The sequence below is a fragment of the Lycorma delicatula genome, chromosome 3 (assembly GCF_047948215.1).
Source record: "Lycorma delicatula isolate Av1 chromosome 3, ASM4794821v1, whole genome shotgun sequence".
Classification (NCBI taxonomy): Eukaryota; Metazoa; Arthropoda; class Insecta; order Hemiptera; family Fulgoridae; genus Lycorma; species Lycorma delicatula.
Genome location: NC_134457.1, coordinates 167,619,500 through 167,681,828, shown reverse-complemented (window position 1 = coordinate 167,681,828; position 62,329 = coordinate 167,619,500). Strand labels below are relative to the sequence as shown.

The window sequence follows — 62,329 nt, the reverse complement described above, 5'->3', positions numbered from 1 at the left end:
TGCGTCAGACGCGTTTTCGGGGTCGCGAGTGAACAGTTTTTCGCGAGTTATATAGTTTGAAGACTTCAAATACGGTAAGTCGCGCATAAAACAAAAACGCGGTCTAAATTTAAAAAAATTTTTTTTTTCCGCGTGTGTTTTTTTTGTTCTGTTTCTCTTGTTTCAGAAACGGGAGAAACGTGGATGTGGAACGACTCGTCGTGCCGTCTCATCTTGCCAGTCGAAAGGAAAGAAAAAATTTTTTTTTTTTTTTTTTTTTTTTTTTCTCTCGTGTGTGTGTTCTGCTTCTTTTGTTGCAGATACCAACAGCCACCACAAAAACAAATGGTTTCTTCACTGCGGCCACGCGGTCCCCCCAACCCCTTCTCAGACACACGTGTGTCTGAAGGTTAATAATTACGTGGAGTGAATATTTACTGTTTACTTCTTTCCACAAAAATCGCCGCCCCAAAACCGCGATCGCGAATAGGTATCACCATTTGTAAGTTCCCTATTACCTTCCTTTCCTTTCAAGAAAGAAGAAAGAGGGAACGAGCCCAGCAGTCACAAGCCCAGCAGCCACTGACAGCAAAGAAGAACGAAGAAACCTGCACTTTCCCCCGTTCAGCCCTTCGGGGCCTCGGGAATTTCAAGGTTAATGGTATGTAACTTCGGTTACTACCAATTCTTGGAAAGTGCAGGCCAAAGAAGAACGAAGAGGTCTTCGGAAGAAGAAGAAGGAAGACCAACCACTCGCCTCAACATCACGGACTGGAGTCCGGAACAGAGCCCAGCAGAGATGCGTCCTGAAGGGCAGCCATACCAGAAGCGGATGAAAAGCTTCTACACAACCTCTCCTATTTCAAAACTTACAGTAAGACAAAATAACCCAGCAATTGCGACCCCTCCAGAAAAGGGGACGCATTGCTCCCTCCTTATAGCTAGTGTCCCGTTGTGGCGTATTCCTGCTAGCCTATTAAAGAGTTAGCACCGAAAGGACTTCAGTGGACGGTCTGAAGGGGAATTACGTCGGGAGGACAGGCTTTATAAGCCTAGCCTTCCGCGGTCGGCCCATGAAATGGGTTCGATAACGCTGGTTTAACAACGGATTGGAATGCAATTAAATCCGTCTTAAATTCACTAAATTAATAATAAACAAAACTTGAAAAACTAGATCCAAGATTAAAAATAACCCTTTTAAAAAAACAAGCCCGATTAGAATGATCCAGCAGCAAGGGACTCTGTCCAGGTTCTGCGATGGAGTAGGGAGTAATAAACTCCTGCCAACTTTGCATCCCATTCCATTCCTCTATTATAGTGGAATGAAGAACTTAATTTAGCGGTTTTGCTTATGTGAGATCCTTTACAGAATACAGTGTGCACAGTGAATATAGACTACATGTATTGTTCCAGTACTTATAATCTATTTGTTATTCATGTTCTAGTTTGTTATCCGATGCTTGGTGTTATTGTTTAATTATTTATGATCATGTAGTTATTTAAGTTGCTAATAACTATTATTGTTGAAGCGACTATAAATAAATGGGGGGAAAAAATTTAAAATAATATTCATGCCCTGTTTTATTAAAACTATTTTAATATTCTTATGATTTTTTCCCCATTTATATTATGGTAAAATAAAAATTAAAGAGGAGTTAGGATATTTGGCTTTACCCGACAGGTACTTCAAACATTACCTTATTGTGCAGTTGCTGATCTGGAAAAAATATCTTGTAGTAAATCAAAAGCCATATATTACTGACAAATGACTTCCTAATTGAATTTTCAAATGGAACTATCTCACAAATTTATTTTCTTTACATGTATATTTATAAATATAAGTAAAATTATTATAATAAATGATTTTTTTTCTCATAAAATGATTCCATTATTGTTTACCTGTTAAGTGTGGGCTAATTTTGTGACCCCCCAAGTTGAGAAATGCTGCCTTATAGGACTATTTTTCTTCCAGTTTAAAAGAAATCGTAGGAAAATTATGAATTTCCTATTATAAGTTGAGTGAATTGTACAGATCTTTGCGTGCTCTAAATCATTACTAACATAGTCATAATTATTACAGGTTTCCTCTTAGATATACAAGGGTATCTGGTATCAGAAAGAATCTGAACTCTACAAAAATAACATGAGCAAATGATGCTCATTAGAACTGATTTTTATTAAAGAAAAAATTTAATCTTCGAAAGGAGACAAAAAGTTAAAGTAACTCCAATCTCGTGGCAGAGTGTAGTGTCTAGATCTTTCACCTGGAGATCCTGGGTTTGAATCCCAGTCAAGCATGGCATTTTTCATACACTATAAATTTCCATTTTCATATGTGCTTATTTGTAAGCTTCTGTGGTGAATTTGTCATTAATAAAAAAAAATTACCAAACATGTTGAGATTAAAATATTGGAATAAAATAAAGATAATGGAGAAGTTGAATAGATGGGAAAGAAAAAAATTATCTTAAAATTATTTCTATTAATATCATTCTTTATGTCTTGTATTTATTGTTGACAATGGTGATGAGGATCTTTATAGCTAACTATATTATAACAGGAATTTGAATTACAACATGGAGGATGACATAAATGACAGGTACTTGAAAGTTTTCTGTTACATCTATCACAAGTTGAAACTGAAATTTTTGGAGATTTTGGTTTTTGAACCTGTTTTTTATTATCATTATTATTACAACAACCAAATAATGAACATCCTTTCTTTTTCTTCTTCTTCTCTAAATTTTGTTTGTCAGATAAAAGATTACTTTCAGACTGTTGCATCATTGTACCTTTATCACATTTGATAATTTGATTGCACCCATTACATGTAAAATGTTTATCAACAATTAAAATTCGTTTACATTCTTCACATAATTCTAGATATTTTTTTTGTCGAGTACAATCCAAACTTTTAATCATGATTTGTTTGCCATCATTACCTTTGTTTTCAGGAATATTAACAAAATATGGATGATGTTTAGGTTTATTAAGTTGTGCCATCACACAATTTTTACAATTACTATTCAATTCTTTGTCATCATTAAATATACAATCAGGAAATTTACCACAATGTGAAATTTGTTTTAATAGATATATCTTTTTGCATTCATTACATTTAGTTAGAATTTCCTGTGCATCAGCAATCTCATTACACCATACAACTTTTTTGTTTAGATGCATCCTTTTACAACCTTTACATTCAATATAATTTTCCTTGCAATCATTACTCAAAACTGAAATTTCCTTGCCATCAGGAATTTCATCAGAATGGGTAACTTGTTTGATTAAACACATCATTTTATGGTCATTACATTCTTTACAAACTTCCTTGCAATCAGAAACTTTACCACTCAGTTTGTCTGAGTACATCTTTCTGAAATCATTACATTTAATTGTAATTTTCTTGTCATCAGGAATTTTATCAGGCTGTGTAACTTCTTTGTTTAGATTTATCTTTTTACAACCATTACATATATTATGAATTTCCTTGCAATCATTCAATTTATCACATAGTGACTCTTTTGTTAACACCTGGTTATTTTGTTTGTCTGGATGTAATCTGAAATTGTTTGGTTGAATCTTTGTAAAATCATCAGATGTAATAGCAATTTCCTTTCCATTATTACATTTCTGTAATAATTGATCAAGAACAAGTGAGAATTCTTTTTGCTGTTTAATATCATTACTGTTTATTGGTTGAGGTGATTTATCTTTTACAGATAATTTTAATGAAGGTTTCTTATATAATTCAATTAATTTTTTAGCACAGTATTTACAACAATAAGATTTACCATCTAAAACTCCTGAACAACAAAGATTACAGCATGACAATTCACCATGGGCACAGAGATCTGTTCTCTTACTTGTATGTACATCTGAACATGAAATGATTTTTTCTGCAGATTGCCCAACAGATTGTGGAATAACACTCATAGTTTTATCTGACATCTTATTTTGAAGAGGCAGCAATTCTTTTATTTCTTTTTCCTCAGTTTTGTTTCCAGACAACTCTTTCTGTTTAATTTGATCCACAGGCTTTGAAATGTATACATGGCAGTTATCATTTTGGTTATAACAAGAAAATGGACATTGATTTAAAGAATGATGATGACACTGACAAATAAAATGATTGCCGCAGTCTAAACTGTGGCAAGGAAAGCAGCAACAGCTGCAAGAACTCATGTTTATTAACTTCCAAACATTTCAAAATACATTAAAAACTAGGAATTACAACTTTGTTTTTAAATTTTCAAAACTGTATCATAAGGCGTTAATTACTAAAATTTCATGACATTAAAAAAAAACTTAAAAGAAATGTTTTCTTTTAATTTCATTGCCATGGAGAAAATAAACATAACATTAAAATATGTTTCATTTTATAATTAATAAGAAAAAATTACATCAATCAAAAAGAAAATGAGAATTACGTACAATGATATACAGAAAATGTACAAAAAAAAAAATTAACCGAACATGTAAAAATTTCCTCAGAAAATTTGTCAGCTGTAAATAAAAAACTAGAAATTTTATATTCAACTAAATTTCCATTAAGTGATCAATCTCTGTCAAGACTTTACTGCGATAAGACTCTGAAAAAAAAATTAAACTATAAAAAGTGGCATTCAATAACATACAGTATATTATTAGTATAAAACTGTAGAATACTGTAAAAATATTATAATATTGTAAATATCTGTCTGACATGCAAAATAATCTTACATATTTATCAGAATCAGGAATAAAACAAAAAAAGATACATACACACATATATATTTAAATTTTATTAAATACACCAACTAGTCAAGAATATTATGATAAGACATATCATACCTTAATTTTTCATAAAAGTATTTTCACAGGATCCCACATCTCAGTCATGATAGAAATAATTTTGTTATTACATAATAAAATTAAAAAAATAAAAATACTAAAATAATGAAACAAAATTACAATCAACATTTCAGTTTTATAAACAATCAGACAGTATGTGAGGGATACAATATAATTAAAACTGCAACAGATGGCAGCACTCTAGTAAATTAGTACGCATTCTCATTATTTTAGTATTTATTTTTACATTTTATTAAGCAATAATGGAATTATTTAAATCATGACTGAGGATCCCACAAATATATTTTCATAAAAAATTATGTTAAAATTACGATATGTCTTATCCCAATATTCTGCGTCAGGTGGTTCATTTAATTGAATTTAAATATAATAACTGTAAAGAGTTATAATATTAACCTTAAAAAGTTTAATTTTAGTGAAACAATAAATAAATGAACTTGACAATAAATTTCTAGATACAATCAGGTTTACATGGTATCTCTCAATACATTATTGTCAATTTTTTCTGTCACAGTTACATATCTTATAAATAATTAATACCAGACAATTATTGTGAATATTTTTTAATTAATTTCAGGAATTAATTCTTTAAGCCTGATTAAATTAGATCAGATCAGAGTTAGGAAGAAGCAGGCTAATGAAGGGCAGCTCAGCCTAATATACTACTACTACACTGATTCTTCTATCATATTTCTACACCTTTAGCAAGGTGGATTACAATGATCTCTTGTCAAATATAACATCCTCTCCAGACATATTTCTTCTTTGACAGAGAAAATATCTGCTAGTCTCATAATTTAGATTACAATTTTTTAACCAGAACCTTAAATTTTTACTTCAACTACAGAGATCCATTATTTGATTGCAGTTTTAAATAGGGCAAGAATCAAATTTGAAGAGGACTGTGACTAGCCATGTGCAATCTTAGTTCTGTTAGAATCTAAAACAGAATAACAGTACTCCTTTTGATATGAAAATATGTTTAAATTCTAATATAACTATTAAGCTTCTTAATTAATGTAACTTAATTTTTTTTACTGTTGATAAGTTAAAAAAGAAAAATAATGGAATGAATAATAAGAAATCAATTACTAGAAATAATAATATAAAAAATTAAAGGCAATACTTTCTTTTTGATGAAATTATTTCACATTGAATGTAATTTTTGACAAAGATAATAAAATAATATGGTATTATTAATTTTTCCATATTTCTTTTTATTATTCTTTTTGACCAGCTGAATTCTTCAATATTATCGTTAAAAGGATAATCTGGTGAATATTTTAACAAGGCACATTTTTGTCCATTAAATACTAATATATTTCTACTTCTTACTTGTTATTTAGTTTTACTGTAAATTTCTTTTATCACTAAAATATGCTTTTACACTGCTATGTGAACATTATTGAATAAAAGAGTAAAGTTAAAGAAAGAGAGGCTACTATCTGTGTATTTCTACATAACAGTTATCATCAGTAGACAAAATACAAAAAAATTACCACACTTTCTTCCACCATCAGTTCTGGGATGTACAGCTAATGTTATTTTGAAATGGAAATATTACACTAAAGACAATAAAAATTTAGCAATACTTTGTCATAAGAAATAATCAAGAAAAATAGCAAATTTTAACATATCTTTCTTAATGTTTCCTTCTATCTGTGATAATATTAATAATTTCTGGGGAAGTACTCCTTGATTTTGGCTTTATATTAGTAGATATCAATGATCAGGGGTATTAAATTGTATTAAAAAAAGACAGTAACTGAACAAGAACAATTTAGAATTGAGCAGAAGATGACTGTTACATAAAAATACCAGAAATGCATGGGTTAGTAGTACTAAAAACAATTAGGAATAGCTTGGATGTTATTGCTTTATAAGTATTTTTATGGCAACACAGATAAACTATACCTTAAAATGGACCTTATTCAAGGGAACTAAAGCTCTACAATATATTACAGTACAATTTACAAAATTAAACATTAAATAAAAAAAAATATTGGAAAATATCCTTAGATCTACAGGTTGAGTCCAGTTATAAGATAAATACTGATAATGAGTGAACAGATGTTAGGTTATTTTTCCCTATTACGTCATTGTTTCAAATCAAAGAATGTAGAGAAAATTTAATTATGGGTAAAGAAACAGATACTGAAACACTAAGTTTTGGAAACACCTGGTTGAGTTGAAAAACTAGAAATCAGTCTGTCTATGATTTTGTTATAAACAGATCAGGCATTAAAACCAAACCAGAACTACATTTTATTTCATAACAATTTTTAATAATAGTAAATACCTAAAAAAGAATCTCTTTTAACTTTAAAATTTTTTATCCAAATCTTTATGTTGGTTAAAATAATTAACCAATAATCATTCCTACTTACTTTTGAAATACCAGCAGTCTGGTTTAATGAATTTCTCTTTAACAAATCTGGTCAAATGAATTTCTGATTATTATTATTTTCTGAATGAGGTATTATAAACAGATTTAATAAACAGAATATGAATTAATAATTTTGTGAGCTATGTCATTTGAAAATCTGGTCACCAAATTGAATCATCATTTAATAAAAATTATTATAATTTTAAAAAAAATGAAAAATAGAATAACGGTAAATAAATAAATTTAAAAAAAGTAAAAATATTATTAAAAAGGTACAATAATATAGAACAATAAAATATATTAAAAACTCAAAATTAAACTGAATACAGTTCAGATATACTATAAACATCAGATAAACACTGAAAGTGTCCAGTCAATAGATAGTGATGTAATTTTTCAACTCGAAGTAGTTAAATTTACATAAATTTGAATTTAGAAAATCTAAGAATATTATAAAAGCTGTGAATCCATTAATATTGAGCATACTATTGGGCATTACAAATATAACATTTCTGAAAATGGAGTGGGCTGTTGATATTTTTTACAATAATGATGGATGAAGCCATTACTTTATGAAAATGTATCAGAACAAAAGAAAATAAACAAAAATATGTTATTAAATTTTCACAAATATTCAGTGAAAATCTAATAACATATTTTGTTTTCTTTTGATATTTTTGTGATTTATCAAGAAAGTTTGGATTCTGCAAAATCATAATTTGCATAATTATGGAAAGCCATACTTGCAGTTTTATACAATGTCAGATAGCTTACTTGATGATTTTATGTAAGGGGTACTGATAATGATTTGTTATGTAGCTGTCTACATAATCAGATTGTAATTTTGCTAGAAACAGTATCCCAAATCATGTTTGTAAATGGTAATCTATGTTACAATGACAAATCAATCTAGTATGAAAAATCAATAATAGACAAGTTATTGGGTGCTAAGTGTATGTTTTTGGATCAAGGAACAATATAACCTACTAGAAAATTTGCATCCATACATTCTAAATAAACACTTTACGTAATCCTCATCTGATTCATTTTATCAAGACTGTGAAGCAAAGAGACTCTTTATTATTGAATCTATCAATTTAAATATAATGGTGAATCTATCAATCTCGACCACTTCATTCCTGTAGTTTATTTGCCACTTTTATAAGATTTTGTTTAGACCTGGCCAAGGAACCACATAAAAACAGATGCTTTAAATACTGTTGTTACAAGATATACCATTCTTACAGTGATAATAATGTAATTACATAAATCCAATATAAAATTATTTTTATGTTACTACTTACCTTTATCTTTAAGCTCATAATGTTTTCCAACAATACAATCTGCCAGAGAGCATCCCTCACCAATGATTGCTCCATCAAACAGAATACAATTCTTTAAATCACACCTAAAAAAAATTGACAAAATATTATAAAACAAATTTCAAGCACTACATCATGACTTAAGTAAACATTTTGCCTAATTATATGCTTGAATACTATGTTCAATAAAATCTGAAAATAGAAATCTCAGAATGGACTGTCAGATTTTAAATTTAGCCTCTTCAATTTTATATCTCTTGACTTCCTTTAATAATTTTTACATGCTATTTGAGAAGACTTGAGAAGATTTGTCTAAAAATGTTCATATTTAAACAAATCTTAAAAAAAAGAACTTGTTTTAAAGCTCTGATTCTAAAGGTGTTGTTGCTTCATATTTAGTAATTCACAAAATCACTACCAATTTGTTTAAAATTTTGTGGAATTATGTCTGTATAATCTAATAAATAAACGTAAAAATGAATAAACTATACTTTAGACAGGAAATCCAGTTCTGAAATATTTATCCTCAAAATTGACTGCATAAATTATTTAAGTAGACAGTGCCTTTCGCATTTCATTAAAAACTGTCAAGTAATTAATAATAAAATAATTTTCTTAATTGTAAAAAATAAAAAAATTGAAGTTGTGACTAAAATGATAATTTATTTTTATAATTAATTCATTACATAAGTACAAAGCTTTGCATGACAACATGGTGCAGAAATATAATAGCATAAGAATAATGCCAAGCCTGACTGGGATTCAAATGCACTGCTTTCCAGATGAAAGGCTGAGAGACACTGAGTAGCCAATCTCCTTACAGAAAATGATAACAGTATTACTGATAACAAAGGTATTATTGACACTTTGTCAGTAGCTTCAACAATTTATAAGTAACATCAATTAGATTTTTACATAAATTACATGATTTATATGCTTTTCATTATACTATTAAAATCCACTTATGTACCACTAAATCATAATAATAGAATAAAGCTTAAAAAGGTAGCATGCATTCTCTGATTTATTTTGGATGTAATACAAGAAAATTAGCTGTTATATGAAAGGTATAATTTACCTAAAGTATAATTATTTTCTAATAGTTAATTTTAATAAGAATATTAATCCTAATTAAATTATTTTGTAATACTGCAGTTTTGTGTAATTCAAGGGAGGTTAGATAGAATAAAAGGGTAGTTCAGGGAATAAATGTAAGCCTTGAAAAAGGAGCTGGGTAGTTTTGGAAATAGTTTTGGCTTATTTATCTTGAATAGATCAAATAAGTATCTGAAAGTCAATAGTGAGTAGAGGGCATGTAGTGCACAATGAACTTCACTTAAGTGAATTTTAATAGAAATTTTGATTCAGTAAAAGGATTTTGCATGGAAAAATAAGAATTTATGCAGGAAATTTTGAGAAAATATGGATAACTAATAAATATTTTTAATTTAATAAGAAACCATATAGTAGGTGTACTTTACCAATTGTATCATCTGAGAAAGCAGTATTGCAAGGACACATACTGACATCACTTGCACTTACTCCAAAAAGGCAATATTTAGGAAAAAGGCAATGGGTGAAGGAAATGGATTTAAGATGGTGGGGGGGGGGGATCTGTCTTACAAATAGATTAGAGGACAGATCTTAATTTTCCTAACATATGTTTGATAACAGTTTAAATAAAATGAAAGGGAAGTTTGCCATCCAGAAAGAAAATTGCCAAAGGTTGGTTTGAAGATCAATTACAAGAAAATCAAGTCATGTGTGTAAAAAAATCAAAATCTTTCAATTGGAGCAGCAACAAACAAAACGGGAAAATGTCAAATACATGAGGAAATAGCCTGATATGGTGAATGCAGTTTTATGTATAGGCAGTAAAATGGAGGATAATGCATGTGGAATCAGAAAACAAATGCAGTTCACATTTAACTATATAAAGAGAGGAAAAACACAAGATTTTCAATAATTCAGAAAAAAACTGAATTTAAATTAAACTAATGAATTAAAATTTTAAACAGATTTGAAAGAATTGATCACAAAAGGTGCCCTCACAGGTTTTTGACTGTAAGATTGGCTGAAAAGAATAAAAGATGAGAAACTGCTTGCTATCAAAAAGAAGGTATATATAAAAGCACATTAGGAAGCAATGTAGGGGTGAATTGGGCATACTTTAATAAAGGATATTAATGCTATGGAAAAAAAAGCTTTGAAATTTACAGAGCATTTGTGAAATACTCAAAGATGAGTGTTGAAGAATGGTGGTCAAACTGGACAGGGAACTTGATGAGCCCTTCATCCCAGATTTAAATGTAAGAAAATAAATCAGTAACTGTTAAATAAAGGATAGAAAATAAACAAAATTAAGTATTTAAAGACTTACATTTTATTTCAGTGAATTAATTTGAAGCCGGTTCTATTTCAGTTAAAAAATTATTTCTTACTTATCAGTAGCAAATTCATTATGTTTAAGTAACTGAGAAAGCCCTTTTGTGAATGAATGTTTAAATTTTATATGTCACTCTATTAACTATATAAAAAAACTGTGCGAAACTTATAACTATGCTTAGTGTGTCAATCATGACTAAGTTTGCTAGGCGTGTAGAAAAAATATAAAACTTATGATTTTAATATTTTAATTATTTTTATAGTATGATTTCAAAAGTTAATTCATTGAAATTAGTGACAAACAACATAATCAGGGGTCAAACTGAAAACTTTCTGCTTTATGATTGTTAATATGCATTTGCCTAGAAACATCAATAATAAGTTTAAGTTTAATTTTGGCATTTTTTTGGAATAACTTATTAGGTAACTGTTAGTTACAGCTAAGAATGTAATACATATCTTATTCTGATTGGTATATAATAAATAATACAGTATACATCATGTCAGGAATGGTAAGTTTGCTACTGCATGAACAAAGAGACTCCTCCAGTCTTTGCCTGGGTTAAGGGGAACTGAGGCAAAAATCTGATCATAGCAAGATCACAAAATGCACAATTAATTAAAAAAAATAGATCTGGTTAAAGTGTACATTTATAATTTTAAATATAAATACTTGAAATAATATTAAAATATGTGAATATGTGAAGATACTAAATACATAAAATAAATAAAAAATAATTCACAATTCAATATTAATGAAAATTGTTTGCGTGCATAATTCTGTACATGTTAAATGGAGGTGTGAAAAATTCAGGCGGTGATTCAGTTACTGTCTTAGGCAACGCACCTTACCGTTCATGTAAAACGGAATAAATTCCAGCTGTGTCTTAGAAAAAGGATGATATCAAAATGTGGCTTAGTTCAAAAGAAGTGATTTTTGAAAAGAATCAACTTATGGTCCAATCATTACAAAGGGTTTTGCGTATTAAAAATAATTTTAATTCGTACAAAATTGATGAGTTAGTTACCAAGATCCAACGGTAAAACCGTGCTTCGATTACCTCCCTATTGTTGTGAACTCAATCCAATTGAGTTAATTTAGGGAATTTACAGAATTAGTACAATGAACGAGAAGAATTAATTTATTATTATGGATTTTGCAGAATTATTTTTTTAACGTTTAGTTTTCGTAATATCTATTTCATTAATTTAAAAAAATATTAAAAAAAAATGAAGGAATCGGTTAACGATTGTGTCAAAAGACAGTGAAAATTGAATTTTAAATACCATTCTACCAAAGTGCAATTAAGTTAACAGCCTGTTGTGCAACAGTAAAAATAATTTCCTTCTTCAATATTATATTCTAATTCATTTTATGTTCTTTTTTTAACTTCTAATATATACAAACATACAGTTAAAAAAGTGCTGTTTTGGAAGCATTTTTAAGAAAAATTAATTTTTATGTAATTCATTATATATATAGATTTTTATTGCTCTACAATAAAATTTAAAACATCATTAATTTTAATCTAGTATGATGCTCGGCTGATAAATTATGCTCATGTATGCGTAGCGTAGAAATGAAAAGAGATATTGGAATGAAATAAAAATGAATAAAAGTACAATACCTTAACTAAAAATGCAGTATTTATTTTTCAATATTATCCCCGTTTACACTGATGCACTTTTCCCAATGTATGACAAGTTTTTACATTCCGTCACTGAAAAATTCTGGCAGACCTTCTTGGATCTAACTGGCCACAGCTTTATTCACCTCATCGTCGGAGGTATAATGATTACCTTTGAGATCTCTCTTGAGATGAGGGAAGAAGTGGAAATCACACATAGACAAATCTGGAGAGTATGGTGGATGCGGAACAGGCTCAAACTTCAGCTTACAGAGAGTTTGGGCAGTACCCATCATGAACAGATTTTATAGTAACCCAATTGCTCGATAATATGGTCTACAAATTCTTTAGATATGCCTAACTGAATAGCGATGCATTGCTGGGTGATTTTCCAGTCACTTTGAAGCAAATCTTCCAGATCCTTATGATGTTTCTTGTCAGTCACAGAAACTAATCATCTGCTGCGAGGTGCATTCTCAATTGTCGCTTTACCAGCTTTACATTCGCAAAATTTCATTGCCCACCTATTCATAGTACTCCTGTCAACAGTTTCACTACTGTAAACAGCTTTTAAATGATTAAGAAATATTTCTAAGATTTACATTTTCTGCTGTTAAAAATTCTATCATTGTATGCTGTTTTTACCGTATTGACATATTGGGCCATTATAGACTCCATTTTAACTGCTACTGAAAACAGACCGGTAAATGGATTTCAACGCATTATCACAGGTTTGTAGAGGGGGATTTTAGCTATCATGCATATGCTGCCACGCCCAGCTCGATAGTGTCTTTTGTCTCCGTGTAGCACGCCAGTGTGCAAAATTTATCAGCCAAGCCTTGTACACTGCATACTATTCTAACACAAGATTCAGAAGTTTGAAATTGACCAGGATGAAAACAAAGTAAAGTACAAGGTATGTGTAAAGTATAAATATAGATTTCTCTGCATGATATGAAAGGCAAGGAGAAATCATATATGAAATGTAGATAAAATATTTACTTACTAGGATATGGATAATGAAAAAAGTATTCTGAACATGTAAAGAGGATGATGGCAAAAGAAAGAAAATCATTGAATGCAGAAATAGGATGAGACCAAGGATACTGTAATAGAAGGTTAGTGGTAAAGGAGAAGAAGGTAGCTTTCTAGATTCATAGTGAAAATCAGGATAATTGATAAGAAGGATAAGATGAAAACAAAATTTTATGATAACAAAAAGATTAATAAGATTAACAATTAATCTTACATAAATGATTTTCATGTTAGTAGAATATCAGTATCATGAACAAATTAAATAAAAATATTCATACTTTTCATTAATTTTAACCCCAGGCATAATGATACAATTATTAAATTTTGACTTAGGTTCAATGACAGCATTTGCTCCAATGTTGGTTGAAATAATATGACAGCGGTTGGAAACTGTTGCCTTTTCATCGACTATACAAGTTTCAATTAAATCCTTTGCAGCACCTTTTAGCTCTTCTTTTGGTTTGTCATCCTTCTCTTCAATACTTTCTTTACCAATTATTCTGCTCCACCGACCTTTTATCTACATAGAAGAAAAATTATAAAAATAAAAACAGAATTCAACTAAGAAATTAGAATACATAGAATATAGAGACCAAAAATTTGGAAACAGCCTACATAGTAACATTAGTAACAAATGCAACTGGAGTTGTCCTTATTGTATAGCAGTATAATTTTGAAAAAAGTAAAACATGACAACATTGACCTAACATTAATGTTTACTCAGCTTATTTCAATGAGACGTTAATACTATTGATATAATTCACGCTATTAGCTGTATAATCAAAGATAACATAGTAATTTAGTACATAAAATAGAAATATACGTTTTTTTTAATAAGTATAATGATACAATCTCTCACAGACACAGGGGTGAAATCAAAGTTAAAAATGTTACACACAGTTGAGCTGGATCTAATTTATGGATATAACAAACTGTGTGCAAGGTGGGTACCAAAAATGCTCACCGACCAATACAAAGAGAAAAGAATGTGAACAGACATTTTTGGACCGCTATCAAGATGGAAATGATTTGTTTTTCCACATTATTATGGGCAATGAGATGTGGATATCCTACACCAACGCAGAATCAAAACAACAATGTAGTGGCACCATTCAAGTTCCCCAAAACTGAAAAAATGCCGTTATCAATCAGTTGAATTCCAAGGAGATGAACTTCTATGCAGAGGAGTTAAAGAAACTGGTGTAGCATTACGAAAAGTGCTTAGAACTGACTGGCAATTATGTGGAAAAGTGAAGTAGATATGTAGTAAAGTAAGACTAAGTGAAAGAAAACCTTTTCTCATGAGTTAATTTTTTTTAATGATCAAACGGCCCTTACTTTATGAATATGCCTTGTAATTTAAATCCTTGGAATATAGTAGTAAGAAATCGGAATTTCTAGTAACTTTAACAATACAGTCACTTGAAAAGATACATATAAATAAATCTTTTATTTTCATCAGAACATAATAATACATTTTATAGGTCACTTCATTATACGATAAAAAACAAATTATTAAATTCCTCTGCTAGCTGACCTGTTTTATTATCTAATTCACCTTCACTTTTGATCAATTGCCCATGTTGTTTTATATTTATTGAGTATAGAGTTCACAGTATTTGATTTAGATTTGTTTGAATAATAAAATATTATTTATTTTATACTATATTGTCATAATATAAATTTTTAGTTGTAAAAAAAAAACAAATTACATTAAATTAAATTTAGATATTTAATGGAGATTTCTTAGTGCAGAGCCAGATTTTACTATATTTTTAGTTATTCATTCATTTTTCCTTCTGTGTTTAAATTGCTTCTTTTTTACTAAAGGGCAAACTAGAAAGAGAACACCTTATGTGAAATGCATTAAGAAAATAAATGGTTAAATTTTCATTTTTTGCATGGCCTAGTAGTTATATACAAGTAGTCGGTATATAAAAGTAAAAATAAAAACACAGATCTGGTCATTACATTGCAGTTTGTCAATTCAGTTGAATAATTTGTTGTTCAGCCAAATTAACTAAAGTATCTGCATATTAAATGACCTGTATGCAAAGTATACAGAACTGTATACTTTTTATTTAAAAAAATGTGTGAAATTTGTGAAAATAATAAATAAAAAAAAGCTTTCTGATGAATCTATCGAAACTAATAGAATAATATGAATTGAAAAGAAAAAATTGTACTAAACTTTCATTAATTAACAAAAGCATAATAATTAGTAATAATAATAGTGTAATTAATAACTAATAGTAGCAGAATAATTCATTTCATTACAATGATTGGAAACTTATTATAATTATATAATTTTAAGGTTTTAATTATATTTCGAATTAATTTTTCACAAAAAAACAATGTTTTAAAGCTGAAATCTATACAAAAGTACTCAATGGAGATCATAAAATAGGGAAGGAGAGAGCGAAAAAGTTTGAAAATTCTAATAAAATTTGATAAAACAATCTGTTAACAATGTATTATTATATCTAAACAGAGTAACATATTAATACATAAAACAGAAAAAATAAAAAATAAACTACCTCTCTGTTAACATAACAGTAAGCTGGAATAGTATTAACTCTACAACCAAATGATTTTTCTTGTTCAATGTAAGCATAACATCGTATATGATCTCCATGATATGGTCCAAACCAATCACCTGAATGGTCACTCCAACTAGACATATCTCGTATTTTCTGTGTTAATTCATCTTCATACGCAAATTGGCTTATATCTGAAAAATTAAAATTATAGGGTTAAGAAATACAAGATGGAGATTTTAAGTGAAAATTCAAACCACTGATCAAAGAGAAAAGATTACTTATGGTGAAAATTATAATTGTAAAATAAGATTAATGTAAATAATAAACATAATTTAATTATAAAGTAAAAAAGTGGAATTAAAATGAACGTCCTTAAGTGTTAGTAGTGATTTTTATTTTTGTAATGTTATATTTTTGGGAGGAACCATACAATGTAAAATTTTGTGTGAAACTGGGAAAAACTTTCACAGGTAAGTTTCAACTTTTGAAACCAATTGAAGATGATCCTTGACCAGGAAGGCCTTCAACTTCCAACTGATCACACCCAATTTCAGAAAATCAACCCCAATTTAAATAAATTTACTAATTTCAGCAACTATTTTTGACTGAAAAGGCTTATTAGACAATTATTATATTAAATTTAATTACATCATCATTCTGCTCCAAGTTTTATGCTGAAATTTAACTTTGTTATTAAACATTTTATCGTAGAGTGAAAAGACCATTGATCCACATTTCAACTATTGATCCTGGACCTTAACTTTCGAGCAGTAATTTTAGTCATTTAGTTTTATGCTGAAATTTAACTTTGTTATTAAACATTTTATCGTAGAGTGAAAAGACCATTGATCCACATTTCAACTATTGATCCTGGACCTTAACTTTCGAGCAGTAATTTTAGTCATTTAGTTGTCCTTAACTTAAATTTTTAATAAGTTAAGGGAAATTCTGTTAGAATATGAAAGTATACTATGACTAAGAAAAGAAATTTATTCTTCAGGCAGCTGGAAATGTAGATGTATTTAACACGTATTCTTTTCTAGCTTTTTATCATATTCTAAGCACTTTCTAACACGCATTCCCAAATATATTTATAGGGCATTTACCAAGTTACTACTAGTTTCCAACTGTGATACTATAGTCAATGTATAGTCAAGTTTTAATAATTGCAAAAAATCTGTATGATAAAAAATGATTAAAAAATTCTTGAAAATCTCAATATTTAATTATGTGATTTTAACATTATGGGTGGATAAAGTGGCAAATGAAGAGGTATTGCGGCAAATAGATGAAGAAAGAAGCATTTGGAAAAATATAGTTAAAAGAAGAGACAGACTTATAGGCCACATACTAAGGCATCCTGGAATAGTCGCTTTAATATTGGAGGGACAGGTAGAAGGAAAAAATTGTGTAGGCAGGCCACGTTTGGAATATGTAAAACAAATTGTTAGGGATGTAGGATGTAGACGGTATATTGAAATGAAACGACTAGCACTAAATAGGGAATCTTGGAGAGCTACATCAAACCAGTCAAATGACTGAAGAAAAAAAAAAAAAAACATTATAAATTAAAAATACTATGACAAGTATTAGAGCTTTTAAAATGGATTCTAAACACTTGGAGGATAAAAATTGTTAAAAACTATAAATAAACTTCATTTATGATCTTTCTATCATTTTGTAAGGTTTAGGTGCTAAAAATTTAGACACAACTTTTGACGTTGTCCCTAAAAATTTAACAAGGGGGGACAAATTATTTAAGCGCCTATATCTTATACGTTGGTTGTATAGTAAAAAGTAAAAATGGACAATAGATAAAGAATACTGTTGGAATAATAAAAAAAATTTTTTCACATAAGAGAATCATCAATCCAAAGTATTCTTGAACTCCAACTATGTGTACGAGGATGCTACAGCTACACTAATAGTTAGAAATCAAACATTATTTATTTGAAAAATAAAGATTTTATGATTATAAATTCTTACCTTTACATGTCAGTGAGATGGCAGAGATTTCTGCATATGGCTCAAATTTAGTAGTAATTTCAATCATTTTATATGAATAAACTTATATGTAATGGTTTAATAATGATTAAATGTTTAATAATGCAATATCAAAACAAATGGACAATTTTACACCAAAAAATTATGATTTTATTTCTATGTTTTCATAATTATATTTTTTAATTATTTTACTGTATTAATATTTAAACAGTATATTCAGGTATATAATAAATATTGTCAACCACCACCTGAAGAAGATGTAAGAAGACAGAAGTTCCCTGGCTGCATCAATGTGGGACCTCCTGACGTATGCCAACATCCCTGCCAGAGCAGCAGGCCTGGCTGGCCTGCCGAGGGAGAGTCGCTGGACACGGATGCTACCTTCCTGCTCCAGCTCGTCAGGCTTCAATTGCCCTGGTTGGCGGATTCAGCAGCAATAGCCAGTCCAGTATGGGATCACTCAGGGAGAACCTCTTCGGCTGCACCGGCAAAGGATGACCAACGCCAACCAATGGTGGCTCTGGGGGCCACCACTGCCATGCTGTAGTGAGGACCCAACTGCTGCTGAGGGGAAGCCTGGTCTAACTTAAATGGTCAAGTCGCAACTCCCTGACTTCGCCAGAGACCAGCTTCTGGACTCAACAGCTCTTCTCAGGGCTAACGTAAAAACAGTCCTTTTCAGGGCTACCACAAGGTTATGAATTATGAGTCGTCGAAACCATTTGACGACAACAGCCGTTCAGGGCTACCATAAGGTTAGTAATTATAACGAGCTGTCAAAGCCAATCGACAACAAAAACGGCCCTTTTCAGGGCTACCATAAGGTTAGTGAGTGCCATGTGCCGCCGAAGCTATTCAGCGACAATATACAATAATACTAATCACAAAAAGAGAATAAGAAAGTTTACATAACTTACCTCTCATAAAACTGGAGGGCTTTTGAAGGAACCCTATCAATCACTGTTTATGCTAAAAACATACATAGAAATATTGTATATTATTATGAATAAAGTGTACTGTGTGATAAAAATGCATATGTACTCATGCAAGTGTTCAATACACAGTATTTACATGTTCTATGTAGTGTCAATGGGATATCTTAAAATCACAGGCAAAACACAGCATGTTACATTATGAATCAGAAAATCATATTTTCAAATGTAATGAAGAATGGAGTTATAATAAAATAAAATCTAAAATTAAAATTTAATTTCTTTTTTTAAATTTAAATTAAATTAAATTTGTCAAATGATGACAAAAGAGTGTAATAAAATTTTTCATGCTAGTCATCAACCCTTGTTTAAAAAAATTCTTTATAATACTGTATGTAGATTTAAAAAATCAGTATGCGATTAACAAAATTACAAAGCATTTACCTGGTGTTAAATTATCCCCTTCACTATTTATTGGTTTCTCATTTTCTGGTTTTCCATTGTAAATTCTATTTCGATTTGCACGTGACGTTTGTTTTTTTACAATAAAAGGTAACAGTTCTCCTTTAATAGTAGATATGGATCTGAAAAATTTGGAAAGTAAAAAAAATGTAGCCAATACTACGAATAAAGTATTTTATAATGAGTCATTAATAAAGGACGTTTTTCCATTACTGATTAATTTTTATTGTTGTATGGGGTGTTAAAAAATTTCAAGGCAATAAACTTTATGTGTTGATTTGGAAAAATAAAAGTAAAAAAGCTCCTATAAACCGGAAATGGTTCATTTTTTGGTTACAGCTAGTGAAATATTTCATCCTGCTTTCTGCTCCAAGGTTAAAATGAATCGAAATTGAAATTCTTGGGATTCAAACTAAGAGGGAAAATTGATGGTTATATATTTCTTCACCTGACAAAATTAAATGAAATAAGTTCTAGAATGGTATCTCTAGCAGTATCTGATAAAGATGTAACCCCAAAAGAGTAAAAATAAAACACACATTTTTTTAGGTTTGTAAAATTGGTAGCAATCAATTTTGAAACAAAATTTGTAGAAAATTTAATTCTGAGAAAGCTGATAAAAAAATCAACAGTTTCAGAAATTTGACTTTAATTCAAAACAAAATAACAGATTTTAATTAAAAATGATCTGATTTCATTCCTTGTGAGTACCTCAAAAATGCATTTAGTAAAAAAGTCTACTATAAATATGTTTCCTGTCATTATTTTATCTGCTGTGGTCGCAATGTTTCATAAAAGCAATTTCTATTTAACCACATCAGTTTTAACTGTTTTTTGTTATCTCTATTTTTAATGTTGTCAAGTTCCTAGAAGTTTAATTTTCTTTGTCTGCGATCACGTCATTTCCTCTATTTGTTCGTAATTCAGCAATTATTTATCAGTCTTACGTAACTCTTTTAATGGTCTGCTTGCTTATAATATTAATCGTTGTTATGTTCTTTCTTACTCAAACTTCCCGTGTATGCTAATTTCTTTGTCTTACCAATACCAGCACACTACCTCTTGTTGCCAACACACAATCTCTTCGGTCTATTGCCTTCTTTGTTTCCCCCTCTTGTCATCACACCACTATTTCTTCAGTCCAGAATAGAATTTCATAGTGTGCAGACCTAGGACTTGATCACCTCTCTATCTCGTACAGTTCAGATCTGACTTTCATTATGTGAAGATCGTTCTCTCTCTCTCTCTCTCTGTCGCTCTCTCGTGCAGAGTAGATCAGACATTCACCATGTGCGGTCGACTGTGACCTTTCTCTCTCATACTTAATGTTTAAATACTTTCGTCGTCTTCGTACTCTCATAAACGTTGTGGTATTTCTCTATCAAAATATTCTCTAGTTCTATTCGTCAGTGTTTCGTGATTTCACCGATCTCTATGTTTTGTTTTGCCTCGTTTCTTTGTTAAGTTAATCTTCAAATTCAGTATATTACGTCTCTCTTGAAAGTGTTTCAATCGCTACAAACTGCCAATTCTATCGACGCCGAATCTTCTCCAGCTGCTGATTACATTTTTCATCGATGCAAATTCTCTCCAAACTCGTTGCTACATATTTGAGGTGCTACGTAATTATTCAACTTCTAATCACAAATTGTTACCTCTGTTATTTTTGATTCGCCATTACAGACTACGCCAAGGATAAATTGTATGTATATGTGCACTTTAATTTCACGAGTTCATTTTTTACTAATATTCGTGTGTTATTAAGGGATGTTCAAATACTTCATTATTATTTATAGTAAACAGTTACGCTATTAGTAAAATTTGTGAAACATTCAGTTAATCGTGCATTATGCATTTCAATTTCAAGTTTGATTTAAAAAACCATTTATTCACTTAAGTGCAGTCACGACAGGTGGCTTAGATAAGGCTAGGTTATTATGTCATGTGCAACATATTTTATGTGCTTACTTATTACAATTTGTTTTTATTGTACTTGACTCTATCATTCAATTTAATGTAATTTGCTAATCGCAGAGATTAATTATTATCTACTCATGAACTGAATTCATAACTGTTCTTTTATTAATCTAAAGAAAATAACTCCTGATGTGAAGTTACGTTTTTGGACTTCTTTGTAATTTTATATTTTCAAGAAAGCTAGTTTACTAAAATGAACTCTATTTATATGTTTACTTATTTCAATTTGATTATTGTAATTAACTCTTTTCTTATACTGGAAGATTATCGTGACTTCTTTTTCTACAATAAACTAAAATTGCTAGTTTTAATTATTTAATGATAAGTTTGTTGTTCAAAAATTAGGAAAGGCCAGTGCCAATAATAAGAATTGTTGTAATTTATTTTTCTAGGGTTAATGACATTTGTTCATTGCTAATTTTCATTATTACAGAATATGTCAGTAATTGCAACAGTTTTCCAGTTACATTATTTTTATTGATGTTATGTTTATAAGTATCTAATTGTAAAAAAGGTGTTTTATATTGCTTTGTGTTTCAGGCTTTGTTTAATTGTAGATTCTCAAAACTATTATTTGAAAAATGTTTATTTTCTGTATTTGTTATAAGTTATGTTTATTAAGTATTATTAAGTTATGTCTATTTCATAATTTCTTTTAATTTTTAAGGTTATGATTTAACATAAGTTCAGTTGTTTCCTTTCTAATTAAAGTCCAATTTCTTTTGGCAAATACGAGCTGTGTGTTCTTTTATTTTTGTTAACTTTACCCAACACCATGTCTTGTTTACTCAGTGAGAGGACTCTAGTCTTAATGCCTCACTACTAATGAGGAACCCCGAAGGATCCCCCAACGGGACTATGGTATTACTTTCTCCCCCAACGGCACTGCTAGCTAGGCCTCACCCGTCCTGATGGGTGAGTGGAACCACTCACCCCTCCTGGATGAGGCTGTCCCTTGCAGTTATCACGGCGCCACTGTGCAGATATTCATGGTGCTACTGCAGGTGGGGCTGCCTTAGATCCCTGACTTCCAGGTGCATGTCCATAACGATCCACATGACAGATAGCAAGGTTCCCGCCTGCAATCCTTCTTTATGTGTGCGTGTTCTTCCGGCCATACTGCAGGTGAAACAATGACCACTCTTGGGCCTATGTCCTGTACATCAACACCGAAAGCAAAGGTCATCAAAGGTATTTTTTTCCTGTTTAGCCTCCAGTTATCACTATCACGTATTACTTCAGAGGATGATATGTATGAGTGTAACTGAAGTGTAGTCTTGTGCAGTCTCAGGTTGGCCATTTCTGAGATATGTGGTTAATTGAAACCCAACTACGAAAGAACACCAATATCCACGGCCTAGTATTCAAATCCGTATAAAAGTAACTGCCATTACTAGGATTTGAGTGTTGGAACTCTCGACTTTGAAATCAGCTGATTTGTGAAGAAACATTCACCACTAGACCAACCCAGTGGGTTCATCAAAGGTATTATGTTGAATTAACAAAGTTATAAATCACTTCACCTAATAATTCAAACCTACATTTAATTACAAGCATGTTTATATACTCAAAACATAAAGATATTACACTGTGCAGTGCTATTAAAATAGAATATATTAAAAAAGAAATTGCTTATTTAAAATACACCACATACACACACACACACATTATATATATATATATATATATATATATATATATATATATATATATATATATATAATCTAATAATGGAATATAGATAGTACAAAAAGTTACATTTTGGATTTACTTACTTATTTTGAGCAAGATATTTATAAATCCAATCTTTCATAATATATAAATGAGCATCTAACAGCCTTGAATGTATCTGTATTTTACCATGTTTCTTTAATAAAGCTTGTGATAAAGGTAATTCTTCATCATAATCTGAAGCTGAAGCAACAAACACAAGACGAGATGTAGCTGGATCAATACCGATCAAATCTTTTTCTATAAAAACAGAATGGAAAAAAAAAACTACAAAACTGAATCTCCATTTACAAATAAAATAAATTTATACAAACATATACATCATCAATATCACCATGCAATCCACCAGTACTCACATATACTCGCAGTCTGTTATATGAAAAACTTCTCTTTTAAGATTTTAAATGGAAAATCCTAGAAATTACAATTACATGGCTACAATCTTGTGATTGTAAATGACTAAAGAAACTGGATATTTAAAAGAATATTATACAATTCTTTACTGTTTAAGGAAAAGATCTACAATGACAGGGATTTTAATTCAATTGTTAGATGTAATGAATATTTTATATTAAGTATGGTCTGAATATGTTTATGTCATCAGTTTGTGTAAAAAGAACACCAAATCCTTGTTATTTAGGTATATAATTAGTAAAGGTGGAGTAGCTATAAAATAACTTTCTTGTATTAATGCCTTTAACTAGTTATTTTATACAATACAGCACCGCCAAAAAAGTGATTTTTCCAGCTGATGTTTATCTGTAAGCATTATATTAAGTTAATTTTGTGGATTTGGATATTAGGTGAAAATGTTTTTGACATAATTCCAAAACTGAGCAAAAGTGTATGAAAAATACTTATATAAGCAATAAATAATAATTATAATAAAGTCAAGACTTTAGTCAACCTATTAAATTCTACAAATAAACTCACCATTCAAAATGAATGACAGTTGCTTTGAATGGTGAACAAAAGCGAAAACAAAAAAAAAAAACTGAACAAAAGCAAAGTCTACCATTTGTGCTTCCTAAAAGTATGGATGTATGGGTTAATGCCAAATTTCTTAGGAACGTACACTGGTTTCTGGTTTGTCTGTATCTTTTGATTCATTAATGCTGATTTTGATTCATTAATTATCTAGAAATTAAATCAACACTTGGATAAGGTAAAAACATAAAAAGTAATAGAATTTTTTTAAATATTTCTTTTGGTTTATGATTGATTCACCACATAAGTTTATATACAGCTTATGCATTGGACTGTGGAATGGAAATTTTGTAGAGTATGAAAAATACTATGCCTGACCAGGATTTGAACATGGGACCTAATGGATGAAAGGTGACCTTCACCACAGAGGTTGGTACAACAAAGCTTTCTTTATTTTTTTTACACAGCCATCATTATAATTTAAAAACTTGGGACCTAATGGATGAAAGGTGACCTTCACCACAGAGGTTGGTACAACAAAGCCTTCTTTATTTTTTTTACACAGCCATCATTATAATTTAAAAACTTATCAAACTGTCAGTAATTTTTCTACTCCAACAGGGCAGAGATCTGATGCAAGTTATAATAGCTATTCAATGACAGCTTTAATGAAGTTTCATTTTCAAAATAACAGAAGTCTAATAATTTTTTATTTTAAGAAATAAATGAAAATCAGCAAATGAAAAATAGTAACTATAAAGTGGATGCTCAAATAATTAACCTAATTTTTTAAAGAATTTTTTTATTTATTATGGCTGAAAATATCTATATAAACAAAATTATATTTTTAAAAAATCCACTTAAAAACTAACTTTTGATCTATGAGAGTGCATGAAAAATACCATACATTAATTAGAAACTGTAAACAATTGAGAAGAATTCAAGATAAAACTAAAATAAGGTAAATTATAACAGCACAGTTATACAGTTAGAGGGGGCGTGATGGGGGAGAGAGAGAAGAGAAAGAGAAGAAAAATATCATACAAGTGTAGAGAGGTAAGCATGATACAGGGCTGTATACAAATTTTAAACATAAGCAGGGGAAAACAAAACATTGCAGACAAATCTATGGGACAAGTTAAAAGTCCCACCACAAAAAAAAGATTAGTGGAACTAATCAGAATAAATGAGCCATAATTAATTGCCGAATAAAACCCAGCCAATGTTAAAAGGCGTTATTTGAATAATATAGGATGAAAGATGTTTCAGCTCTGTATATTCATATTAACAGCACTCAGCTAGCACTTAAAATAGTCTTATATATCGAAAAAAATAATTTAATTTAACAGTGAAAAATACAAAATACATACAATTACAAAACTGCTAATGATTTTAGGTAAAGAAATTTTTAATCGCCAGTTTTTTCTGATTTTTTCAAAACAGTTTATTGTTATTGATCTTTTTTTATCATAAAAATACTAATAGACTAAAAGAGAACTATATGAAAAAATTGTAGACTTATAATTTCAAATCTACTGTGACTTAAAGCAGTGTCAGGGTCCCAATTTCACCCATATTGTAATCTGTAAGCTATGCTCTCAGTGGTTTTTGTTTATTAATAAAAAAAAGAAAGAATTTCTTCCATTAGATCTGCAAACAACAGAGTAGTAGCTAAGGAGGAAGAATACAATTACAGGAATATTACAGACAACAGGTGAAAAGCAAAAGAAACATTATTCATACTACTTTTACACTGGTGGTCATATCTCTCTCACATATCCAAAGTATTTTGTGACACCAGTGCTATGTGTACAAATAACTCTTTTTTTTCTGTTTAGCCTCTGGATCCATTGTACAGTATTACTTCAGAGGAAGAATGTGAGGATAATATATGCATGAATGTAAATGAAGTGTAATCTTGTAGTCTCAAGTCAACCATTCCTGAGATGGGTGGTTAATTGAAACCCAACCATCAAAGAACACTGATATTCATGACCTAGTATTCAAATCTGTATAAAAGTAACTGCCTTTACTAGGATTTGAACCTTAGAACTCCCGACTTCAAAATCAGCTGATTTGTAATGTCGAGTTCACCACTACTAAACTACTACTAGCCCACTATTAGATTGATTTAGTTCTGAAAATTAAAAATTTTCAAAACATGAAAGTTGTATGAAGTTTACAAAAGTGAAAGGTTATATATAATGGTACTTGAATAAATTTACAGAGTATTCATACAAAAAGCTGGATAACAGTAATAATAAATACTATTACTATTAAAAAAATAAAGAGAAAAAATAGATGAAAAATTCGGCTGTAAGAAATTTAAGATGGTTAATTCATTCATAAAACACCTAATATACAAGATCACTTTACTATATGGCACACAAAATTCTCAGTCTAAGTACCTTTTATTTTAATTGCTCTGATACTATTTTTGTTTTAAAGATATTATTTTAGACATACGTTATTATAAATACTTCTTGGTGTTGTTTGTAAAAAAATCTCTATGTTTAGTTTGCAAAACTCTCTAACTAAAAACACACAGAAAATTCGGGAAGGATGTATGTGTTTATACAAGTGTATATATGTACTGTATTCTGATAAAAATCTATGTTCTAGATGCCTGAACATTAAAACTTGAAATATGTTCTAGTATTTCTATACATGTAGCAATGATGTCATTAAATTTTTAACTTAACCAAACAAAGAGGTGGGGTATTTACTGCTATTTTAACCTTTTTTAGATTCGATAGTTATAGTACTTTACGAGTTATTTAGAATACTGAAATTTTAAGTCAATTGGACTTAAGAGAGGGGACATATTTACTCTAATTATTTTGAGAGTTTTTGTGAACTATTCCCAAAATGATTTAAAAACACTCATGAAACATGGGTAAAATATTTGTCTAAATTCTATCTTCTGTTAAATTTTAGCCACAATCTTACAAGGGATAGTCATACCCAAAATTTTTAATGATTTTTCTTAATATATCTAAATTAGTTTAACCATTAAGCCAAAGTATTTCTGTGCTTGAGATCTTAGTTTTATTAAGTTTTAAGCTCCTACAGACAAGTGGGAAAGGTGGAATGTAATTTCACATTTTATTAGTTTTCTTTTTATAATGAACAAAGCATGAAATTTAATTTAAATGCTTCCTTTTAATAAGATTATTCAACAGGATATTGATTTTTACACGGGGTAAATATCACTACATTTGTAATCACCCCTGTCTATCACATACTGAATAATCACCAGAACATTTAGACATTTAAAAATCGATTTATAAATTTGTTATCTAAAATCAATTTCCAAATCATTTTACCTATTGCGTTTTACAATTGATATGATTGATTTAATATTTGAAAATCCTAAGGCATATTTGAAATAAAAACTGTCAAGGGTGAAGCTGAGAAAGTTATACAACCTTTGCTGCCTTTTTTGAAGATTGGTGTATGTAAAAGTGTTATTAGAAATTAAATTCTAGAGCTAATCCTGCACCAGTTTTATTCTTAATAAAAATATTAATTAGGGTTTATTGTTCTATACTTTTCTTATAGACCATATTGTAAATTTAAGTAATCATTTTGAAAAATCTTATCCACAGAAGCTTGAAGTTTAGAGTTTCCTTTTTTATCCTGAAGATTTTACTTTTGATATACTACTCCTTGGTTACACATGCTATAAGCATTATTAATTATCATGAGGGAGTAGGGTCTCTAGTGAATATTTAAAATAATTAATTAAATTATCTAGATATCATCTATGATTTACTCCAAATTTTGATTAGTTTGGTAGGCAATCTTAGATTTAAATGTGAACAGGCAACTAGGCAAAAATCAAGATAATCTGTTACTTCGCTTTAATTTTGTTTAAAATGAAAATAAATAAATAAATAAAAAATATTCCTATAAATTAAATGAAAACAATAAAATTAAAATAAATATGGAAGTTAGTTTTCCACAGCTTACTTATAAAAAATGCTTCATATTGTAATGGGGAAACTGTGTTTATAGAATACATAATTGTTCTACGTTTTACACAAGTAATTTGGTATGGTAGAATAACATTATTTTTACATTTATAACATTATTTTACCAGTATACTTTCACAAAAAATGCTTTATATATAGTTCGGCAAAATTCATTACATTGAAAACATGGCAGTCAATATTAAAATTAAAAATAACTATTATTGGCAAAACATTATTAAATTCAGGTGAAGATTTTAGTATTGTTTTTTTATAAAAAACATAATGCAAAGCCATATAATCTATGTAAACAATAGATACTAGTATAAAAAAAAAACAAAGAAAAATATCATATATCTCACCATGTTTTTTATCAGTTTTAGTACTGCCTGGAGCAGGTGATGTATATTTTGGACTTCCAGATGCAAAAAACAAAGCACTGAGTGCTGCGTTGTGTTGCCTAAATATTTTTATGACACCGGTTAAGTTAATGTCACTAATAAGATCACAACTGACCACTAAAACATCATGCTGAAACAGTGAAATTAATTTCAGAATTTTATTAGAGTTCAAATTATTAAAAGAAATATAAAATAACCAATAATAAAGTAACAATAATGCAACAAATTAACACAAACTATTTTACAATAAATGGCATTCGGTATGTGGATTTTGAAGGTCTCTACGGATAGCAGAGAGTAACAACCACCAGCATAAGTAAGGAATCTGATGTATCTGCTCCTTGCAAAACGCTGAATAGGGGTGAGTTTAGTTAAAAAAAAATCACTTATCCTAAACTAATTCATCTCAGCTTTGTATTTTACATCTATTGCAATGGTGAATAAATAGCAATGACTTGATACAGTCAACAGCTTTAAGTCCTCAAGAAGCTTCTTAAGGTCTTTCCCCTTAAAAAAAATAAATATATACTGACAGAAAGTTAAAATTCCTTTTCAAGTAATAAAATATTAAGGAAAAATGGGATTATAGTGATGTAGTTTATAATACATTAATTGAAATTTTACAATAAATTTAACAGATTAATAGGAACATTTTTTGTAATATTGCTTTCTTATATAACATTGCATAAGTGCCTGTTTTCACAGGAAGAAATTCATTTTGACATAACTTTCAAAATAAATTTTAATTTAAAATTTCATTGTTTTTACATATAGTTTGCTTGAGCCACTTACTACTCCCCACTTTTTGTGATCTGTTGGCTGATTTATATTGAAAGCTTTATATTTTTTTAAAATATCATACATAAAGTTTTCATTATCGTTAAATAAACTAATCTAGAGATGTATTTAAAAGAAATGGAAGATTTCAAGCAGTTGAAGAAATATCTGTGGAATGAATCCCACAAAGATCTAACCAGCACCATAATATCAGAAATAAAATATTTATGCTCTACATATTCTAAAAAGATGATTGACATTTATGTCTGTACATAGTGGAGATGGAAATACACTAGAAACAGTGTAGGTATTAAAAGTGATTATAGTGGTGATACACTAGGCTGCTGTACACAGAATTGTGAGACTGCATATAAATAGAGCACCTTTGTGTTATCCATAAATTGTGGAATATCTAAGGCAGTATAAATATATATACATCAGTATCAACACCAGTCCCTAAGGTATTCACCTCACACATTTTCCCTCTTCCCCAAGACCAATTTGCATAAATGTGTGATTTGGCAACTCGCTATCTCTACCTTTTCAAATGTCAATCCTTTTTTTTAAATAAATGAATATACATATATAGTGTAGTATTTAGAGTATTGATATTTGATGGAGACTGCATGTATACTAGTACAAGATGTATAGTAATAATTACAGAATGCTGTCCAAATGAAAATTAAACAAATTTCTGGCCTTAACATATTTTGAAAACAATTCCAATGCGGTCAAAAATAAGGAAAATGTAGATCAAATAACTATGTTTAAATTATGTATGCTTACAAATTTGTAGGCAAATAAATCTGACAATGACCTTTTCCTTCCACCAACTGACAAAGAGTTATTTTCAGCCTTAATCTTATGCATAAATTTTCTTATCTTAAGAAAAATAATAAAAATGCATTCTACAATGATATAAAACTGTACAAGAAGTACAAAGTTCATCAAGTTATTGGGTATCAAAAACATGGGTTTTCTTAAATTAGTTCAACTGTAAAACAAAATTGTAATTTTTTTCTAATTTACTCTTAACCTCTGTGGGGCTAAAGCTATGTTTACCCTTATAATTAGATATTAAGTAAAACAAAATAAGCATTATAAAAAACTAATAAAACATTAAGTTTATTACAGAAAGTATGGGCTTTCTTCAAAATTATTTTCAATAGAAATATTTCAAATGGTATTTTTTATTATGTTATAATATTTTTTTGTAACCTAGTAACAAAAAAAGAAGTAAAACTTCACAGTTCCTAACATTTTTGATTATCCCTCCCAATCTTTCAACTGGGATTCACATTGGATGATTTGTGGTTCAGGCTGTATACCTCCAGAGGAAAAGCTATTTCTGTTGCAGTTTATTTAAAATCTGTTCGATACAAAATCATCAGTAACAAGATGACTCCAACAAGGGTGAAATTCAATGACCACAACTCAGGAATTGTGCTAGCCTCCATGGCGCGAGTGGTAGCATCTCAGCCTTTCATCCGGAGATTCCGGGTTCGAATCCCAGTCAGGCATGGCATTTTCACACATGCTACAAATCATTCATCTCATCCTCTGAAGCAATACTAGTCCTGGAGGTTAAAGAAGATAAAAAAACAAAAAATAACTAAGGAATTGTGGGATGAGTTGCTTCCTGGATACTCTGGGCAGGATTTTCCGTCCCACACTGTAATTTCTCACGTTCTTTTTCATCAATCAACCTTTCCCCAATCACAAATCCATCATGGTATTTTTAAATATAAAAGTTTTACACTGCTAGGCTCATGCTGAAGATATCAGGACGTGTAGGACCAACATGTGCTTTGTTGTGGAACGGACTGATCAAGGACTTTGTTTCCTTTGAGAAGCTGCATATTAAGCCTAATAATAACTGCTTATAAAATAAAGCAGGGTATCATAATTTTTCCTTGTGCAATTTTTAATAAATAATAGAATAAATATCCTTAACTACCACAGAAACTACCATACCAAATTTCATGATTCTAGATCAAACTGTTCAGACAAGCAAAGCACACATACAGCATTTTATAACCGAGATTTTTTTATTTTTCATATTGGGGGAATGGTAAATTTTGACAAACACAAAAATTAACGAGTTAGTTTTTAATGAAAGCACTGATGCTTTCACCAAAGTAAAAAAAAACAAATTAAGTTAGTACATATACAAAAAATTATAACAATTACATATACATTTATAATTATTACAAAAAATTTATTTCATATCTTTAACATAATTTAGGAAAAATATAAATTTCTGTAATGCAAGTAAAATATTATGGTCATTAACAGATACCAATTACGTTTTCAGTTACGTATAACAGAATGTGTATTTGTTTACAATGATGCACATATCGGTAGAATGACCAGAGAGATCGACATGAATTCTTTTGGATATATAGAGTAATTTGGGAATTGATACAAACAGGCAGATAAAACCTAACTGTTATCATGTGAAGACAATTTTAAATACACTCCCAACAATTCTTTTTTGATATCGGAAAAATTCACCTGAAATTCTATGAAACTATAATCACACTTACATAAAAATGTCAGAGACATCAAATCCAATATTAAGATAACATCTTGAAAACATCAATCCCCTTTAAAATACTATCCATTAGATCAATGTTTCTCAACTACCAGTTTGTGAGATAATGCCACCGATCCCTGAACAAATTTGTCCACAAAAAAAATTCATATAACGGGAACATAAAATTTATATATTATAATTATTTACTAATTTTCTGTACACTGGCGAATTTTCTGTACTGGTGAATGATTAATTTATTGAATACATTGCATTCTTTGCACAATTGGCAACATTAAACTATCCCATGACACATGAAGTGTAGTAGCGGAAGATATTAAAATAACGTCGCACTAAAGAGTGCGGTTTTGGTGGAACCTTTGTTTCATGACAGCTATGTGAATGTTCAATTTACTGAAAACTCTACATTTACAATTAATTACATTCTTTACGTTATGCAGTCTACACTATTAGTGTTATGGTAAAGTAGTTTACTTTAAATCATTGCAAAAATACAATTTTTATTCCTCTTAAAATGAGTAAAAAAAGGCAAGGAACTTTATATAATTTTTCCCGCCCTGAAAGTTCTACTCCAGGAAATGGAAATATAGAAAAATCAAATGAAATAGAAAATTCACCACACAAGAAAAATAAATTTGCTTTCACAGGACCTACAACGAGTTCTTGAAATATGGTTTTATACTTTGGTCAGATACAATATACATCCTATGTGCATAATGTAAAGAAGTTAAGAATAATGATACCATGAAACTATCCAAAATGTTGCAACATTTAAAATCAAGATATCCCAAACTGGAACAGAAATCATTGGAGTACTTTGAACAACAGAAAGAAGAATTTAATCTCCAAAAGAAAAAATTTTAATTAAAGATAATTAAAGATTTAGATCATGAAAAGTTCCAAAATTTTTGATTGATTGAATTCGTTCATTAATAACCATTCCTTAAACTGGAAAACTGTACTGGTCTGTACACTGACAGAGCAGCAGATATGACAGGGAAACATTGTGGAGTAACAAAAAGGATTCAAGAAATCACTTTTCGTGACATATTACTAACACACTACATAATACATTGCCAGAACTTAGCAGCCAGAAACATGTCACCTGAATTAAATGATGTTCTCCTGGAATGGAGAAAAATTGTTAATTTCATAAAGAAAAGTGATCTTAACTCTCAATTATTTGCCATTCTTTGTCAAGAGGTTATGAATTAAGGACTTAATGAATTAAGGACAGAAGTGGATATGTTTCTGGTAGAAGAACAGTTTCTGTTACAAACTGATTTTGTAATGTGTATTGGATTGCAAAACTGGCATATTTAATTGACATATTTTTTTACATAGACTTAAATTTAAGTTTGCAGGGAAGTATGACAATTACATTTAATTTATTTAACAAAAATGATGGATTTAAGAAAAAATTAAATTTAGGTTAAAAAAAACTGAAGAAAAAATCCTAAAGTATTTAATTCTTATTTCGATTTTATTACTATATAAAATGAATTAATAATTGATAATTTGAATGTAGTAATAAGTCAATATTTACAGTCATTATATGATGGACTTGAAAAATATTTCCCTACAAACATAAACTTGCAGGAGATGAATTTAAGGATACCTAATCCTTTTATTGAGAATAATTGCAATACATAAATTTAAGTAACGAAGATCAAGAACGTCCCTTGGAAATGAGTTCAGACATAACATTAAAAGAACAAATTTTCAATTATGAATTTCATTAAATTTTGCAATAAAAAATAAATATCCAAATTTACATAACAAAGCCATGAAACTACATCCCTTTGCAACCACATATTTGAGTAAAGCTGGATTCTCATCTATGACACTTTAAAACGAAAACAAGAAATCATTTATCAATAAAGTCATCTCTTTGATTAGGTTTAAGTAATTTACAACCCAACACTGTGAAACAATTGTGCAAAATGAGCAGCAAAAAATTTCTTACTAACTTTCATTATTTACAATTAGTTTGTAATATGATTTGTTTGCAGTTAACAACCTATTACTTATTAACAACCTATTGTTATAAACAACCTATATTTATTTTCTGATTTTCATTTATAAATTGTTTTGTTGTTTATAGATACAAATGATATTAATTAATACTATGTATATATAAATTTAATTACTAATAAAATCATAAGTATTTTTTTTTGCTAGTCAAAAAATCTAAGCTGAGGGTCTGCTGTCCCTATATATTTTTCTGTAATTTTATTGGCCTACCATAAAAAAAAGGTTGAGAAACACTGCATTTGATGATATGCACTTGTTCCAAGAGTTTTCTCACTGTTAAAACATTTTTTTATATTCTTCTAAACTAATGCTGTTAATTGCCTTAAGCGATTTATTATTAACCTCTTCTATGTCCTGAAAACACTTTCCTTTTAGATTTTTCTTCATTCTTAGGAATAAGAAGAAGTTGCAGGGGCCTGGGTTGAGTGAGTAAGGTGGTGAGAATCCATTCTCATGCCATTTTTTGTCAAAAACTGGTTGATTTTCAATGCTGTGTGGGTAGGCGGCGTGTTGTCATGATGAAGCAGCCATCCTGCGATCATCAAAATTCAGGTTGATTTTTCTCCCTGCCTCATGCAATCGCTTCACAACACTTGCAAAGGGTAATGTTGGTTCAGTGTGATGCCCTGAGGAACAAATTCAATATGAATTACTCCATTGATATCGAAAAAACAAATCATCATGGACTTCACATTTGATTTAACTTGCCATGCTTTTTTTTGGTATGGGTGATTAAACTGTCTTCCACTGGCTGGACTGCTGTTTTTTTTTTTTTAAGTTGTAACACCAAGATTCATCCCCTGTTATGTGACTTTGGTGAAAAATCCAGGTCAATTTGTGCCTGTTCTTTCAATTTCTGGCACACTCTCAGGCAGTTCTCCCTCTGGGAATTGGAAAGCAATTGTAGAACAAACTTTGCTGCGACAAGTCTCATGTTCAAATATTCAGTTAGGAATCTTTGGCATTAACTCCAGGAAATTCCAGTTATTTCCTCAAATTCATTGACTGTTCTGCGATGATTAAACATGATGGCATCGTGCACTTTTTGAACATTTTTATCCGTTCTGGATATTCTGGACCTGAAGGGTTCATCTTCAAGTGAAGTTTGGCTTCTTCTGAACCAAGCAAACTACTTGTAAATTCTTGCCAGCCTAGAGCTTGCTTCCTGAAGCATTGAAACTCTTTCTGGGGCTGTTTTCTTTAACAGGAAACAGAATTTGATCTTGGGGCTTTGCTCCTTAAATTTTGCCATCCCAAAATCAACGGGAGTGTTGGGAGAGGCTTAATAAAACAATCAGTCTGTCCTATGCAATGTTTCTCATGATCACTACAAATAACAAGTGATAAAAAGATTATCATATTAAGATAAATCAGGTTAAGTGATTTAACAACTAATTCAATTAAATAAATTTATCAACTAAATTAAAATACAATCCGTTTAATATTGTTATATTTACTGTCAGTAATTCTGTAATTAAAAACTCATCAGTATTTTAATTTGACCTCATTTACAATGAAATATTAAACATTTTACAATTCTAATCAAACAGGTTTTAATCCAAAGGTAATAGTTTTTAAGTTGCTTAATTTCTCCTCTTTTTGGCACTTAACTCATGCTAATTTTTTAAGACTTGACAGTTGGAAAGTGACCAAAGTTGGAAATCGACCAACAGAAGCTAGTACACAAACAAACCAAACACACAACACAATTAATTACATGTGGATGTACACATACAGAACATGTGTTCACCCTATCTCTATGTCTATAAATATGGCAATATGCCTAACATTAGTTAGTAAAAAATGATAAATATTAATATAAAGACTTAAACAAATGACTGACAGTTAATGAAACACTTTGACAAAACAACTATTTAAATTATACAAAGTTAGCCTTATTTTAATGGTTATTGAAAATATGTATTAACTTTGTAAAATACAACTAAAAATGATGGGTGGAAACAATGTTTCATGATTTTTACACCTTTAATTAGTAAATTTAAAAAAATATACTAAAACAAAATGGCAATATTACAAATAAACGGAAGATATTTTATTGTAGAGATTATGTGTTCTTGGCTACCACAACAACATGTGCAGTTAATAAACTATACCAACATCAAAAGACTATTGTATTGCCAAACTGAACAGAAAGAAAAATTAATGTATACAATGTAAACTGTCACATAACAATTAGATTTACTAACCATATCTGAATGGATGCACCTGAACTCAACTTGTGAATGAACTATATAAAAATGCTTAACTATAATAATAACATTGTTAAAATTTAATTATAAAAATACAAACAGTGATTAAAATATAGAAAGACTGTTTTCATAAGACTGTAGTGACCAACTTTTCAATGAATTTTTTACAAGTATAAAAGCAAAAGCAGATGAGTACACTTGCAAAAAAAAAATTATCCAATAAAATTTCAATATATTTTTTTCTCAGTGAATATGACAAAATATTCTTTTTACAACTGTAATGTCTATTTTCTTTGTTTTAATTGCTGTAGTTGAGATTTTGTTTTTAAAATTTTTCATTTTACTTAAATTGATTTTAGTTGCATTAATGAGGGTGGTAAAGCTCTTAGTCTAATTATCTTATAAAAAAATTATTATTGGATTGTTAATAACGGTTTTGGATCTAAGGAGGTGAGTTTTCCATTTAAAATATTAATGCAGCACATAATTATATACACCAGATATTTTACAAATCAGGATTTCCCTTAATCAATCACAGCTTTGTCTAAATATAATCTTGTAGTTGTGAGCTCTGATATCCTCCACAAAGGATTACATGTCACAGTTTTGTATTACCTTGTTTTCTTCCCAATCAATCCATGGAAATGATGCTCAAATCATAAAATTCTGCTGAAAAATGTTAAATTTTAATCAAATTACGTTAAGAATCTCTCTAACTCAATCGGTTCAGTACTTTCATAATCAGACTTCAAGAAATAAAAACTGTAATTTCTACTGTTTTTGCATAGAGCAGGCAATGGTTAATTTTCATGATAGCAATTGATCCAATGACAAGTATTCAGAAATGTTTATGTAACATTAATTTTAAATAAATTTTGATGCATCATCAGTTTTAGTACAAGTGAATTAATTTGTCGGCCACCATTTTGGATTTTATCAAATTAATTCTGGATCTAAGGAAGTGGTATACATTAAATTGACTTTTGATTAAGTCAACTAGATTAGATTTTAAAGGTGACAACAGATTATTTATAGAGTGCCAGAATAATAAAACTTTCCTAGGCTTCACTATAATAATATAACAATTTAAATAACTGCCTTCTTACTTTTTTAAAGTAAATATCTTTCATATGTTACTGAATTTCTAGAATATTTTTAATTTTAGTCCATTAAAAGTAATTTCTCAATAGCTGGATTCATAGAACATAAAGTTCATAATAAATAATACTTAATATTTTTAAATAAACATTTTATTTAATTGTTAAAATTTAATTTAATTTTTTTTCCAGTATAATTTTTTTCTGGTTATGATGAAGAAATTAATATACATCTGATGGGATTTATACTAACCAGTTTCATCTGAATTGACATGGAGAAAAACCATTATGAGATATATACAAAACCGTTCTTTAATTCTGTTACTATTGTTACAGGCCGATTTAAAGTGAATAATTTTTATTTCTAGTATACACTAAAAATTTTCTTCGACTATTTCATTCATATCAATAATTAATCATACTCAAATGCAGAACATATCTTCTCAACAGAAACTCTTTTAAGGAGTATTGAGAGGAGGATGAATTTCATCCTAAAAATTCTCAAATGTATAGATAACAAATTCTTGAAATAGTGGTTAGATTGAAAACCATATCACTCAAAAAAAAAATTATAAAGAAATCTAAATGACTTCAATATTTTTCAACTTTATAGAGAGAAAGTAAAAAGTAAAATTTTACTCATAAAATTGCCAAAGGTTAAAATTTAATTTTTTAATTTTACCGTTATATAAAATTTTGTATTAAATTTTAATACAAAATTTTGTATTAAATTTTAATACAAAATTTTAAAAATAAATAATAAATGATGTTATGTGACCACTGTTTCTAAATTGACACAAAGCAAGATTAGACAGATGCGCAGACAAAACATGCCCAGATAAAGCTAAAATAGAATAATGCCTATTTATAGTGAGTAGAATATCTGGCACTAAAGGCCTGAAAAAATTCTTCAACAACAAATTGGCAAAGTAAATGATCTAATACGAGATAAGGTTTTGGCAACAGAACTACAGAGTACTACGATATCCTTTTGATGAACACTTACAACTCTTAATCCCCCTCTCCATTCTCACACACTCTTTTAAGATAACGCATATACTGATTCCCTTTACTTTTTCATTTAACTATTTCCCCCACCCTACAACAAATTATACTAACACTTGTGGCAATTCTTATAACTTGCTCACTAAAATGGAAGTATTACCAAAAAGGTACCAGAATCACAATCAATACGTAAAGAATAAAAAATGTTTGTAACATTTATAAATATAAAGTAAATTAAATAAAAAGTTAAGCTTAAAAATCATAATTAACAAATATCAATTAAATTATTTTATTCATCAGTGAACCAAACATAATTTTATTTTTGTGTACTACAAGAGTTTCAATAATAAAATATCAGGAAAACCTACAAAGTTATAACAGGTAAAAAGTGTTAAGATATTATATTATATTTAAATAAGGAAGAATGGCTTAGGTTTGAAAAAAACAAAAAATTCCTCACAGTTTTTATACACCTGCAAATCAAGATCAGTATGACTAAGCTTGTAAAAAAATTATAAATCAAATAAAGAGGAAAAAAATACTTGCTTAAATTTTCAAATCTACATAACTGGGTTCTCAAAAATTACGAATAATTTAGTTTAATTATTTTATAAAATTATGCAATTAAGTTAGCATTGTTTTTAGACTGGGAAGGGACACATCCACAAAAAAAAAAGAAAGAAAATTGTAAAGAGATTATAATTAAAGCCTATTAGGATGTGGTGAAGAAAATGAAAAATAATTTACTTAATAATGTATAAACAAATAAATATTTATTTAAAAAAGTAATAATAATAATGAGATTTACTATTTAAAGAGAAAATTAAAAAATATCTGCCAGAATAGAACTTGTCTTTCTGTACAAGAGGGCGGTGGGCTGAGATCTGCTGAAACAAATTTTTTTCAAACCACTATTTGTTGTTGCATTCTAAATAATAAAAAAACAAAAAACATTCTGGTTTATGTGGTGAAAACAGTAACTTAATTAAAAATGAATTAAGATTTCAATTCTATTTTACTTTATCACAAACTTTCAGATAAACTTCTCCAGATCATTTCTAGAGAAAACAAATTCCATAACAGAGAGCCAAAGCTCCACAAACCTTAATTGTCATGTGATTTAATTATACAAAGTGTAATTAAAAAAATCATACAATATATTTTGTGATTTTCTCTTTTTTTTAATAGAATAGTTTATTTTTTGACAGAATTAGAAGCTTTAATTACGATACAGTAAACAACAGATTGTCCTCTAGTCTAAATATAAATAAATATTATAATACTTTTTAATGCTAATTTTGATAATGGTTTAGGTTTTTGGTATGACCAAATCCAATTGAGTAATGAACATTAAAAAAACTCACAAACCAATGGTTTTGGATTCAGACCTTTAATCTTTTTAATCCATCAAACCCAGGCAAAATGGTTTTTACTTGAAAGACTTTTCCAATTACAGTTTATATGTGAGAAGGTAATATACATGTTTCTCAGACATAAAATATTAGTATAAATATATTATATTAAAAAAAAAAGATTAATTGAATTGCAAACACAGTATTTATTTATTCACTAATTTTATTAAAACAAGAGGATAATCTCAATAAACTTCTTTTTTTTAAATTTAAGTTGATGTTACTTATTGATGTAATTGTATAGATAAGAAAAATAAAAATATAATAATATCAAATCCATCTAATAAAAAACTGTGTAAAAATTAAACATAGTCAATATTCAAGTTTAGCAGCAGCTTGATTTTACTTTCTTGACAAGTTTTTTAAAACAGACCAAAGAATAAAATGTGGTCCAGTTTAGTAAAGTAGTTTTATTTTGAACTATTTATATTACATAAATATTAAAAAAATTCCTATTTAGGGCAAAATCTTTAATTTAAAAAAAAAAAAAAAAAAAAAAAAATTATAAGCTATGCACTAAAAATTAACATAATTTTATTCAAATGAAGGAAACCATTCTCATCACAAACGAGTTTTACTGAATATTATTGATAATAACATTAATTATCAAGAACTGTCACTGAACTAGATGATCTGAAATTTCACCCAAATTTCAGATCTAAAGCAAAAGCTTTAGTTCAAAGCTAATTAATAACATCAAGCATTGGGTCCACAGTGACAACAAAAGGAAGTTTTGGTTTCTCTTCTTATTACATAATCAATTCACTTAAATTAAACATTTTATTAAAATAATTTTAAAATATTTTAATATGCATCTGAACATTTGACAGTTACTGCCCGTGATGTAGGGATAATAATAGAGATCAAATAAGTTTTTACTGGGACTTGTTTATTTAAATTATTTAAATAATAAAACACAATATTTATATAATAAATACAATAATTTAAAAATGATATAAGCAAATAGAGATAGTATATAATAAAATTAAACATGTAATAGGCTATACAGAATCAACAGATCAGTAACTTAATCGTTTATTACAATTTCTTAGGAAAAATATTGATATACGATAATCATACTGGTGTGCTCATTCGAATCTTTAGATTCAAAATCATAATATCCTTTCATCGTCTAGTGAAACTATTACATTAAGCTGGTTAAAAAGATGCTATCAGCAAAGATAAGGGTAACTTTTGATAGCTATTTTGATGTTAAATGGTTAATAGTATTTGGAAATACAGATAAGGCAGGAAATGTTTATAGCAAATAATAAAAAACTATGGAAAATTTATCAGAAAAATACCATACCATTTATTTTCATTAATCATGTTATCAAGTTTTTGACAATGACACCATCAACATGTTCTGATAATGACCAACATCAAAACGTTATAAGTTTTATCACAAGGAATAATACCCAAATGTTTAAAAAATATAATAAATAAAATGACCAACAGCAACAGAAGAAGAAAAGACATATCTTTCTTTTTAAATATATGATATAATATTATCAATCTTTTTAATATATGAATTTGATATTACTCTTTCATACCAAAAAAAAAAGAAGGCGAATATTAAATAAATTAATCAGAGATATTTGAATTTGATTAAAGTTGAGCAAAACATGTTGTTACAGCCAAAAATTAACGTTAGCAAAATAATCATTAGCAGAACTATTTTTCTCTTTTGTAAAGGTTTCTGACATAACAATTTATTAAAATTTTGTAATTTCTTTAAACAGAGAAAAATCAAACCAAATAGATTGTGTTTTGAACTGAAAAGTAATGAGTCATAATGTCTTTACTTTTCATCTATGAAAAGACAAAAAAAAATCTTTTATAATTACTTTCTAATGCTTACGTTACTCATAAAGTTGATTATTCCATCAGTTACTAAACAAATAGTTTAGGGATAGAAGACCATGTGATTTCTCTCAATAAAGTATATAACAGTATGGGAAAAAATTAGTTCTTTTCACTGCAACATTTTATTCTGTCATTACAAAATAAAAATGTTTAAAAATAAACTTTTATCTTTTTAATAGTGTAAACAAGTTCATACAGAAACAGTCCACAGAAAAAATATAAACTAACACATCTCACTTGGATATTATACACCATAAAAATAGAGATAATGTACAAAATACAGATATGAGTGCATAAGAACAGAGGATGAGCGCTATACTATAAGAATAGTTTATACATCATTGAAGTGAATTCAATCAGTGCAGATGTGTCTACGCATTTAACGCATAAACAAATATTCTACAAAATGTTTATTCATTTAGTTCATACAGAAAACTTATTGTTTTAAATAAATATCTAACAATAAATAACTATTTATCAACTTTAGAATCTTGAAGTATTAGTTTGGTACACTGCTATAAAAGTTTTAATGACTAAAGATATGTCTGAACTACTATTGAAAGTAACTATGATTAAAATCAATTGAAAAATCATTTTAATATTTTTAAATCATAATATATTTATAAAAATAATTACAGCCCTTAAATATTTTTTTTACAACTAAAAAAAATACAATAAAACAATTAGTCATTTTTTCAAAACTTCTTAAATAAAAAAATGTAAATTGACTAATTATTTTAATTCATTTCAGTTAACAAACAGAAATAGTAATATTTTAAATGGTTAAAACATAGAGTTAGTGAAAAACTCATGAAACATCTAATCTGGAAAAATAATTTTGATGAGTTCTGTCAATCTACAATGTGTTTTATGAATAAGGAAGTTAAAATTTTTCTTCACATCAAGTTATCAGTTACCTAAAAAAAGATTGTAACTATTTATTCCATTTTACAACAGTTTTAGATTAACTTTCTTTATCAAATCTACCGATTAATGGAAGAGATTAATCATAACTTTCAATTATCGCTTATAAAAAAATAAAGTCTCTATTTTTTTTTTTACTGTTAAAGCAAGATATTGGATTAAAAGCTATTGTATGTGTATTTTATAAACATTCTTTTATTATACTTCATACTAATGAAAACTGTTTAATTAATAAACTAACCTGTTTCTTTCTGCAGATGGGGCGAAAGAACAAAAAATCAAACAAAAACAAACTAATAACAAATTCTACAACCAGCAAGGTTAATGACCAAGAAAAGCAAGAAGATGCTAGTGCAAAAACAATAAATAGAAATAATATAGAAGAAAGTAATTCAGATAATCAAAATGAATTTAAACAATCAAATAATCTGACTGAAAATGACCTGAAATCATATACAAGAAAAAAAATGAATTACAGTAATACAGAGTATGTAGAAAATAAATCAGGAATAATTAATGAATTTGATTTGGAGTTATTATTAACTGAACTGAAATTAAAAAAAGTTAATAAAATCATTAAACAAGAAAACAATATTTTAAAAAATTATAGAGATTATTATTTAAACTATTTATGTCAAGTATGTAAACAATCTGTCAATAGTGAAGAAGAATGTAAAAAATGTAGAATGATATCATATTGTTCAACAGAACACAGAAGAGGTCACTGGCCAGTACATGCAGACATATGTGAAGCTATTCAAGTTAAATGTAAATTGATGGGTAAAACTCACATATTAGAGAATGTAAATGACTATTCTGATGCTGAACAATTTAAAAGTTATTGTTACAATTTAATGTTGGAATGTCAAAAGAGAGTTAAAAGAAAGTTAGATGAATGGGAGGTAGAATTATTTTTATATCCAAATGTATGTGAAAAATGTTACAAATGGAACAAGGAAGAATTAACTTCCTGTAGAGGATGTCACCAAAAAAGCTTTTGCAAACCAGAACATCAACACCCGAATCATAAAAATTATTGTAATTCATTAATCACATACAGAAAAATAATACAACATCATTATAACTACGGTTCTATATTAACATATTTTCCAGAAACATATATGGATAAAGAAGACCCTTATTGCTTAAAAGGGGATATAAATGAAATCTTAAAAAAAAGTAAAAAAGAATTAAAAGAACTAGAATACATACAACTTACAGAAAGTGCAACAGAACCGTTAACTGCAGCATATTCTGTGAAGTTATTCAATCAAATAAACAACAGATGTGTAAAAGAAAGTATTACTTTACACATTATTGGAGCAGAAGCTTACTTCGAACTGAATTTACTAGAAAAATGGGAAATATTTTTCTTACACTATTTTCCTGATATTAAAACAATTAACTTAATTTTTATTGGTCCAGAACTAAACATAAATAAAGAGGAATCAAAAACATTAAAAATTATTGAATTGTGTGATAAGTGTAAAAATCAAAAGAGAAAAATTTGTTATCAGTTTTTTGACAAAACATTATATCACCATTACACACAATTGACAGATTATTTAAAACCAGATTTAATTTGTGCATTTAACCCAGGTTTATATCGTGAAACTGGTTTTGGTGAAGAAGATACTTGGCCAGCAACAATAAAAGCGATGTTTAAAATAGAAAATATACCAATATTAGTTACTGCATATACATCAATAGAAATATTGAAAGATTTAAAACGAATTAAGGATATTCAAAGATGTGAGATTATAAAAATGCCCTGTCAGAATCCATTTTCAAGTCTTAAACCAAATTTAAATTTTGTCAGTTATGAAGATATTCCAGTAATCTTCAAAAATTATTATCTCACTCTACTAAAAAAATAATAATTTTAGATGCTTAGTAATGTTCATAGAACATTTCTTAATTTATAGAGTGCTCAATTATTACCTACTTGCTTTAAAACCAAAGCCTTCATCACTTATATTGTTATATGATTAATTATTATTATTAAAATCATTAAACAAGTAACATTTCTTTTATAACTTAAGTATATTAATATAAACCTAAGTATATTATATAAAAATTTTCTTTTCTTTATGAGGACAATATGATGAAATTAATCTCAATGGTTGATGAATTTCATGAAATGTTTGTTTTTATTCATACTTGTTCAAACATCATTTTTAATACTATATATTACTTGTGAAATGTATTATACTTATGAATATCAGCAGGAAAAATTGACACTTTTATAAAATAATAAAAATTCTGGCTACACACATATATTATTTGAGTGTACATTAGATGTATAATCTAATTCGTAATGATGTATACTCTTATCTGTTATATAATCTTATCTATAGTGTACGTATCTTATCTTGTATGTATCTTATAATGTATGTATGTATCTCAGTAATACAATCATAGTCTTGATAAGGCCAAAAGCATCCAACAGTTTAGAAAAAGAGTAGGGATTTTTATTATTTTATAAACATTACTTAATAATCATCTTAAAACTGCATTCACTCATGGAGGAGAATTTAATAATAAAACTGATTATTAATTTTAAATATTTTTTATTCTAATGGCCACTAAAGTTATTTATAATTTGTAATAAATCAAGAATGATAACATTTTCGCTCATTTGGTTAAAAATAAAATAAATTATAAACATAATAATGTATAAAAATTACATTCACAAATTGTAACAAATCTCATGATTATTTTATTTTATACATTTTATTATTATTTTAACAAATAATTACTTTTTAAATCAAAGAAAATAGTAGATTTTTATTTCGGGGACTGTTTTCTATTTTTGGACTTACATTTTTATAGTGTTTAATAACAATCTTCTGTTACAAACATAAACCCAAGATTTGAATGACACAAATGCCTATTTTCTTTCAACCTTGTTACACAGGAGATACAACTTCATATAATAATACAGAAATCTGTACAATGAATGCAATATACAGTAAAAACTTCATCTGCATATGTACATCTATATATGATACATCTCCATATGCAAAACTGATAAGGTTCTTTAAGGAAGCTGTGTTTTAAAACTTACATGAACCTACATTAACATGATATGATGAGTACAGATAACTTCTTGTGAGTACAATAGTTAGATGTAATACAATAATTAGATACGGTGAGTACAATAATTATCTTTGCAATTACAACTTATCTACTATGAAAGAGTGAGTTTCGATGTAATACAAGTACCTGAAAGCAATAAATCAACACTGTTGCCAGGGCTACAAAACTCAGTCCAATATGGGTACAATATATCCTCTCGTAACTAAAACCCAACATTATTGTTCCTATTCATAACTTGCTGGTTGCAAGTTGTCTTTTGCAGAGTAATGCTAAAGTAAAAAATACTAACTTTTAATTACATTTTCCCGTTACCATTGTACTTTGGTCACTGGGTTCAATCAAAGGCACTACTCAGGACTGTATTAGACATATATATATATATATATATATATATAAAATTTACATGTTGTTCTGAGAAATATTCGCTGAACTTCAGGAACTGATTCATGGCACCAGAATGAGCAAAAAGGTACATATAGTAAGTACACATAAGTCCTATTTTGCTTTGTTTTCTTTCTGGATGCCATTCTGAGATTTTTAATAAAAAATTTATTTCTCAGGAACAGGTAAACCTACTTTAATTAAATTTGGAAATCTGTGACTAGTGTATTATTGTAGAAAATAAAAAATTTTGAAAATGTCACCTTCAGAAATTTCAAAATGGTGGTCATCTTAATTTTTTAATCTTAAATATCTTTGTAATTATTTGTTTGATTAAATTTTTATTTTTATAAAATTTATTAAGCATTTTATTTTGAACAAAATGACACCTCATTCGTAAAAATCTGTTGTCAATCAAGTTATTGCAGACAATTAATCTGGCAGTATGCTTGTGCACCGTAATACAAGCTGTAATTTTTTACCAGTTTTTTTCCTCCACTAAATGTAATAAAAAATATTAATAATAATGTTAAATTAATAATAATAAAAATTAACAAGACACTAGTCTAAAATTTGCAAATTTAATTTATGTATGTTTATCTGTTCCTGAGAAATAATATTTTTGTTAAAAATCATAAAATTGCATCCAAAAGGTAAACAAAACAAAATAGGACTTATGTCAATATGAACATTTTTGTTCATTTTGGTGACCTGAATTGGTTTTTTAAATTCGAAGTTTCCTGAATTGAATTAGACTATATCTGAAATACTAATTATAAAAGAGAAATTATAACTTCAAATATTCAGTTTAGAAAACTAATTTCTTCTCTTCTTTATGCTGTGGATAGTTACTTGGATATGTGTGGAAGGAGCAACCAGCCAGTCTCACCAATAGGTTACATTCCCATGTCAGTAGCAGAATGTTCGAGGTACCATTGTCTGTTGCGCAATGAATTAAAATTGAATTTCTTGCCAACAATGGTGTCAAATCCTCTGAAATTTTGACTCGACTCCAGGCAGGGGTTGGAGATGATATTATAGCCAAAAAATTTTGAAGCAGCCATGATGCGTTGGAGAACGAAAGTCATGAATGTCATTTGTGGACCAGTGTCAATGATGTCAACATTCAGGCCATTTCTGACCTTTTGGAAGGTGACCGCTGCATAACTGTTGCTGAAATAGCATTAGAGTTGGGCATAAGCATTAGGGATGTGTATATAATGTTGTCAGACATCTTGGATATAGCAAAGTGTCTGCGAGGTTGGTTCATCTTCTCACTGAGGCAAAGAGAAATGTTCAGTGGTTTCTAAACCGCTTTGAGGAAAAAGGAGAGGCATTTTTGGACTGTATTGTAACCTGTGATGAAACGTGGATTCACCACTACACCCCAAAAAACAAGAGAACAAGTATGGCATGAGGAAAAGTGGGGAAGAGTACCCATCAAGGCCAAGAAATGCTTGTCAGCTGGAAAAGTTCTGTCAACTGTGTTTTAGAACTCAAAACACAGATTGATTTTCACAGATTGATTGCTGATTGATTTCTTACATGAATGAAGGATGGTAAATGCAGCATAGAACTGCCAGTTGTTGGATTATGTCACAACTGCTTATGTAACAAACAATGCTGGTAACTGATCTGTAAAATATTCAACCTCATGACAATGCAAAGCTGCATACAACAGCTCAGACTCACAATAAACTCGCTAAAATTCATTGGACCTCTTGAACACCCACTGTACTGTCCAGTCTTGTTACCTTCTGATTCCACATGTTTGGTTTGCTGAAAGAAGCTTTAAGAGGGGGGAAAGATACAAAATCAATACCGCAGTTGAGAATTATGTGCACAATTGGTTGTTGGAGCAGCCATTTTGTTCATTTGATGAGGGGATCAGGATGTTACCTATCTGGTGGAGAAAATGTACTTCTGTTGAAGTAAACTATGTAGAAAATTAATGTGATTTATTTGTAATTTTATTTAATATTAATAAAGCAATGTAAACTTAAATGGTAACTATCTAAGGAAAAAGGGATGGAAGATAAGAAAGAGAGTGCGTAGAGGAAGGAGAGGATCAATTCATAGAAGGGCTGCCTTTGATTGTCTTCCCCAGGAGCTGAAAGTCATATTAGTGATAGTAATTTTTGTCTTCTTGACAAACCATGAAAATGTCATTGTTTATAAATCATGCATGTAATTAAAGTAAGGCTTAAAATGAATGCAAGACTGTTTAGTAATTGGAATATTAGTAGCGGTCACAATATTCTCAATAAAGATCTGTGCATACATTGTGTTTTCAGTATGATAAAAAGATAAAAAAAAATTTCCAAAGCAGATTATAATCACAGCAAATGAAGTAAGACAAGGAAAATTCCGTTTTTTAGTCGCAAAACTGATAGCAGAAAAAACTAACTTAAGTTTAGAAAGAATATTAAGAAAATTAAAATTAACCTTAACAATTTTTAATTAATCTAACTGATTATATCAGACAAAGCTTTAGGGTATTTATTAAAAGAAAAGATTATAGTTTGTAAACTACCATTCAATATTACAATCACTTTATTTACAGAGGATGCCTCACAAAGAGGATTCTTAAAAAATGTTTTGAGCCTATTACACGGGCATTGCTATATAAATTACTATTATCATGATTTACTTTCATCTTTTCATTTTGAATTAACCATCTCCTAGTGCAATATAACTATAAAAAAAAAATAGGTATATGAAAATTCCATCATTTCAAACAATATTTCATCTCTACAATTCCCAAATTCATATGACAATATAGTGAATGATAAAACAAATATAATAATATTGAAAAACAAATAAAACCTTTAGTTGTTCAATAAATAAAATAAGATGTAATAAAAATAATCATCAGATTTTATTTCCTGAAAAAAATACAATTAGGACCAAATTCCGAGGGATATCTTCCACAGGATGCTTCTGGATAGGTGAAAATAAATTTATTTCTTTTAGCTGAACTAAACAGGGTTAAAAATCTGCTCTTATTTTAGATCAATTGAAAGGCTAATCCTCAAAATACACTAAAAAGCTTTTATGCACAGTGGAAAGTTCAATTTGAAGAAGTTTATTCCAGGTGGAATAATCAAACTACAGTATAAAATAATCAACTACAGTTTTAAACATTTCAGGTTAAAGCATTCTGGAGAACCTGAACCAGTCTAATCCTAAATGGAGAACAAAATAACCAGTTTTAGAAGACCATAAAATAATAATTCTGGCAGTTCAAGAGATCAGAGTTAAGACAGCGACAAAGATTTTCGACACACAATATTTAATAGAAAGCTTATTTTTAAAAAATGCTCACTTTAGAAACTGTATTCATCATTCATAAATATTATTTGAATTTGACTGTTGATATTAAATCCCCCTCAATGTTAACCTTCAAGTCCAAACATAAAACCTACTTTTTTATAAACTATCATGTAAAAATCATGTAACCAACAACAAACCACAATTAGACACAAAAAAATCTGAAAAAGGTATACGAATTCTACTTCTAGAATAAAAAATCACCAAATTGTAAATTCAAAACTTAAATTATAACTTCAAAATTATTTAGGAGATTTCAATACGCAAACTGAAAGGGAAAAGAAATTCAATAACAACTAGAAAAAATCCGCAACTATTGAACTTTTCAACCTGAAATTAATGTCAACCTATTTAAAAAAATTATCAAGAAACAGAAAACCTGAACAGGCCTGAATTCAAATTTTGTAAAATTTAACATAATCATGTAACAATTTCTAAAGAAAATTTTAAAGAAATAAAGGATGTAAAGTCCAAAGAAATGCAAATTTGAAATCTGAAATTGTTTCATTGCATTAAATTGCAGAAATTTAATCATAGTTTCAAAAATCAAAGTAACATTTTTGGACTAAAACAAAATGAAAAACCTGGATTCAAAATTCTAAATACAACATTGCTGTAATCAAACTGAATAAAGAAATCTTTGAAAAATATAAAATCTGTAAATTGGTCTGAATTAGAAAAACACATAAAAATTGCCACATAAGAGAACCATAGGATTAGGAAAAAGACAAAACATAATTGGTGAAAAATTATGAAGTGTTAATTAAAAGATCCATGAAATGGAATCTCCCAAAAAAAATAAAAAAATTTAAAGAATTTAGTAAACAAAGACAAGAAACTTCCAAAATTTTCAAAAATGTCAAAGGAATTGTGAAAGAATATCCAGAAAAATTAAAAAAGGATTTCTCTAGACATTAATTTAGACATTTCTACTATAATTTTAAATAAAAACTGATTCCAGAAATCAAATTATGAATTGCAGAGATTTACCAAATTTTCAAATCAAAATTTTAAGGATACAAACACCCAAATCTCTGCTTCAGAAAAGAAAATGTTAAATTAGAATTAAGTAACAGAAAGAATTGCAAAATTGTAACTGATAATAAAACTCGTAAACTGCAAAAAACCTAAGAGATTAACTTTTGAGCCCAGCAAAAAGCAAATCCCAAATTCAGAACCTCCATTCAAAAATAATCTTAAAGAAACAGCTAAATACTTAAAAAATAAGTTTCTGAAGAAGATTCAATAGCTGCAGTTTCTAGCAAGATCAAAGTTAACTGATAATTTGTTCTTTTTCTAAAAATCTGGGAAGGAAGAAAAATTCACAAGTTTGAAAACTGCTGTAATTCACCAATTACATAAAAAGGAAAATAAAAGGTTGCCAATAATTATAGAGGAATTTCCCTTTTGCCAATCCCTTTAAAATTTTATACAAAATTCTACTTAATGGAATACAAGTAACTCAAGATCAAAATTTGGGAAAATATCAATGTGGATTTAGAAAAATACATCCTGCAGGGAACAAATTTCAATCTGAAAATTATAATTAGACAGAAAGCAACATAAAATATTCAGGAAGAATTGTCTAATAAAAAAATGATGATTCACAAAAAAATCAGGAAAATAGAAAAAAGTGTATAGAATAACTAAAGGGATCTACAACAAAAACATAAAGCTACAATAAAATTAAGATATTATAACAAAGTAATTAAATATGAAATTGTGTACACATTGTAATGTTTAAGCCTAATGGGTAAAAAAGAAAAAAAACAACTAGAAAAAAGAGAAATTCCAGTTTTAAGAAAAAGTTTAGGATCCACAAAAGATACCGAAACCGATACCAAAAATAATTTCAAAATGTTAATGTAATCAAAAGAATTTTTGATTCAATAAGAAAGGATAGATTAATAATACTTATGGGAATTCTTCAAGGATTGACAAAGAAAATATTCAAATTATTTAGAAACAGAAAAAACTGAATTAACTTGATTCTCAGAAGTCAGCAAAGAGTTGAGAAAAAAAAGTGATTTGAAGAGAAAATCTGATCTATGGAAATTTTTAGAAAAAAATTCATAAACTGGAAGGTTTTCAAACCAAAAACAAAAAACCACAAATTAATATCCAGACGTTGAAGAAAGAAAGAAAGAGCACAGCTTTTACATGATAAAGGAATGATGGAAAAAGAAAGAATAATAGAAAAGAGGTGAAATAAAAATTGAAACAATCTATAGTGGCCAAGTCGAAAACAAAATCATCAAACACCAATTAATGAGATTTATAATCAACATACTCAAAGAAAAAAAAAGTTATGAAATAAAACCTGTCTATCAATTAAAAATTTGATTATCTGATTGTTACAAATAGTATCTCATTGCATGATGTAGAATACTAGATTTTTTTTAGTTAAAGATCTTAAATAAAGACACCGAACAAATGAATGATAATTTAAGTATAAAAATTAATTAACTATATTTTTGTTCAAGTTCATCCAGATGTAAAAATTATCTACAACTTTAAAATTTCATTAACAACTTCTGATATTTTTTTATTATTAATCGTAACATTTTTTTTTTACAATCAGAGGTTAATAATTATTAATAAATCAATATATTTAAATTAAAAAAAATAAAAGTAAAAAACCAGATGAAGTTGATTTGAACCGATGTGCCTTACCCTTCTAAGATCCAAATATTTCATTAATTACAATATCACTTTGCTAAAACTCTGAAACTGATGAAAATAAGTACCATGACATATTGTTGAAAAGCTGTCCATGAGGGTTTATTATTGTTGTAAAGAAAAAGTAAAGTTTTGGGCTTTTTTGGACACTTTTGGTTCAGTTGATTGCAATCAAAAAGGGACACAACTAGATGTTACAATAGTCCTAAATCCAAAATTTCAACATTCTATGGCTAATCGTTCTTGAATTATGTGAGATACATATGTTCGTACGTATGTATAGATGTAACGCCGAAACCTGTCAAAATGGATTCAGGGATGGTCAAAATAGATATTTCTATTGAAATCTGAAAACTGAAATTTTTCATGATCACAATACTTCCTTTACTTCATACAAGGAAGTAAAATAATTACAAATTGAACCAAATTTAATTAAGATAACATTCTTCCATTTTTCCAACGATTTTGGTTACAAAAATAGCACCCAAGATGGTCACCAAAATAACTGAAAGTAATAATACAAGGTGTCTTAAAACATTAATAATAGTTTTACTAAAAACAATTTTAATAATTATTATATATAATAGAGAAAAACATGTTGGATGTTATAAAAATACCTTAATTTTATTCAATTCATACAGATGACGCAAGGAGTCAGCAGTGCCCCAATCTTCATTGGATGGTATGCCAACAAATTCTATTTTTATTAATAATTTATTAACACCATGTGCATGTTGTTCTAAAGCACTCTGTACTTCATTTCTTACTGATTCTGATACAACAACAATTGCTTCTGCAAAAATAAAAAAAAACATTAATGTTAAAATTCATGTTATTGATAAAACATTTGTAACTTAATGAATATTTGACTAATGTATTAACTACAAGTGTTTATAATATACAGTAAATGCAGACAAAATTGACATGCTTGTTAGACAAAGGAGTGGGACTTGGTACAAGGCAAAGTAAATGGAAAGTTAAGAATGTACTTCCTGCAGTTGTTACTGGATCTGCTATTGGGTGCCACCTCTGACAATGGGGTATATGCTTGCCAACTATGATTGGAGGTACTGGAGAAATAAAATACCCACAGTAGACAAAACCCAGTGAATCAGTCAATGGCTTTGAAGGCAGATGAGAAAGAAATTCCCAATGGCAGAGATAATGGAAGAGCCTAGAGGCTGGGTCTCCAAATGAAACATAGAGTGAGTCTAGGAGCCTTTAGGTATTCTGTATTCTGTATTCTGCCACCTGTATTCTAACAAGCATTGCTAGCACTTTTAAAAGAACTATTTTCTTACTCACAATCTTCAAGCAGAAAATCAGTATAGGATTACTGGCAAAAACAGTAACGGTAAATGTAAATATAAGAGACTGGGGACAGTGGATAAATTAAAATTATTCTGAATGTATGTGAGTTGGGAATCAAAGAAGGAAAGTTAGTTGAAATATTGAAAAGAAAGAAGTTGATATCACTGTGGTTACTGAAATAAAGAAAAAGATTTCAGGACACTAAAGAATGTGGAGATTATACTTCAATTTAGAGTAGTGCAACTACAGTAGAATAGCTTATTGTGGAATAAGAAGAAGAAGAAGAAGTGGGCATGGATAAGGGACCTGCCTTAGAGCAGATAACCGTATGATGATGATATGATATTACCATTTTTAAGGTTAGTTATTTAAAAATATTTGTAGTTGTTATATCTATGTTTAAAAATGATTCAATTTTATTATGGAGTAAACAACAGAATATACAAAATAAGACAATTTTAAACAGTATAAATAAATTTTAAAAATTACTTAATGAAAATATTAAGCTGATCATAAACGTACCTAGAAACTTGGATCTTTCCAACAATTGTAAAGGATACCATAACAACGGCAAATTACCAACTGGAAGTAAACATTTAGGTTTTTCAGCAGTTAGTTCTGTCATCCTTGATCCTTTTCCCCCTGCCATAACGATAGCTTGAAATTCTTGACAATTCGTCATTTCGGTAATTAATGCACGTTGATATATAAAAATAAATTACAAACAAGAATAAAGGTTCGTTTTGCTCGAAATTAAAGAGGTTATGTTATCCCTGACATAACCTGGACGTAACCTTACGTTTAAAAATGTAGTCAATGTGATACATTATCGAGATATCAAAAACTCAAAATACGATGGCTAAAGTCTCGAAATCGACTCACTATCGAATATACAAATTTTTATCGAATTTTGTATCTCAGGAATGGTACTCGTTAGGAATATATAATAATTTATTTTGTAGAATCGATAGCTAGCGCGGATCAATTAAAACAGCAATTATTGTAATATTGAAATGAAATGTAGAAAATCATTACTTACTCAATCTGGGGGTAATTTTAGAGTTAGATGTCATATTCAAATAAAATGGTACTTTTTTCCACTTATAAGTCATAACCAACCTTTTCACTTTTACATTTATTGTATAATGAATGCATTTATTATAACAAAAATAAATTAAACACAGCTAAGGTTAAAAGAAACTACAACAAATATGTTTTTCTTGGCAAATACCTATCGTTTAAGTGATGACTTTTCTATTTCAGTCACATGGATATTTAATCTGTGCCTGTGAAATGAGATCAGGTTGTGTTTAAATACATTATTTTTGTCCAATAAATGTGAAGTTACACACTTTTTAACCCTTTTATATTGTGATATGTTATGCTATAAATATAATTTTCATAATGAGGTTGGTAGTATGTTATGTGTGGTCCTGTTTGAAGATGATTCAGAGAAAAATATTCATACTAGTCTTCAAAACTATAAACATAAAGCTAAAAACAAAAACTATGACAGGTTGGAGATGCAGTAGAAAATGATACAATAATATTAGGCACTGAAAAATAAATAATTTACTATATCAAGCAATTAACCTATCTTCTGAAATATGTAGATTAATAAAAATGTTTATAAGTACTATAATTTAATAAATGAATTAAAGTGCAGTAACCCTTGAAAGAATAAGAAAAATTATTCTTTTTACTTCTTTGTTACAAGGAAGTACTGTAATTGTGAAAAATTTTGGTTTTCAGATTTCAACGGAAATATCCATTTTGACCATCCTTGAATCCATTTTGACTAGTTTTGGTGTGACATCTGTATATTTATGTATCTTGCATAACTCAAAAACGATTAACTTTAGGATGTTGAAATTTTGGATTTAGGACTGTTGTAACATCTAGTTGTGTACCTCCCCTTTTTATTGCAATAGACTGAACCAAAAAAGCCCAAAATCCAAAAAAAAATTGAATTTGGACTTTTTCTTAACTACAGTAATAAGCCCTCATTGAGAGGTTTTCACGATATATCATAAGTGGTACTTATTTTCATTGGTTCCAGAATTACAGCAAAATAGAATTTTAATTAATGAAATATTTGGATCTTACAAGGGAAAGGAACATTGGTTCAAATCCGACTTCATTTCTTTTTTAATTTAAATATATTCATTTATTAATAATTATTAACTTCCAATTGTAAAAAAATTTTTCAATAAATAATTCAATAATAACAATAACAATTAAAAAATATAAATATGAAATAAAATTTTATGTACTTTTAAAAAATGTGTATATCTTAATAGGTTACAAGGAATTCATGTGGTGTCCACATCTGATTTTTTATATTAAGGAATGTTAACTTTAATAGGGTATGGGCAAAGAGGAAAATAACGTTAGAATCCACTTCATTCTATTGTCCAATAAAATATACAGTAAAAAATTCTGAAATATAGAAGTTGATCATTGTAGTTAGCTTTCCATATACAGTACTTTAATAATGACATTTTGAAAATATCAGAGTATCAAGAACCAATATATTGTTGGTTATAAATTTAATATACAATTTAAATATTTTAAGGTATCAGTAGATTCAAATGTGATGGAGTTAAGCTAATAATGAAATTCAATTTTACTGGTTGACATACATGGAATGAGCGGTAGAGTTTTCTGAAATTGAAGCTGTTTAATATGCACAGATAAAGCTGTTTTTCAGTTCCCCAGTGAAATTTTTAATGTTATGTAAGGGTAAACTGGTTTCTTATTTTATGGTTATGTTATGGTTTCTTATGTTTATCTGAAAAATCAAATAAAACAGATCCCAGAACTGTATCTTCCATAGTTTTCATGATATCCAAGTAAAACAGAAAAATTCTGTAACAAAAAACACATTTTTCAGATTTGAAGTATAACTTTGTTAAATGATTAATAAATGTGTAAATTTTATTATAAAAGCTAGTAGAGAATTTAATTCTGACAAAATTAATTAAAGTCTATATGAAAAAAAAAAAAATCTACTTTTATTATAAAAAACAAAACTTAAAGAAAAATGTTATGAACTTGTAAAAATTAAGAACAGCTGTTTTTAGTAAAACAAATTTAGACCTTTGAAAAAATTAGGTTGGCTACACTAATTGTACGCTTCAAAATTAATATGAATGCTACTCACTGTCGTCATAAAATTGTTTTTATGAGTTAATAGTAAACATTAGGCAGTTTAGTTGTTTTTGACACAATTTTGATTGCGTTAAATTATTTCTGAGAATCAAGTTATGTAGTGTTTTTGTTGTATTTTTAACTCTTCCTACGTTTTTCCAATTAATTCTGAATTTAAAAAAAAAATCCATTTTGAACTCTTTGTTTTGAAAAAAGCCACATCACTTCACTCGTGCATTATATGCTGATATGATTTTTGTGTATAGCTTTTGCAACGGAAAAATATTGATGTAGGTATCCTTAATGGTAGTTCCATACCTTTAAGTATTTATAGAATTTTTAATAATCTTTATGAGAATGGTATACTTCTCAGCGCTCATGTTTCACCTGAATGTCAATTGGTTCATTGTGTGGAAAGGGAAAACATTCTCCAGGTGGCACTGCTTAGTCCTATGAACAAATGAAGAATTTCCACATGATTCAACATTCCACAATGTACAGTATTGAGGATGTTGCATGGTCATGGACTGCATCCTTATTATGTTAAAAAAATTCAACAACTCCAGCTAGGTGACCATGTCAGAAGACTGCAGTTTTGTCAATGGATTAACAATAATTGCCACTTAATTCCGTTCATAGTATTTCAGATGAAGCTTCTCTTACCTGTAACACGTAAACAACAACTCACAGAATTCACATTGGTAGTCTTAAGAAAACCCACATACTGTAGTTGAATCAAATTTCCAGCAAAAATCTTTGGTGAATATTTCATGTGGCACGACTGACAACTAATTAATAGGCCCTTTCATACTAACACAAAGTGTCTCGTGGAGTATCTGGGATTTTTAAACAAGAATTTTGAGTGTTTGAAATTTCTCATTGGCAAAACAAATTGAAATGTTTTATCAACTTGATGTAGCACCAAAACATTTCACGAATAAAGTAAGGCAATTAGATGAAAAATTTACTGGTAAGTTGGATGTAGAGGGCCAGTAAATGGCCACCTAGATCCTGGGACCTTACTCCCTTAGATTAATGTCTATGGGGAAGAACAAAATCCAAGTTATACAAGCAAAAAGTAGTCACATGTGATGAACTGATAGCTCCCATTCTCAATGTTGCTGCCCTCATCAAGGAACATAAAGATATCATTAGGTTGGTGACAGAAAATGTAAGGAAATGAGTTAAAAAATGCATCGATGACAATGATGGAACTCTCAAACATTTATTATAAATTAATACATTATAAATCACAGTGAGTATTTTTTTAAAAGTATTTTAATTTTTCCAAGATCTAAATTTATTATACTAAAAACAGATGTTTTTAATGTTTATAAATTCAACATTTTACTGTTTTGTTTTTAAAAACATTTATAGTATTTTTTTTTGTTTTTTGATATGTTTAATTCATAAATTTTCTCAGACTTAAATTCTCTACTAGTTTTGATAATAAAATTTATGCATTTATTAATCATTTAACAAAGTTATTATACCTCAAACCTGAAAAAACATGTTTTTTGTTACAAAATTTTTCGGTTTTATGTTGGATATCATGAAAACTATATGAATACAGTTCTGGGACCTGTTTTATTAGATTTTTCAGGTTAAAAAACATCAGATATCATCAAGTTTACCCCCTTATACAGATGTCCTATTTGAAATGCCCCATTTTTATTTAGCTATATCTCCCAAAATATTAGCACATTGACATGAAACAAAAATTAAAGCCTGTCATCAAATTATAAAAAAAAAATCACATTACATCACATCACTTCCACATGTGCCCCACCAGTCATATGAAGAATATCCAGCTGATAGGCAATTTCTTGTTACGTTCATTGAAGCAATTCTGGTGTGATGATTGAAGTGGCATTCCGACATTCACTCAACTCCTGGATGTTTGCTATTTTAGTCATATACACCCTGTCTTTGACATAACTCCAGAAGAAGAAGTCCAGAGGGGTTATGTCTGGCGATCTGGGAAGCCAGGGAATTGAACCACCTTTTCCAATCCACTTACCAGGAATCTTGACATGTTAGAATAGTTTGTGTTCCCACAAATTGAGCATAGACATCCTAATATTCTCTTCCACAAGATAGGATTCCCCACACAGGCTCCTTGAGGTAAGGGAAAGGCTGGATTAGATGTTTCCAGGTAGGAAACATTGGGGAACTGAAATCTGGGCAAAATTTTTTGTTAGCTGTTAATTGGACATCTCATTTTAAGACATATGTTATGTGAATTTTTTTCTTCATTTCAAGCTTTAGAATCAATTTCCAAATTATTTCTCTTTCATCCTGAATATTTATTTACAATGATTACGATTTGTTATTAAATATAACTACAGTTGAATTTATTTGGTGATATAATTTTCACGTTGTAGACATTAACTATTTTATTTGTATATTTAGTTAAAAGAAATATATTTCTTAGGTTTTTTGTTTCTTATTTTTTTCAAATGAATCTAAATTTAATTTTTGTATTTTATATGTATTTTTTATTTAATTTCTAAAAAAAATAGAAGTATAATATACATTTTGGTTTCGTATAAATTTAACTTGTTTTAATACTTTGCTTGATTCTGTATTGTTATTGTGTTAACATTTTTACATTATGTGTAATCAAACCAGACAAGAGAATTGTTTTTGAGTAATACACGCTTGCATTGCCATCTTTAATAAATTACCAGACATAAAAAAAAAATGTTCCCACTAATTTAATTAAATACAATTTAAAATTTTGCCTAACTAGAAATAATATTATTCTGTAAATTAATTTTTTAAATAATATAAATTAAAATATAGAAAAAAGAAAAAATCATTTATTCTCTCTCTCTGTCTTGTTTTATGTGTTCATAAATATGTGATTAGATAATTTTCATTAATGTGTTTAAATTGTGAATTATTTTTTTACATTTAGTATCTTCATGTATGCATGATTTTTTAAATAAACTACATTAAACAAAACAATATTTCATGTATTTATATTTTAAACAATAAATACAGATTTTTAATTACACTTATTTAATTTTATAATTAATTGTTCATTCTGTGATTGTGCCCTGATCAAGGTTTACCTTGATCCATCTAGGAAGGCAAATACTGGGTAGGAATCTACCTCTTTTTGATGTGATTCACCATAATTATTATTATGCATCAATTAAAATAAAAATAATTGATTTACTTACACTTTGTGTATTATAGCAATTTAGTTTAAACACTATATGACCAAGGGAGATTTGATTTTATGTGGATGGAGAAATGAAGGTATGGTTTTTAAAAATTCCTGTAAGTTTTATTGTTTTCATTATTTTTACATCTAGAATGCACTAAAGATTCACTGGGACCCTAAGCATAGAAAACCTAGCAGGGGCAGGCTTGCACCCATAAAATTGGTAATGAGGAAGAAGGGATCAAGGGTGAAGAATGGGAGGTGAAAAAGAACAATCTACTCATCAAGGTAGTTTACTATCTTGTCCAGGACCAAATAAAACTGAATAAACATCGAAACATATAGTTTAATATAAAACAGTAGATTTGGATTGAATTGGTTATCTTCTACTTTAATTGGAGTCTGTTAAAAAATATTCCTACCTTTACTAAGAGCTGTAATAGCAATTTAAAAAACGTGGTCACCATATTGAAACTAACAATGGATTAATTATTTTAAATATTTGAATGACAGAAAACTCTACTCTTATAAGTAATATACATTCTGAAAAGTTTAATCAATAAGTATTCTACATTCTCACTTAAATGTTAAAATTGAAATACTTCAAATATGTTGAAAATTACAATAATACAGAAGTGACCAAGTTTTGATATAGTATAAAACTTAGATTTTTTCAATCAACCTTAACAACTTTTTCTTCGGTAGTGTGTAGTATAGTGATAAAGGTGGGTGTTTAGGTGTTACACAGAAACCAAGCCTCAGTCACTGCAGTAGAAGCTTTTAAACTCCTTACAGTAAAAAAAGAAAGTTAGATGAAGAATCAAAGAACATCTGGAAGCTTTTTTAATTTTTTGAATGGTACAAAGTTAAGTAAAATTAATTTGCTCCAAAGGTCAAAAAGTGAATACATAATATTATTAAGAAGTTTTCTGTAATATTTATAATACTGCTCACCGTAAAAGAGCAGCTCTACGGAAAGTGTGAGATTAGAACTCTGTGCCCATAGCAATGCTCCTGTCCATACATTACCTATTCCACAAGTTCTTAAATGAATATGTGATTCTCTACATTACTAAGCATCTTACTCCAGATATAATGCTTTATGATTTTTTTGTTGCTACCCAAGTTGAAAATATTATGTAAAGGCTTGTGATTTGGGAGCCACAGCTGAACACTGGTTTGAAACATGGCTCCAGAATTATTTTGAACTAAAGAAAACGTTCTGGTCCAAGTATGTTTGTATACAAGGATCATACTTTAAGAAATATGTAAGCTCAAACTGAAAATATGACCAGCATTCAACTTTAATGTTGTGTTCTGTCATACCAGGTTTAGTGATAACTTATTAAGTTGATCTAGTGGTGAACTCATCACTGCAAATCAGCTGATTTTGAAGATGAGAGTTCTATGGTTTTAAATCCTAGTAAAGGCAGTTATTTTTATTCAGATCTGAATACTGGATAGTGGATACCAGTGTTCTTTGGTGGTTGGGTTCCAATTAACCACACATCTCAGGAAAGGTCGACCTGAGACTGTACAAGACTATACTTCATATACATTCATACATATCATCCTCTGAGGTAATACCTTACCTGATGATCTAGCCTGTGGTGGATCCAGAGGCTAAACAGAAAAAAAGAGAGAGGTTTAGTGATAACCCATCCAATGTTAGCCCTAAAAAAAAACAAAATATTTTTTTTTTAATATATTTATATTTGATTACTTTTTGAACACATTTGGTATAGATATATGGTCATAATCATGATATTTACTAATGTGTCCTCCTCTGCTCTACAAAGGATAGTATCTAGAAAAATAACAAAAACCAAAAAAGTTTAGAAAAAATTATTATGCAGATTAAATTTTTTCAATTGTTAATTTTTTATAAAAATGATATTCAAGCAAGATAATGGAAAAAAAATTGATTTACTAAAATGTCTTTGTCAAAAACTGGATACCAGATTATTCGATAGAGCAGAGAACAAAGCGTGGTTGAAAAGTAAAAGGCCTGAACGGTAACAAAACAGTTGAAAAAATGAAAGATTTATTAAAGGTTTCAAACACTTACATATTTACTTTTTTTTCTAAATTATCATAATTTTATTCCTATCACTTTTTGATATCAAGAAACAAGCTTCTTTAAATCTAACTGCATAAAATTCTGCTAGCTGGGATTGTAGCATCCCAGTGAGATTTTCAACTCTTCACTTTTCTCAAATTATTGAGATGCAGGCCAGTTTTTGGGGTGGAGGAAGAGATGATAGTCACTGGTGTGAGATCAGGACTATAAGGGGATAAAAATCTCCCATCCAAATTTTTGTAATTGGTTTTGTTTTGTATGTAGCTATGTGTGGACCTAAGATTTTGTGAATAATTCCTGATCTCAGCATTCCCTGTCATCGGTTTTGAATGGCTAGACACAATTTAGAGTGTTTTACAATAGATTTATGATGTGATGGATATTCCAGGTTCCATGAAATGAATCAAAAGCACATCCTATTGGTTTCAGAATACAGTTGCTATGATTTTCCTTCGGGACTGGGCTTGTTTGAGTTTTTTTTTGTTTAGGTGAAACAGAATGACACCACTGCATGGACTGTTGTTTCATCTCAGCATTGACATACGAAATTCAAGTTTCATCATCAGTGAAATGTGACAATATGGGAAAAAGGTTGCCTCCCTTGTGGTTAAAGTGGTCAAGAAAAGCACATGCAGATGTCATTCTGTGATTTTTGTGAGTACTTGTCAACATTTTTGGTACCCATTGCACACACAGTCTACAATAGAGTGTCAG

At 28.8% G+C, this 62,329-nt stretch overlaps 2 protein-coding genes across 2 annotated transcripts; one reads left to right on the top strand and one right to left on the bottom strand.

The window, feature by feature from the left end:
- Nucleotides 1–4,103: 4,103 nt before the first annotated feature.
- On the bottom strand, nucleotides 4,104–54,025 carry eIF2Bgamma (eukaryotic translation initiation factor 2B subunit gamma). The gene is made up of 9 exons (XM_075360966.1): nucleotides 53,736–54,025; nucleotides 52,520–52,695; nucleotides 28,496–28,664; nucleotides 23,280–23,475; nucleotides 19,510–19,649; nucleotides 16,127–16,320; nucleotides 13,868–14,109; nucleotides 8,524–8,627; nucleotides 4,104–4,571 (listed from the first exon to the last, which is right to left on the bottom strand). The coding sequence occupies exons 1-9, from the start codon at nucleotides 53,893–53,895 to the stop codon at nucleotides 4,519–4,521; spliced, it is 1,434 nt and encodes a 477-aa protein (XP_075217081.1). The 5' UTR covers nucleotides 53,896–54,025; the 3' UTR covers nucleotides 4,104–4,518.
- LOC142322183 (putative protein MSS51 homolog, mitochondrial) lies at nucleotides 38,253–44,476 on the top strand. The gene is made up of 2 exons (XM_075360965.1): nucleotides 38,253–38,592; nucleotides 42,671–44,476. Exon 2 carries the CDS (start codon nucleotides 42,671–42,673, stop codon nucleotides 44,288–44,290), a length of 1,620 nt encoding a protein of 539 aa, XP_075217080.1. The 5' UTR covers nucleotides 38,253–38,592; the 3' UTR covers nucleotides 44,291–44,476.
- Nucleotides 54,026–62,329: the final 8,304 nt, after the last annotated feature.

Bases quoted from the DNA above. Each gene is read 5' to 3' on its own strand.
- eIF2Bgamma (XM_075360966.1), bottom strand. From the start codon at position 53,895: ATGACGAATTGTCAAGAATTTCAAGCTATCGTTATGGCAGGGGGAAAA. The intron at 52,696-53,735 runs GTACGTTTATGA...TTATTTTTGCAG, and splicing joins GGAAAGATCCAAGTTTCTAG to AAGCAATTGTTGTTGTATCA. The intron at 16,321-19,509 runs GTAAATGCTTTG...TTAATTTTTCAG, and splicing joins AGGGGATAATTTAACACCAG to ATATAAGCCAATTTGCGTAT.
- LOC142322183 (XM_075360965.1), top strand. From the start codon at position 42,671: ATGGGGCGAAAGAACAAAAAATCAAACAAAAACAAACTAATAACAAAT.